The sequence below is a fragment of the Phyllobates terribilis genome, unplaced genomic scaffold, assembly GCF_046119375.1.
Source record: "Phyllobates terribilis strain yellow unplaced genomic scaffold, ASM4611937v1 Scaffold_5__5_contigs__length_657084704, whole genome shotgun sequence".
Lineage (NCBI taxonomy): Eukaryota > Metazoa > Chordata > Amphibia > Anura > Dendrobatidae > Phyllobates > Phyllobates terribilis.
The window spans coordinates 631577311-631649399 of NW_027362765.1; positions in this window are offsets into that span (position 1 = coordinate 631577311).

Genomic DNA, 72089 nt, shown 5'->3' on the forward strand with positions numbered 1-72089 from the left:
AGTGACCTTGAACCCGCAGAGGACAAGGAAGAAATGATCAGCACCGTTCTCGGAGAGTTCCCTCAGTCCTGGAATCGCATAAATGATGCCATAGTGGTACCCGTCCTGCATTTCCTGCAACCGGCACAGCAACAACCAACACCAGAGCCGGAAGGTGAAGAGGAGCAACCGGTTCCAGAGGCAGAAGAGCCTGTATCAGCAGCCCAGGAGAGTCAACCCTCTGCTGACAGTGAGCCTGCCATGCCTGCGGTAAGCCAAAGAACCCGCAGACAGCTGTCTGCCCTACCTGTACACCCAGCTGGTAGCTGTACCCCTAACGCTAGTGGGGAAAGCCAGGTCAGTCCACCACCAGACAGTGGGTTAAGGAGGTCAACCAGGAGCACAAAGGGACAGATACCCGCTCGCTGGAGAATATAGAGCGCGCTAAAATTGTAAATAACCCTGTTGCCAAATGTTGAATTGTTTGCCAAGTTACCTGCGCGATTAGTAATTGTGTGTTTCAGTTCCTTACAGTTGCCGTACAGACTCGAAGGTTATGGACTAGAGATGAGCGTTGTTCTACTCGAACTGTTCGCCAATCTCAAATTCGAGCTGTTTTGGGCGGTGTTCGAGCTGTTCGGCGAACACGAACAATTTGAGAAAAATTCGGCTGTTCGAAGTTATGTTCGATAACTGTTCATGCACCAAAATCATAACTGGATTTTTTCTCAGTAATGATGAAAATTAATGTTAATACACAGTTTGAGTGTACAGCAGGGTGGGGGGAGGGGCAGGGGATGGATCTCTGCAGGAACAATGAAGATCTCCATTTTTTTTTCTCTTTCCCGCATTTGCAGTGGGGAGGTGCAATCTGTCAGCCTATCAGCAGCGCACACACGGAGCGAAGTGCTTTTTTTCACACAAGCAAGGGCATGTGTCATTGGCAGTGTATGTCACATGTCCTTGCCCTATAAGACCAAGCCATTTTCCCCGTCGCCACCATTTTCTCACTGCTGCAGCTGCGTGTTAGACGGCACCGCTGTTGCTGTGTGCGCTATACCTTGTTAATTTCAAGCCAATTTTCGCACAAATATACAGATAGCTTGGGAGTAGGGAATAGTTGTGATTGCAGTCCTTTTAAGGACTAGGTTACAGCATTTCCTACGACTTTTATCAGGGAGGTCTGTGCTCTTAAATAGATAGGTTGTGGGAGTAAAGACTAATTGTAATTGGAGTCCTTTTCAGGATTAGGTTACATCAGTTCCTATCAGTTTTTGCCAGGCAGGTCTGTGCCAGTGCTGTGCAAGTTTTTTTCACAGCATTTGGCTGAATCTAGCAAAGCTAATCCTTTTTGGCCTATTGCAGAGTGTGTTAGTCAGTGGAGTAGCCTATCTGTGCTGCAAGATATACCACCTGTGTATAGAATACCAATTTTTTTACTGCACCTAGTGAAGTAAAATCTTTTGGGCATAGCATCATTCTATTAGTCCATCTATACTGACCTCCATCAGGTTGCAAATTAAAACTAATTTTTATCTGCATCTACTGTACCTCTGAAAAAATATTTGGGCTTCTAGCTGTGTGTGGGACTTGTTGTATTAGTCCATCTATACTGACCTCCATCAGGTTGCAAACTGAATATATTTTTTTCTGCATCTACCTCTGAAAAAATATTTGGGCTTCTAGCTGTGTGTGGATCTTGTTCTATTAATCCATCTATACTGACCTCCATCAGGTTGCAAACTGAATATAATTTTTTTCTGCATCTAGCTCTGAAAAAATATTTGGCCTTCTAGCAGTGTGTCGGACTTTCTCTATTAGTCCATCTATACTGACCTCCATCAGGTTGCAAATTAAAAATAATTTGTATCTGCATCTACAGTACCTCTGAAAAAATATTTGGGCTTCTAGCTGTGTGTGGGACTTGTTGTATTAGTCCATCTATACTGACCTCCATCAGGTTGCAAATTAAAAATAATTTTTATCTGCATCTACAGTACCTCTGAAAAAATATTTGGGCTTCTAGCTGTGTGTGGGACTTGTTGTATTAGTCCATCTATACTGACCTCCATCAGGTTGCAAACTGAATATATTTTTTTCTGCATCTACCTCTGAAAAAATATTGGGCTTCTAGCTGTGTGTGGGTCTTGTTCTATTAATCCATCTATACTGACCTCCATCAGGTTGCAAACTGAATATAATTTTTTTCTGCATCTAGCTCTGAAAAAATATTTGGCCTTCTAGCAGTGTGTCGGACTTTCTCTATTAGTCCATCTATACTGACCTCCATCAGGTTGCAAATTAAAAATAATTTTTATCTGCATCTACAGTACCTCTGAAAAAATATTTGGGCTTCTAGCTGTGTGTGGGACTTGTTGTATTAGTCCATCTATACTGACCTCCATCAGGTTGCAAATTAAAACTAATTTTTATCTGCATCTACAGTACCTCTGAAAAAATATTTGGGCTTCTAGCTGTGTGTGGGACTTGTTGTATTAGTCCATCTATACTGACCTCCATCTGGTTGCAAACTGAATATATTTTTTTCTGCATCTACCTCTGAAAAAATATTGGGCTTCTAGCTGTGTGTGGGTCTTGTTCTATTAATCCATGTATACTGACCTCCATCAGGTTGCAAACTGAATATAATTTTTTTCTGTATCTAGCTCTGAAAAAATATTTGGCCTTCTAGCAGTGTGTCGGACTTTCTCTATTAGTCCATCTATACTGACCTCCATCAGGTTGCAAATTAAAAATAATTTTTATCTGCATCTACAGTACCTCTGAAAAAATATTTGGGCTTCTAGCTGTGTGTGGGACTTGTTGTATTAGTCCATCTATACTGACCTCCATCAGGTTGCAAATTAAAAATAATTTTTATCTGCATCTACAGTACCTCTGAAAAAATATTTGGACTTCTAGCTGTGTGTGGGACTTGTTGTATTAGTCCATCTATACTGACCTCCATCAGGTTGCAAACTGAATATATTTTTTTCTGCATCTACCTCTGAAAAAATATTGGGCTTCTAGCTGTGTGTGGGACTTGTTGTATTAGTCCATCTATACTGACCTCCATCAGGTTGCAAACTGAATATATTTTTTTCTGCATCTACCTCTGAAAAAATATTGGGCTTCTAGCTGTGTGTGGGTCTTGTTCTATTAATCCATCTATACAGACCTCCATCAGGTTGCAAACTGAATATAATTTTTTTATGCATCTACCTCTGAAAAAATATTTGGCCTTGTAGCAGTGTGTCGGACTTTCTCTATTAGTCCATCTATACTGACCTCCATCAGGTTGCAAATTAAAAATAATTTGTAACTGCATCTACAGTACCTCTGAAAAAATATTTGGGCTTCTAGCTGTGTGTGGGACTTGTTGTATTAGTCCATCTATACTGACCTCCATCAGGTTGCAAATTAAAAATAATTTTTATCTGCATCTACAGTACCTCTGAAAAAATATTTGGGCTTCTAGCTGTGTGTGGGACTTGTTGTATTAGTCCATCTATACTGACCTCCATCAGGTTGCAAACTGAATATATTTTTTTCTGCATCTACCTCTGAAAAAATATTGGGCTTCTAGCTGTGTGTGGGTCTTGTTCTATTAATCCATCTATACTGACCTCCATCAGGTTGCAAACTGAATATAATTTTTTTCTGCATCTAGCTCTGAAAAAATATTTGGCCTTCTAGCAGTGTGTCGGACTTTCTCTATTAGTCCATCTATACTGACCTCCATCAGGTTGCAAATTAAAAATAATTTTTATCTGCATCTACAGTACCTCTGAAAAAATATTTGGGCTTCTAGCTGTGTGTGGGACTTGTTGTACTAGACCATCTATACTGACCTCCATCAGGTTGCAAATTAAAAATAATTTGTATCTGCATCTACAGTACCTCTGAAAAAATATTTGGGCTTCTAGCTGTTTGTGGGACTTGTTGTATTAGTCCATCTATACTGACCTCCATCAGGTTGCAAACTGAATATATGTTTTTCTGCATCTACCTCTGAAAAAATATTTGGGCTTCTAGCTGTGTGTGGGACTTGTTGTATTAGTCCATCTATACTGACCTCCATCAGGTTGCAAATTAAAAATAATTTGTATCTGCATCTACAGTACCTCTGAAAAAATATTTGGGCTTCTAGCTGTGTGTGGGACTTGTTGTATTAGTCCATCTATACTGACCTCCATCAGGTTGCAAATTAAAACTAATTTTTATCTGCATCTACAGTACCTCTGAAAAAATATTTGGGCTTCTAGCTGTGTGTGGGACTTGTTGTATTAGTCCATCTATACTGACCTCCATTAGGTTGCAAACTGAATATATTTTTTTCTGCATCTACCTCTGAAAAAATATTGTGCTTCTAGCTGTGTGTGGGTCTTGTTCTTTCAATCCATCTATACTGACCTCCATCAGGTTGCAAACTGAATATAATTTTTTTCTGCATCTAGCTCTGAAAAAATATTTGGCCTTCTAGCAGTGTGTCGGACTTTCTCTATTAGTCCATCTATGCTGACCTCCATCAGGTTGCAAATTAAAAATAATTTTTATCTGCATCTACAGTACCTCTGAAAAATATTTGGGCTTCTAGCTATGTGTGGGACTTGTTGTATTAGTCCATCTATACTGACCTCCATCAGGTTGCAAACTGAATATATTTTTTTCTGCATCTACCTCTGAAAAAATATTGGACTTCTAGCTGTGTGTGGGACTTGTTGTATTAGTCCATCTATACTGACCTCCATCAGGTTGCAAACTGAATATATTTTTTTCTGCATCTACCTCTGAAAAAATATTGGGCTTCTAGCTGTGTCTGGGTCTTGTTCTATTAATCCATCTATACAAACCTCCATCAGGTTGCAAACTGAATATAATTTTTTTCTGCATCTACCTCTGAAAAAATATTTGGCCTTGTAGCAGTGTGTCGGACTTTCTCTATTAGTCCATCTATACTGACCTCCATCAGGTTGCAAACTGAATATATTTTTTTCTGCATCTAACCCAGCCAATAGTTTTGGCCTAATACCACAGTTTGGCCACTCAGCTCTGCTCGGTTACCATCCATTGTTTTTTTGTGCAAACAACTCCAGAGTTGTGAATTAGTTAACCACCAAAATGAGTGGAAAAAGGCCTGCTGCTGGTGGAAAGGGGAATAGGCGTGTTGGGAAGGGGAAAAAAGGTTGTGTCCGTGGGGTAGGTGTTAAAGCAACAGTAACATCTGCAGAAGAAAGACCATCTTCCAGCCAAACTAAAATGTCTACTTCTTTTAGCGGACAGTGTGATAAGATCCCTTTCTTACGGCCACGCCAATCGCTACAAATTCCAGATGAGGCACAAAAACAGCAGGTGCTTCAACGGATATCAAGTGCTCCTTTAAGTGGGCTCTCCTCCACATCAACTTCAACATCACAAATACTCCAGTCCTCAAAGGTGTCACCCAAATCGCACTTGCTTCCTCACAGCTCCCAAATCTCCAGCTGCCCGTCTGAGTATGAGGTAGAACAGATGGTTGAGTCTGCAGAGCTGTTTACTCATACTATAGCCTGGGAATCAGAGGTCGACTCCAGCGCTTCTGTGAATCCAGACGAGGAAATGATCTGCACTGATGCCCAGAATCTTTATGAGTCGGATCCAGGACCAGACGCAGAAGGTTCTGACCATAATGTAGACCCTCATTCCCAAACTGTAACTCCTGTTGGTGGAGACAATGAGGAAGACGATGATAAGACTCAAATACCTGATTGGAGCGACAACTTTAGTTTTTTGTCAGGGCAGGAACAGGTTGGCTCTGAGGACGACGGGTGTGATAACACACAGGGTGATGATGATGAGGTTGGAGATCCCACTTACTGTCAACCCACAGTCAGCCAAGAGATGAGGTCAGCAGAGGAGGTGGAGGAAGATGCTAGTGACGACGAGGTCAGGTTGCGCCTTCCTGGACAGAGACGTAGTACTGGAAGCACGTCAACAACTGCATCCTCAAACACAACTCTGCCTCTCACCACAAGTCGTGGTGGCTCTTCAGGTCGCATGGGTGCTAGGCCTTGCATAGCCTGGGCATTTTTTCAGATCGATAAAGATGACCCAACTCGTGTTATCTGTAACATTTGTCAGCAAAAGCTAAGTAGAGGCCAAAAAATACATAGTTTGAGTACTTCATGCATGAACCGGCACATGGACATGAAGCATAAGTTGCAGTGGGAAGCTCAGTGTGCTACAATGCGGCCTAGCCGGCCGGGCCAACCACCGTCTGCCATATCTTGTGCATCCGCGGCCTCTTCATCCTCTGTGACTGGGGGAACAGCAGTCACACCTGTTTTGGGGCGCAGACCTGCCACCTCTTTACCCGCAACAGCCAGCGTGATTGGCAGGTCATCATTTTCTTTGGAGGTGGTAACAGCAGCTGGTGTTGAGCGCTGTCCGACATCGATAGCACCACCTTTGGATCAAGGCAACCTAACATGTCCGCCTGCATCTTCCTCACAGACCGGCAGTTTGCCGGGGACACCCTTATCAACCCCGTCTAAGCACAATAGCCAGCCCTCGGTCCCTCAGATGTGGACAAGTAAAAGACCATTTCCTCCTAGCCATGAGAAAGCTAAGAGGTTGAATTTCACCATCTGCAAGCTCTTGGCTACAGAAATGCTGCCTTTCCGCCTGGTGGACACAGAGGATTTTCGAGACCTTATGTCCGTCGCAGTGCCCCAGTACCAGATGCCCAGTCGGCACTACTTCTCAAAGAAAGGTGTGCCTGCGCTCCACCAGCATGTCGCACACAACATCACCGCTTTTTTGAGAAACTCTGTGTGTGACAGGGTGCATTTCACCACAGACACTTGGACGAGTAGGCATGGACAGGGGCGTTACATGTCGCTGACTGGGCACTGGGTAACTATGGTGACAGCAGGACAAGGGGCTGCTGTCCAAGTCTTGCCGTCCCCACGAGTTGTGCGTCAATCCTCTTTATGTCAAAGTTCCTCCACTGCTTCTGCCTCCTCAACCTCCTCTCGGTCTTCCACCTGCACCCAAAGCCTGTCTGGTCATGCCACAAGCTTTCTAACTGCGCAGAAGGGATCCTGCACACCTCCTTACTATGCTGGCAGTAGGGCTCAACGTCATCAGGCGGTTTTTACATTGAAATGTCTGGGAAATGTGAGTCACACAGCTGAGGAGTTGTGGTCAGCTCTGGAGAACCAATTTCATGAATGGTTGTCTCCACTGGACCTGAAACCAGGGAAGGCCGTGTGCGACAATGCTGCAAACCTGGGTGCGGCCCTTCGCCGGGGCAATGTCACACACGTGCCTTGTATGGCTCACGTGTTGAACCTGGTTGTCCAGCAATTTTTAGCCCACTATCCCAGACTAGATGGCCTTCTGCAGAGGGCACGGTCGCTGTGTGCTCACTTCCGCCGTTCGCATCCCGCAGCTCAGCGACTTACATCTCTACAGAAGTCGTTGGGCCTGCCACTTCACCGGCTAAAATGCGATGTGCCTACCCGGTGGAATTCAACTCTGCACATGTTGCAGCGACTGTGGCAGCACCGACAAGCCCTGGTGCAATACGTTCTGACGTATAGCCTGGGCCAACGAGATTCAGAGGTGGGGCAAATCACGCTGGAGGAGTGGTCTCAGATCAGGGACCTATGCACCCTTCTGCACAGTTTTGAAATGGCGACGAAGATGTTTAGTGCTGACGATGCCATTATCAGCATGACTATTCCGGTGATTTACATGCTGGAGCACATGTTAAACAGAATTCGGAGTCAGGTGGTGGCACAAGAGGAGGTGGAGGAAGTAGAGGAGGAGTTGTATGCGGAAGGGCTAACATCTGCAAGGTCCAGACGGTCGGCAGCACCAAGGCGGCAGGCATGTGAGGGTGGGGGAGATGGTTTTACCAGGGCGCATGGTAGCAGCCAAACTAGTGAGGAAGGTGCAGGAGCCCAGGAAGAAGTGGAGGACGAACTGATGGAAGACTCATCAGATGAGGGAGACCTTGATCACATTTCTGTTGTGCGAGGTTGGGGGGAGAGGACAGAGGAAGGAAGCATGATTGTTACCTCGCCACCAACACAACCAGGACTTGGTGCTCCTGGATGCGCAACACACATGAGTGCCTTCTTGCTGCACTACCTGCAACATGACCCTCGAATTGTGAGAATTAGAAATAATCCTGACTACTGGGTTGCCACACTGTTAGATCCCCGGTACAAAAGTAAATTTGCAGAAATTATTCCTGCCATAGAAAGGGATGCACGCATGCAGGAGTATCAGCAGAGACTGTTGCAGAATCTTACATGTGCTTTTCCACAAAATACCAGTGGTGCACGTAGTGAATCTCACAGTTCCAACTTGCCAACCGTGGGACCGTCAAGTGTTCAGCACTCAAACCGTAACAGAACCACAGTATCTGGTGGTAACATCAATTTTGCGGAATCATTTCACCACTTTTTTAGCCCATCCTTTGCAAGGCCACAGGAGACAAGAAGTCTGACACATAGTCAACGCCTAGAGACGATGGTACAGGAGTATCTCCAAGTAAACATTGAAGCCACGACTGTGTCACTGGACCCTTGCTCTTTTTGGGCTTCCAATCTGGATAAATGGCCGGAGCTAGCCACTTACGCCTTGGAGATCTTGTCATGCCCCGCAGCCAGCGTTCTGTCTGAACGTGTGTTCAGCGCTGCTGGTGGTGTGCTGACAGATAAGCGCACGCGGCTCTCCACTGATAATGTAGACAGACTCACGTTCATAAAGATGAACAAATCATGGATCCGAAACGACTTTTCTACCCCTGTGTCATCCTGGGGAGAGTAAAAGCTTGATGATTGTTTAAAATCACCCTACCAACCGTTTTAAGCTTTCAAATTACTAATCATGTTTATCTGTATCTTGACTGGAAAAAAATTTAGGCTTTGTAGCAGTGTGCAGCACTGATCCTATTAGGCCATCTATAATAAGCTCCACCAGATTTAAAATTAAAAATAATTTTTAGCTGCATCTAGCCCGGAAAATAATTTTGGGGCTCCGAGATGCGCAAGACACATAAGTGCCTTCTTGCTGCACTACCTGCAGCATGACCCTCATATTGTCAGAATTCGAAGTAATCATGACTACTGGGTTGCCACACTCTTAGATCCCCCAAACTTTTCGATCAACCTTTTCATTTTAATAAAGAACAAAAAAATGGTCATTTTTGAAATTATAAGCATTAGCAGGTTGTTAGAAACTGAAATCAAACAGTTTTCAACTCAAAACTTTATTCTAGGTGATGTTACATTTTCACATAGGATCCCTTGTTCGAAAGGAGCTTCTGAACTCTCTCGTCCATTGAATTTGTCAGGTTTTGGATGGTTTCTGCTTCAATTGTTTTGCATGAGGACAGAATACCCTCCCAGAGCTGTTGCTTAGATGTGAACTGCCTCCCGCCATCATAGACACTCCTTTTAATGATGCTCCAAAGGTTCTGAATGGGGTAGAGGTCAGGGGAGCATGGGGGTCACACCATAAGTTTGTCCCCTTTTATGCCCATATCAGCCAGAGAAGCAGATGCTTTATGTGCAGCATGAGATGGTGCATTATCATGCAGAAAAATGATCTTGCTGTGAAATACACGGTTCTTCTTCTTGAACCATGGCAGGAAGTGCTGTTTGAGAAAATCCACATACATTATGGAGTTCATCTTTAGCGCCTTCAGGGATCCTAAAGGGGCCGACAATCTCTCTCCCCATGATTCCAGCCCAAAACATTACTCCACCTCCTCCTTGTTGGCGCTGTAGCCGTGTTTGCGTGGGGTGTCCATCAACCAGCCATCCTCCACTCCATCCATCTGGACCATCGAGCGCTGCACGGCACTCATCCGTGAACAAAACAGTTTTGAAATCAGTCTTCATGTAATGTTTGGCCCACTGGAGCCGTTTCTGCTTGTGTGAAGTGGATAGAGGAGGTCGACAGGATGGCGTATGCACAGCTGCAAACCTCTGAAGGACCCTGCATCTTGTTGTTCGGGGGACGTTGGAGGCACAAGCAGCTTCAAAAACTTGTCTGCTGCTATGACAAGGCTTTTTTGCCGCTGCTCTTTCAACCTGACGTAATTGCCTGTAGGAAAGAGTCCTCAATTTGCCCTTATCAGCACGCACACGTGTGTACTGTGAATCAGCTACATACTTCTTGATTGCCAAGACACTTCATCCTGATCATCGCACAATGTTGATTGTAGTCATGCCTTGACCTAAACACTCCACAATTTGTTGCTTCTCAGCAGCCGACACATCCTTTTTCTTTCCAATTTTGGCAGAAAATGTAGGCTGCTGAATAATGTGAGAGAGCCTTCTTAAGTAGTCTTGCCTTTCATTGGACACACCTGCCAAACTAATTAGCACTGGTGTCTGCAATTGCTTACAGTGATATAAAGAGCCCTGACACACATCACCATCAATGAGTTTAACTGACAAGCAAACAAATTCTTCCCTTATCACTCCTAAACACTTTTTGCATAATAATTTGGAACACAGTGTACATGTGCTTTTCCACAAAACACCAGTGGTTCACGTAGTGAATCTTACAGTTCTAACTTGCCAACCGTGGTCTGTATGGAGTTGTTCAATAAAGGGCCCAAAATTAAGATAACATAGATGGGAGAGGTCTCTATGAATAGGAATTCCTAAGTATTTGATACCCTGTGAGGGCCAGGCAAAGGGAAAGTTGGACTGGATGGAATCCTATATGGATTTGGGGAGGGAGACATCGAGGGCCTCAGACTTCGCTGCATTGATTTTAAAATTTGACCATGTAACAAAGTGATCTATTTCAGCCATAACAGCATGGATGGATATATGTGATTGAGTGATATATACTAGGACATCATCAGCAAATAGAGAGCACTTGTACTCGGTGCCTCCCACCTCAATCCACCTAATATTGGGGTTATGGCGAATTGATGAGAGCAGGTGCTCCGTCACTAGGATGTATAAGAGAGGGGACAGAGAACATCCCTGCCTTGTCCCATTGGCGATTGTGAAAGGTGATGAAAATGTTCTGACGCGCCCCCTGGGCCTTGGGACACCCGGAGCCGGACCCTTTTTGGTGGATGCTGGTGGTTGTAGTCTCCGTGGCGGCAACCCGGTTCCGTGGCTCAGGGCGGTCAAACCAGTGGCGGAACTATTTATGTGGTTTTGATGTTTAAATGTCCGACTACGCCACCCGTGGATTGCGGTCAGAGTGAACCGCCGCTCCAGGGCAGACCGCTGAGGCTGGTGTTGTGGGTGCAGCAGAGCGTAGCATAACTCCCCACAGGAGGAGTATAGCCTCAGGGCAGTGTATGCGGAGGATGGGGGTGATGGTGCAGGGCAGCAGCAGTAATGACACGGAGTCAGTGATGCAGTCCAGGGCCTTTACTCACAGTTCTTATTATCCAGACCACGTCTGCAGGTAACGGCTGCCCACGTCGTACTGTGCTCACCAGGTGAGGGGCTCAGACAACTCCCAGATAACTTTGGAGCGCTACACAGGACCCCCTTTGTGTGTCCTTTGTCTGGCCTTTCTTACCAACCCTTCTGTCCGGCTGCCTCGGGCCTCCTCTTGGTAAACTTGGCGCCAGTTTCCCTGACCCTATGTGGTGCCTTCCTAGCGGGTGTAGCGAGGGGCTTCGCCACATAAAATGTCACAGCCTCCTGTTTCTAGCTGAGGGTCGTTTCCTGCCTCCACTAATTTCGGGGACCGGTCTCCCCCTTTGGCCTGACCCCTCCACGCAGGTGGATTCTGGCGTGCGGTGGCGACTCGCCCGTCCGCACCCCTGAGATCCCTTCGTTCCTCGTTCCTGGAGCCTTCTCCGCTCCTCTTCCTTCCTTCTCCCTCTTCCAGGCCTGGGCCTCTGTTACTAGGCCCGCCTCCGGAGCAGAGCTCATGCAGAGCCCCTGCTCCCTGCCACTTCTGCTCAGACTTCTCTGCACTGAACTAAGATGGTGCCCACCTTTTATACTCCCTTCTCAATGCACCCAGGAACTGCTTCCTCCCTGCTCCTGCACTACAGGGTTCCCCTTCCTCAGTGTTCCCTCCCCCCACTCCAGTCAGGGACAGGGACTGTCGTGCCCATCTCAGGGGCATATTGGTCGCCCTGCCCCACGGCAATGTGGTGTAATGCATGCAGGTGTCGGGTCCTGATCCACACTACATCCTTACCTGAGAGTGAGATATCACACCTCTGGGTGAGGTGCAATACCTCTGTAGCAACCGAGCCCTCAGGGTGCTACAGTTCCATTTATCTTCAGCCTAGGTGACGTATTGCGATACAGGGCCGTGATTTTGGCTATAAAAGGGTCCCCTAGACCCCTACCCCAAGCTTTTTAAGAGAATCATATATGGCGTGCCAGGAGACTCTATGGAATGCTTTCTCAGCATCCAACGAGAGTATCTAATTACAAATTTTTAACTGCATCTAGCCCAGGAAATACTTTGTGCCTAGTAGCAGGGTCTGCTAGTCAGCGGATTATCCCGGCTGTTAAGCAAGCTACACCACCTGTAGTTTGGACACTTCATTTTTTCAAAGGAAATGCTTCGGGACCACGGGATACTCAGTGAAGAGCATCAGGAGGCACCCCAAGGCATAGGGGCTGGGTCTGGCAGTAGGATGCCTTGCGGTGGACAGCCGAGCTCGATCCTTATAAAAGCTTTTTAACTGCAGCAGCTTTAGTGGACGCTACTGGAGCTGGAATTACGCGGCTGCTGGCATGAGACTTGCCCTCCAATAGATCCTTGTAAATCGATTTAAAGTGTATTCATTCAAATTAGAGAGACAATTTAAATTAAAAAGCTTAGAGCTGCCTCCACCACAGGGGGGCTCGCTCGACCCACCAGCGGACAGGCACCAGTATTGGGAGAGGGGGGCTGGCCATCAGGGTTCACCGCGGCTCTGGAACAAACCCGGCGACACGGAGGTGGCACGGGCAGGAGCGGACTGGCCGTGTCGGCTTCTCACTTTTTGGATTTTAGAAGGGCATGACATGCCTATATCTGTGTCTCCCCCTCCTTTTACTCCTCCACCTCTTTTATTTTCGCATGACTATATGTACTTGTCACTTTTCCATGTGTTAGTTATGTCTTCTGAGCAGTTTGTCAGCTTTTGGACACCTTTGAAGGTGTTTTCTATGTGTTTCTATGTGTTTTTGTTTGCCTGCCATTGGTTTTAACGGTGTTCGAAGGTGTTCGACGAACAGTTCGGCGAACACACGGGTGTTCGACGAACCGAACCGAACTCGAACACTACGGGGGTGGCTCAACACTATTATGGACTTTTTATAACCGGGACCTTGTATGGACTGCGTTCGGAGCCTAACCAAGGAATGAACTAAGACTGTAAAGGACTTGGGATAGGACAGACCCCCACCTGGTTCAGGCTCCCCGTTGTATTGGTGATATGGACACCCGGTCACAGACCACACTGTGACCTTAAGAACTCAATCTGTGCGTCACTTTCCTGATAATGTTTTATGGTCATGCATATTGTCTTTGTTTATTGTTTAGTCCCGGAGTACTAAATTTTACTAGGGGGGGAATGTGTCACCCTGGCCTGGATGCCACAAAATGTAATAAAGCTGTGTCTGAGAGCAAAGGGGAGGTTCTCTAGTCAGGGGAACATTAGCATGCAGTACCTCCTGTCTCAGGCCAGTAGGGGGTGCAGGCTGCCCCTATAAAAGCTGCTGCTGGGGGCAGGGTTAGAGAGAACTGGATGACCTGTCTCAGTACTGAGACGTGTCCCGGAGCAGAGCAGGGACAGAAAGTTGTATTGCACCTAAGAGGAAGTGTGGCAGGAGGAGAGCCACAAGCCAGAGACAAGAGGCGAAGTGAGCCTGTCTTGGCAGATAGAGGACTTAACTTACCAGACTTCGGTGTCTGAGGCTGGGAGGATTCCACATCCTACAGCAGATAACCAGTCCGCAGGGGATTGTATATTCCTTGGCCTAAGAAGCCTGGAGGCTCTGCCACAACAGAAGGGACCAGCAAAGCCGTACCAGGCTGGGAGCAGAAAGGAACCCTCGTCGCAGGCCATACAGGCGAGAGTACACGGAAAGCTCGGGAACGTGGGCTGTTACCCTATAAGGAGGAGATAGCCAGAAGGAGCACAGAAAGCACGGTAGGCCTACACCCTCACCCTGACCCGGGCCAATTTCCCCATTGCTCTCAGACATCCAGGTCCCCTCCTAGCTGGGACTGTTTATTTGTCAGTTTACCTGTTTTAGTAAAGACCCTGGACTGCAACCTGTTGTCTGTGTGCTCCTTCGCGCCTCCAGCACTACCGGTACTGGGACACTCACCACCATCACTCCCACCATCCATTATACTGCCCTGGGGCCGCACTCTTCCCGTGGGGAGTCACACTACCCTAGCTGCACACCTCATCAGCCCCAGCGGTCTGCATGCAGCGGCGGTTCCTAATAACCGCAATCCACGGGTGGCGTAGTCGGACATAATCATCAGCGCATAACGGACTACCACTGGCCTGACCACCCTGAGCCACGGAACCGGGTTGTCACTACTACTCCCATCGTTCCCCTACTGCCCGGATCCGAGTGCCCCACGGCCCAGGGTGCGAGTCATTTGCATATAGCCTTCAAACTTATCCAGCCTGACTCCTGATCTCTCCTTTCATATTGTTGTGCAAATATACGCTATCATTTTTTTATGATATACAATAAACTTACATTTTTTAATATAGTTTCCCCACACAGCCCAAGTATAATGAGTCTCCCATATAATATGATGTCCAAACCGCTCTTCTTTTGACATCCCCCATTCATTAGGAAAATAAAATAAGAAAGAAAAAAATCTCATACTCACCTACCGTGGCTCCCCGTTCAGTGCAGCCTGCGTCCTTTCTCTATGAAGCACCGCAGTAGGTGCTGGATGGCACGATGACGTAATTGCATCTGTGCCATCCAACGTCCCATGCATGCACCGTGGCCAGTAGTGACCTGCATCCTCATTGAATTCCCTGTGGAGCAAGGAGCTAATTACAGCTTCTCTGCACCTGTCCCTGGCAGTGCCAACAGCGATTGTATTCGCGTCTGATAGACGAGAATACAATTGAGGGTAGAGAGGGAGCGACGGCTGAGGCGCAGGCAGAGAGAGGGGTGTTTGTGACACTGCTGAATGCCTACGGCCGGAATAAGGTACAGGGCAGCTGCAAGCATTCAGCATTGTTACTTTTTTTCCCCTGAAAGTGCGCCCTCATCGGGTGAGCAGGAGGTAGCGCCCTAGGAGGGTACCTACCCTGCCAACCCTCGTCCCGGTCCTGCTCCAGTTTACCATATTTATCTCTCAATCCCCATGAGTATATGCACATTCTGATCTGCTAGTCTGTGTAGGCTACTCACAAAAACAGCCATCTAGAGACCTTGTCTTCATAGCTGTTTGCTAGACCTGGTGCTAATACATTAATTAAGCTGGCAGACATGTGTGAGCCAAACAACATGGGCCCATGAACCGCATGTCTCTCCTGAGCCACAGGTTGGGGACCTCTGTTCTAGGGTTTTGTAGGACTTAGACAACATAGAGGAGGGAAGCAGGGACCAGGCATCATTGAACTCTTTTTAGAGTGTCAACTCCACGGTAGTTGACTGGGTAGTATCTGAGGTATGCTAGGGATGATTTAAGACATTTTTACACCTGGCAACCTCCTGTCTTACTCTGTAGTTTTTGTTACCTTTTTGTACCCTTTGCCCTGTTTCTATATTGCATACTGTATATTAACCCCTCCATGACCTTGTGATTTTCCGATTTTGCAGTTCAGTTTTTTGCTCCCCTTCTTCCCAGATTCAAATATTTTTTATTTTTCTGTCAATATGGCCGTATCAGGGCTTGTTTTTTTCAGGATGAGTTGTATGTTAGTTGTATGTTTGAACACCACGATTGCTTTTACCATATACTGAGCTGGAAAACAGGAAAAAAAATCCAAGTACGGTGAAATTGCAAAAAAAAATGCAATTCAACAATTTTTTATTTTTTTTTACCATGTTCACTAAATGCTAACACTGACCTGGTAATATGATTCCCCAGGTCATTACAAGTATGCAGATACCAAACATGTATAGGTTCTTTTTTATTTAAGTGGTGAAAAAAAATCTAAAGTTTGTAAGAAAAAAAAATTGAGCCATTTTCCGAGACTCACAGCTTCTCCATTTTTCAGTATCTGGGGCTTAGTGAGGGCTTATTTTTTGCGCGAAAAGCTGACGCTTTAATTGATACCATTTTGGATGGTATCAATTTTTAGATACAATGTTTTGATCATCTGTTATTGCATTTGAGCTGCAGACGCCCGGCTGTCATGCCAACCCATCGGGCGGGTCTTATGACTTGCTTCCCGCGCGCTCAAGTTAAATGTCGCTGTTAAGATGTTAACAGCCGTGGGTGGATTGAAATTCCACCCGCGGCTGTTAGAGGCACATGAAAGCTGATCAAATAAGCTGTCATGTGCTGGTAAAGATGCGGGCTCAGCGCCGGGGTCCACATCAAAGGGGGGATAGACGACCTTGGACGAGGTTATGACGAATATGGATGGTTTTGTTTTTTGATACATTATTAATAAAAGTGATGTTTGCCTCTTTGCTTGCCTGTCTATTCCAGTAGCCATTTCTCATTATTTTGGTTCCCTACACACCACCCATATCACTATATCTGTGAACGCTTTAAGACTTCATACAACTCTCCATACATATGTTTAATAGCTCTGTGGCTTTTCCATTGACTTATGCGTGGACATAAAGATACGTGGCCTTTCTCGCTTGTCAAGTAGCTATTAGTGCAATGTATTGGAAATGGGTACAGGTCTCTAACTAATTCAACACTGTGATCGTATGAATGCCACAATCTGGATTAACAAGCCTTTTCCACTAAAGGGAAACTCACTTAACCCATATTCAACAAGACTCCTTGTCAAACCAATAATTACTTAGAAATCCTTAGCTATGAAGAAAAATCGCATCAAGTCTTTTCTCTGGTGTCAGGGTTGCTCTGACAGTATTTCAACACATGGTGGCATCAGTGTCATTCAGAGCCAACAACCAGAGACGTCTTCGAGGGAAACCGATTAAATGCACGTGTGTGTGTATGTAGGTTATTAGAATGCAAGAACATTCATACCTTTATTAAGCAAAACTGCTGATCTGTTGCAGAGAAATTCACTCTTAGTCCTCATTCACACGTCTGTATTTGTACATATTGTGACAAAGTCACTGGCAGAATACTGGAGGGGAGATATGCTTCACTGAGGCTATTAGTTTTAGTGATGTGAAACATGGAAGTTTTTTTCCTGCATGGTAGGTGCAGAGAGGGTTAATGAGCCATGTTTCCAAGGGCGTGTTTTATGATAACAACCATAGAGTGGGCGGGAGTTTGTTCTCCATATCTCCACCTCAGGGTGTGGTCTGGGCTGTAAATAGCCAGCCTTTTGACTCAGGTGTGGTTCAGTATATCGAGAGGCTTGCTCCAGAGAGGAGCTTGCATGTGTTGGGCTGAACCGTGTGTGGCAAACCCTGAGTGGCCAGACCCCGGACGATATATGGACTGTGCTGCATCTTTGTATTTTGTTTTGTCGTTATGCCGAATGGGCTGTGTTTACTTTATGGACTCCAGGTTGGTTTATGACGTTTTACTAAACCAACCAGAAATTTAAAGAGACAGTGTTCTGTGTCTACCTCCGCATACAGCCGGGCAAGCCTCTATACCACAATACATATGTGAGCAAATGGTACTTGTGTCATCAGTGTTGTGCACTAGTGTGTCCGTTTTTACCATCAGTGTCATCAATGTGTCCATTTTTACCATAAATGTCATCATCAATGTATCTGTTTTACCATCAGTGTGTCATCAGTGTTTTTCCTGAATGGATAAGGAAGTATATAAATTACAAACTTTTTCCTTTCTTTTGCAATCTAAACATAAACAGCACATGTTTTTCATAGACCCATAGACTTGGAAGACCACATTCACTAGTTCATTGTGTGGTCAGTATTTCACATTAGTATTTGTAAGCCAAAACCAGGAGTGGGTGAAAAATACATAAGTGGAGCACGTGTTTCTATTATACTTTTCCTCTTACTCTTTCACTCCTGGTTAGTTTTGGCTTACAACTACTGAGGCAAAATACTGACCAAATACTGAACATGGCATGTGTGAACGTGGCATTATATTGTTCCTTGACATCCGTGCTGCTAGAAAAAAAAAGGACATGTTTTTATGTGTTTTGCATGGACATGTGAATAGGACCATAGATTATAATGTGTATATGGGGTATTTGTGAAAATTGGATACAACAAGTACATACAACACGGTTGCCTGAATGAGGCCTTAGGCTGTGTGTGCACCTTGAGTATTTGATTGCAGAAATTTCTGCAAGGTTTCTGCATCTCTTGGCAGCAAAAATGCTGCAGAAAAAACGCGTGCTTTTGGTGCATTTTTTGCATGCATTTTTTGATGCGTCTTTAAAAAGAAATTAATACTTTTTAGCGCTAAATAAAGATATTTGAAAAAAGAAACGTGGGACATCGCTTTAACCCTTGGATTACCGTCGGATCTAGGGTGAGTATATTGGTTAATTTAAATCATTAAAGAATGTGTCTGTTTTATTTCAAATAAAGTGTTTTATTCTCAGTGTGTGTGTTTATTTAAGGTTTAGTAATGAGGGTGTCTGACTGACAAATATTCACTACTAAACCTAGGGCTTGGTGTCAGCGACACCTAATTCCATTGCCTTATCCCATTATCCCTAATCCCATTCAAATATGAAGTACCATTTCTTGGGCAGCTGAGGGCTGCTATTTTTAGCCTAGGAAGGGGCCATTAGGCCACCATGTTTCCTGGCTATTAATAACAGTTCACAGCTATTTGCGTCTCCGCTACAGAGACTGTCATGCGTGTGTCAAAAACAAGCACAGTGGGCATGGGATTTCTTATAAATGAAATAAAATGAAGAATTAAATTAAAAAAAGACGTGGGCTCCCGCGTCATTTTCATAACTAGTAGAGGGAAAGCAGACCACTGGGGGCTGATATTACTAGCCAGGAAAGGGGCCATTAGGCCAACATGTTTCCTAGCTATTAATAAAAGCTCATAGCTGTTTGCTTAGCATTTACTGGCTAGATTACAGGGGGACCCCAGAAAAAAATTGACATAGGGTTCCCCCTATAAAATCTAACCAGCAAAGGTAAACAGACAGCTGTGAGCTGAGAGTAAAGCCAGGGAAGGGCTCATGGATACTGGCCCCCTCCAAGGCTAATAATATCAGCCCTCAGTGGCCCCAAAAATAGTGCATCCATAAGATGGGCCAAATCTGGCACTTAGCCTCGCTCTTCCCATTTGCCCTGGTGCGGTGTCAAGTGGGGTAATAGGGTTAGTGTTCATGTCAGCCTTGTATTGGCAGATGACATGAAGAAAAGGTTAGTAATGGGGGTGTCTACTACACCCCCCCATTACTAACTCCATAGTAAAGGTTTTGAAATAAACACACGGCCTGAAAAAAAACCTTTATTTAAAATAAAAGTCCAAACGGTTTTAATCATTTATTTAACAAACACAGTATACTCACAAATGCCTAATCCGCTGAAGCCATTGTCCTCTGTAAAAAAAACAGAAAATCATAAATATCAAAAATACTCACTTAACGCCCATTCCATTTGAAGCCATTGTCACCTGTAAAAAAACAAAAATTAAAAAACAACCATATCCCTCACCTGTCTGACGTGATGACATAATCTAGAGCAGTGATTTTCAACCTTTTTTGAGCCGCGGCACACTTTTTATACTTAGAAAATCCTGGGGCACACCACCAACCAAAATAGCACAAAATGACACTAAAACAGTCATATTATACATATAGTTAATAATATAGATTCTATATTTATTTTACTCACTGAGTGTGAAACCTGGGCCTGTTTCGATAAACATAAAAGGGATATCCTGGCAGGAATGGTGGAAAGACACACACGAAGCTCTTCCTCAACAGTTCTCAGTTTCTCCCTGTTTTTAGTTTTTATCGCAGTCAAGCTTGAGAAGCCCATCTCACATAGATATGTGGTTGAAAATGGGAGCAATGTCAAAATAGCTTTGTTGGCCAGAATGGGGAACTCCTTGGCAACAGATAACCAAAAACTGTCCAAAGGAAGATCAGCAAACTTTAGCTTTAAACCGCGATCTTGCTTCAGTTCAACGAGTTCCTCTTGCTCCTTTAAAGTCATGTCCTTTCCAGCAACGGATAATGAGCTGTATGGGTCCCTAACCCAGTCAAGGCATTCTGTGAAGGCTGAAGAGAAATAGAACGATAACTTCTCTTCAAGAGTTTTCAAATGTCTGCCAATCGCTTCGCACATTGCAGCAGTATTGTCATCATGCAGTTTCTCGGTGAGTGGGAACATCTGAAGGTTGCCACCCTGCACATGTTGTTGCCAGAGCTGCACCTTTAAACGGAATCCGTTCATTTTATCAGTGCTTGTAAGCAGGTTTTCATTTCGACCTTGCATCCGTGTGTTTAGTTCATTCAGATATTGAAATATATCAGCCAGGTATGCCAGCTTTGCACACCACTCATCACATGCAAGCAGCTTTGAATAATCGGACCTCTCGTTTGTTAGAAATATTTTAAGTTCCTCTCGCAACTCATACACACGGGCCAGCACTTTGCCGCGTGACAGCCACCTGACCTCCGTGTGGAGCAATAAGATTTTATGTTCCGCTCCCATTTCTGTACACAAAGACGCAAATAAGCGACATCTCAAAGGTCGCGTCTTCACAAAGTTCACTATGCGCACAACATCATCCAACACAGGAGCTAGATCTGCTGGTAAGGTCTTTGCAACGAGGGCCTCACGGTGCAAGAAACAGTGGGTAGCAAGAACATCTGGGTTTCTTTCTTTAACCCTACTTACAAAGCCTTTGATGCGCCCGACCATGGCTGCGGCTCCATCAGTGCAGACACCTGTGCAGTTTTCCCATGTAAGTCCACTTTTATCAAGATATTCCGATGTGACTTGGAATATTGCCTCTCCTGTTGATTTTTCTGTCAGTGCCTTGCAAAATAGGAAGTTTTCTCTAATGGCTTCACCATCCACAAAACGCACATTGGCCAACAACTGACAATGTCCACTGATATCCGTCGACTCATCAAGTTGCAAGGCACATTTCTTACTGATGCGCACCTTTTCCAAAACAACTGTTTCAATGTCCGCAGACAAGTCATCAATCCGTCTGGCAATTGTGTTATCAGAGAGAGGCACTTTAGCCATCTCTTTAGCTGCTTCAGAGCCAAGCATCTCATTTACAATAGCTTTACAAGCTGGTAGTATTAATGTTTCTGCCACAGTGTGGGACTTTTTTGATTTAGCTATGAGTTCAGCAACAAGGTAGCTAGCTTTGAGGGCTCTCTCGTTTACCTTTGTGCTTTTTCTCAAAAAAGTTGCCCCTTTCTCATTGTTTGTACGTAAGTGTACAAAATACTCCATCGGTTTATTTTGAACGGAAGGGTGTTTCGTTTGGAGATGGCGTTTAAGTTTGCTTGGCACCATAGCGCTATTGGAAAGCTTCTCACCACACACCAAGCACAGTGGTGTTGGTGCTGTCGCATCCCCAGTGGAAGTAAATCCAAATGAAAGATAGCTTTCACTGTATTGCCTTGAGCTCACCGTCTTGTCTTTTTTCTTTTGTCGAACTCTCATACTAGGGCCTTCATTTGGGTTAGAATTGTGTTCAGGATCCTGTTCGGCATTTGCCTTTTCCATTCTCAAATACTTCTCCATCACTGCTGAGATAGTGTGCGCAGCCACACACTAAAATAGAAGAGTATTACATTATCTGCCACACTTAAAGGACCTCTGCTAGGCATATTTCATTCCTGAGGGCTTAAAAAGCAGCTCTCGTGGTGACAAGAAGCTGATTTAAATCCCCCAAGAGTGAACTTCGCGAGAGCTGTATGTGTGTGATAATAACTTATATTACTACGGTCTGCATTTCCTGCTTGAATTGACACTAGTGACGTAGCACTCAGCTTTCTCTATAAGTAGAATAGAGCCGGCTGCCAAGTGCTACGCCACTAGAGTCAATTCAAGCAGGACATGACTGCTGAAGAACGGTACTAATATCATTTATTATTCCATACATACAACTCTCACGGAGTTCACTCTTGGGGGTTTTAAATCAGCTTCTTACCACCACAAGAGCTACTTTTTTAGCCCTCAAGAGTGAAATATGACTGGCAGAGGTCCTTTCAATAAATTATTTATTTTAAAAAAGTGAAATAAAAAAGGATAACCCCCTCATATATTCAATCCCATGTAACCTCATAAATACAGTCCCACGTATATGAGCACATGATTATCAGCATCATATACTGTGGTGATGTGTACTGTACAGCGCCACAGTATATGGTGCTGATTATTATGTGGCTCATATACTGCAATATAAAGGGGTACAATGAGAAGTACTATGGCCATGAGGCCAGAGTACAAGTGCCAGCTCATATACTCAGCATATGAGCTGGTACTTGTAGTACTCCAGTCTCATGACTATAGTATTTCTCATTTTACATTTCTCATTGTTATATGCAGTATACTGCTGGAGTACTAAAAGTACCAGCTCATATGCTGAGTATTCTGCCAACAGTTCATATACTCAGGCAAAAGCTCATATAGTCAGCATTATTGGCGGGCATTACCTTGGCGGCGGGCAAATGCGAGAGTCTCTCCGCTCTCAGGATGACGCACCGGCCTCGGTGACGCCATTAAGTCGCGCGAGGTTCAAAGCTTGCGCATGTGTTATTGTACACATCTCCTACATTGTAAGAAGGCGTGACTGCGCATCGAGCGCATTGCCGGGAAACAAAACACAGTGGGCACCATAGTTTGGGGAACTTTCCCGCGGCACACCCGACCATGTGTCGCGGCACACTAGTGTGCCGCGGAACACTGGTTGAAAATCACTGATCTAGAGTGTCCCACAAAGATCTGGGTCAGTTCTAGAGCAGTCACATCAGCAATCACTGATGTGACTGTTCTAGAGGACAGCAGGCTTTACACTGACAGGAGTATAATCACTCCTGTATCAGTGTATAGTGCTGAGCTGGCGAGAGAGAGGTCACCGAAGATCAATCATCTGATGAACTACGGTGACCTCACTTACAGCACCACCGCTGCATGAGAATTTTCTCCCTGCAGCTCAGCAATATGCACTGCCAGGAGCGATCACACCCCTGTCTGTATATAGAGTGCTGCCGGGTGATCCGATTGCCGTGGGACATTCGGAATTACCGCTGATAGGTGAGTATAATTTGTTTTTTACTTTAATATTTATTTATTTTAACTTTTTTTTTTTTTACACTGTGAGCACAGATGCTAGCTGACAGCTCCCATCAGCAGCTCCTGCTCATGCTGTTATCAGCGGCAACAGTCGTAGGCCGATGGGAGGAGTAGTCTCTCATCAGCCAACGCCTGTGACCCGGGGTCAATTCTTTGTGCCTTTTTGCAGCGTTTTTGACCCATTGACTTCAATTGAGTCAGTCAAATATGCAGCAAAAATCCGCAGCAAACCCACAAATATTTTTATACCTGCATTTTTGCTGAGGATTTGACTGACTCAATTGAAGTCAATGGGTGATAAATGTGGCAAAAACACACAAAGAATTGACATGCTGCAGATTTAAACGCACTGCAAATCCTGACAGGAAAATTCCTGATCATGTGCACAGCACTTCAGGATTTCCATTGCATTAGGTCGCACATGGATTACCTAGCGTTTTTGGCCCAATTCCACGCTGAAAAAACGCTGTGAAAACACACCAAAAACGCACCGTGTTCACACAGCCTTAGAAGTGATATTAGTTTGCAAGTACTCTAGGCAGGACAGAGCATTTCCATTTTCTCTGCTCCCAGCACCATTCTGAGACCAACTCTGCCCTCCACTAGATGATTGACATGCTACAATACTGCTAATTAACTTTCAAGTTAGTTTAATCAAAGTGTGATCATAGTGCGATCTGATTCTCTCGAATAAGAAGAAGATGGAGAAAAAAATGTCTCAATATTCGCCATTTTGTCATTCCGTGATGTCATCCGAGTGCAGTCCGATGTTTTCCACACACTGATTTACTTGCATGGCCGAGTGCAAACTGAATATGGTATCAAACTTGGGCATGCTTCCCCAGACCGACTCTGTCCGAGGAAAAATTTGGACATGTGCACAACCCCATAGAATAATATTGGCCTAAGTGCGATCCAATGCTTTGTTGGATCTACACCTGCCCTTAGGCCATGTTCATAAGTTCAGTATTTGGTGAGTTTTTTACCTCAGTATTTGTGAGCCAAAACCAGGAATGGAAAAATCTGAGAAAAAGTATAATAGAAACACGTCACCACTTCTGTATTTATCACCCACTCCTGGTTTTGGCTTACAAATAATGATGTAAAACACTGACCAAATACTGAACGTGTGAACATGGTCTTAGACTAAGAATGGAGTTGAGAGCTAAAGCAGTGGAATTGCTCTTTCCTAATCAGAGAAACTGCAGATTCATTTGCATATCACTTTTAAATTGGATTTGATTGCAACAAAGCAATGTTTTTGTTTAATAAAGGTATGAATTCACTTGTGTTCTTAGAACCTTCACACATAATTGACCTGTTTGAGAGGGTAGAATGAGATGACAGATTCCCTTTAATGTAATGTCATTTTTAGTAATGTTGCTATTCTTAATTTTTAATTTTGTTGCTATTCTTGCCAACATATTCTGCCATCATCATACCCATCAGTCATAATCTGTGCTGTGTTGTCTGGAGGACTACAAATTCCACTGTGTCTAAGCGAGGCTGCAGAGTGTAGCTGGGACTGCTTACTAAGTACGGGGTTGCAGGTAAGTACATTTTTAAACGCAATATCATAGTTTAACACAAGAGCATAGTTTGGTGCTTTCCTTACTAGCCATCCATTGTTTTTTTTATTTCTTCTGATTTTATCTGTACGATTTATCCCCATTTAGTATGTGTGATGGGTAGGAACTGGATGGGTGCCTTTAAAAGCATCCAGCATTTAGAGGGGTTAACAAGTTGCAGCTAGGGGGAGTGGTCAGGCCTGCTGCATAAGGATTGGTAAAAAGTTAATCTTGGTTGGGAGTACAGTGTCCATTTTAAGACATGATCAGATATCAAAGTCAAACATCAGAATGATGTCAGTTTGAGGCTAAATACCCTGTCTGAGAACTGATTTGACAAGTGACTTTGAGATGTGACTTTGACATGTGACTTTGATAAGCAGGGTCGGACTGGGGTGTCTTGGGCCCACAGGGAGAACTGACTCTAGGGGCCCACCTACAGCCATATGCAAATATCTGTTATCCGCTATCCCTGTTATAGTGGAGCATTGACTGGCGGCTTCTGCACATCTACTGTGCGACACTAACTGGGATGTAGAATTACTGTAGTTTGCATTAAAGGGGTTCTTTGGTTAAAATAAGTTATCACCGATTCATGGGCTCTACAGGATAGGTGATAGCTTATTGATCGTTTGGGTCCGAACATTGGAAAACGCACCTATCAGAAGAATGGGGAAGTTTTATCCCTGACAGGACACTTATCCCCATTTGAAAATGCAGCGACAGCTGGGACGTCTGACCGCAGCTCCATTCATTCTCTTGGGGGCTTCCAAAAAAGAGCAGCGCTCACAGCCACTGAAGGAATGAATGGATCAGTGGTCGCATCTCACATGAGCTCCAGTCTAATGGGGAGAAAAGCTTCACATTCTGCCGATTGTGTCCCAGCAGTCAGACCCCCACCAATCAGTATTATCACTGATCCTGTGGAGAGGTGATTACTTGTTTTCACCAGAGAACCCCTGTAAGTGCATCTCTGCTGCTCTGGTCCAAGTATTTAATCTCTAAAGCCACGGCCCCACTATCAGTATTTGGTCAGTATCCGGTCAGTATTTTTTTTTCAGGAGTGGGAGCCAAAACCAGGTGAGGAACAATCAGAGAAAAGGTAGAATAGAAACAAGTCACCAATTCTGCATTTATCACCCACTACTTGATTTGGCAGCGACTCCAGAGAAAAAATACTGACCGAATACTAATGGTGGGGCTGTGGCCTAATGGAAAAAAATCGTTTCCTAGTTAATATCAGCAAGAACAAAATGACCGCCATACACAACACAGTTCACTATATCAGCACCAATAATACCACATACAAAAGGGACAAATATCACCACACCATGACTAGATCACATATTACCACCACATAGTGACCGAATACTACAATACTGATAATGAATACAAACCACAATACTAACAACACTGTTATTACCACCAGCAACATTATACACAGGAGCTCTGTATGTAGTGTCATTGTACAGGTAATACAGTGGTCACCAGTGATATTATACACAGGAGCTCTGTATATTGTGCAGTGTACAGGTAGCACAGTGATCACCAGTGACATTATAAACAGCAGCTCTGTATATAGTGTACAGGTAATACAGTGGTCACCAGTGACATTATACACAGAAGCACTGTATATAGTGTATACGTAATACAGTGATCACCAGTGACATACACAGGAGCTCTGTATATACTATATACACACGTGGTCAGAATTGTTGGTACCCCTCGTTTAATGAAAGAAAAACCCACAATGGTCACAGAAATAACTTGAATCTGACAAAAGTAATAATAAATTAAAAATCTATGAAAATGAAGAAATGAAAGTCAAACATTGTTTTTCTGCTTCCACAGAATTTTTAAAAAAAATTAAACTCATGAAATAGGCCTGGAAAGAAATTATGGTACCTCTGAAAATAATGTGACAAAAGGGACATGTTAAATCAAGTTGTGTCCACTAATTAGCATCACAGGTGTCTACAATCTTGTAATCAGTCAGTGGGCCTGTATATAGGGCTACAGATACTCACTGTGAGGTTTGGTGACATGGTGTGTACCACACTCAACATGGACCAGAGGAAGCAAAGGAAAGAGTTGTCTCAGGAGATTAGAAAGAAAATTATAGAAAAGCATGTTAAAGGTAAAGGTTATAAGACCATCTCCAAGCAGCTTTATGTTCCTTTGACTACAGTGTCACATATTATTCAGAAACTTAAGATCCATGGGACTGTAGCCAACCTCCCTGGACGTGGCCACAGGAGGAAAATTGATGACAAATCAAAGAGACGGATAATATGAATGGTAACAGAAGAGTCCAGGAAAACTTCTAAAGAGATTAAAGGTGAACTTCAAACTCAAGGAACATCAGTGTCAGATCGTACTATCCATCGTTGTTTGATCCAAAGTGGACTTCATGGGAGACGACCAAGGAGAACACCATTGTTGAAAAAAAAAATAATAAAAAAGCCAGACTGGAATTTGCCAAACTACATGTTGACAAGCCACAAAGCTTCTGGGAGAATGTACTATGGACAGATGAGACAAAAATGGAAGTTTTTGGCAAGGCACATCAGCTCTATGTTCACAGATGGAAAAATGAAGCATATCAAGAAAAGAACACTGTCCCTACTGTGAAACATGGGGGAGGCTGTTATGTTCTGGGCAGCCCTGCTGCATCTGGCACAAGGTGTCTTGAATCTGTGCAGGGTACAATGAAATCTCAAGACTATCAAGGGATTCTAGAGAGAAATGTGCTGCCCAGTGTCAGAAAGCTTGGTCTCAGTCGCAGGTCATGGGTCTTGCAACAGAATAATGACCCAAGAATGGCTAAGAGGAAAACATTGGACTATTCTGAAGTGGCCTTCTATGAGCCCTGACCTAAATCCTATTGAACATCTTTGGAAAGAGCTGAAACATGCCGTCTGGAAAAGGCAACCTTCAAACACGAGACAACTGGAGCAGTTTGCTCATGAGGAGTTGGTCAAAATACCTGTTGAGAGGTGCAGGAGTCTCATTGACAGTTACAGGAATCGTTTGATTGCAGTGATTGCCTCAAAAGGTTGTTCAACAAAATATTAAGTTAAGAAAAACCCTCATTTCTGTCCAGGCCTATTTCATGAGGTTAATTTTTTTTTAAATTCTGTGGAAGCAGAAAAGCAATGTCTGACTTTCATTTGTTCATTTTCAAAAATTTGTAATTTATCAGATTCAAGTTATTTGTGCGACCATTGTGGGTTTTTCTTTCATGAAACGAGGGGTACCAACAATTTTGACCATGTGTGTAGTGTAAGTGTACATGTAACACACTGACTCACCAGTGACGTCTCCAGGTGAAGTCCTTCATCTTCGCTTTTCTTCTTCATCAGGCACAGACGGCCATCACTTCTTCCAGCCAGGAATCGTCTCTGTAGAAAATAACACACAGTTACCAATAACTGATCTCTTCTAGAGAATAATCCCACTTTTCCCCCCTGACTTCTACACTATACCAGTTGAATAAAAAAAGCAACATAGTGCCATCCTGCACAGTAACTGGACTCCTCTTTTGTCCCATCCAATGGAAAACAGTTTCCTAAAAAGTAAATTATATTACAGAAGTAATAATGTAATAATAATAATTGGAATCTAAAGTAATAATGTTCCCCACTGGCCACCATAAACTAATAAAGTATGTTCCTCAATCTGGCCCCCAAACAGTAATTAAGTCCCTTGTCCAGCCAGTCACCCCCATATGTCCCTTCTGGCTCCCATATGTCCAGGGTGGCCTCTCCATATATTTATCCTAGCCCACATGTATCGAGCCTGCCCTCCCCCCCATATATCCATCCTAGCCCCCCATCTGGCCAGCCTGCCCCCCCCCTACATATCCATCCTTTCCTCCATGTTTCCAGCCTGCCCCCCCATATATCCATCCTGGACTCCATGTATCCATCCTGACACCCCCCTGCATATATCCCTTCTGGCCCCCATTTGTCCAGTGTGACCCCTCCATATATTTATCCTAGCACACGTGTATCGAGCCTGCCCCCTCCCATATACCTATCCTAGCCTCCCATGTGGCCAGCCTGCCTCCCCCCCATATCCATCCTTGCCTCCATGTGTCCAGCCTGCCCTCCCATATATCTGTCCTGGCCTCCATGTGTCCAGCATGCCCCCCCATATATCCATCCTGACCTCCATGTGTCCAGCCTGCCCCCCATATATCCATCCTGGCCTCCATGTGTCCATCCTGCCCCCCCATATATCCATCCTGGCCTCCATGTGTCCAGCCTGCCCCCCATATACCCATCCTGCCCACCCCCCTTTGCCTGGGTCCAGCCAGGGTCCCCCCTTGTTTGTTCAGCCAGGGCCCCCCCTTGTGTGTTCAGCCAGGCCCCCCCCTTGTGTGTCCAGCCAGGGCCCCCCCCTTGTGTGTCCAGCCAGGGCCCCCCCCTTGTGTGTCCATCCGGGCCCCCTCTTGTGTGTCCAGCCAGGGTTCCCCCTTGTGTGTCCAGCCAGGGCTCCCGCCTCGTGTATCCAGCCAGGGCTCACCCCTCGTGTGTCCAGCCTGGGTTCCCCCTCGTGTGTCCAGCCGGGGTTCCCCCTCGTGTGTCCAGCTGGGCCCCCCCTCGTGTGTCCATCCAGGGTTCCCCCTCGTGTGTCCAGCCAGGGCCCCCCCTTGTGTGTCCAGTCGGCTCCCCCTTGTGTGTCCAGCCAGGGTTCCCCCTTGTGTGTCCAGCCAGGGTTCCCCCTTGTGTGTCCAGCTGGGCCCCCCCTCGTGTGTCCATCCAGGGTTCCCCCTTGTGTGTCCAGCCAGGGTTCCTCCTTGTGTGTCCAGTCGGCTCCCCCCTTGTGTGTCCAGCCAGGGTTCCCCCTTGTGTGTCCAGCCAGGGTTCCCCCTTGTGTGTCCAGCCAGGGTTCCCCCTCATGTGTCTAGCTGGGCCCCCCCTCATGTGTCCATCCAGGGTTCCCCCTTGTGTGTCCAGCCAGGGCCCCCCCTTGTGTGTCCAGTCGGATCCCCCCTTGTGTGTCCAGCCAGGGTTCCCCCTTGTGTGTCCAGCCAGGGTTCCCCCTTGTGTGTCCAGTCGGCTCCCCCCTTGTGTGTCCAGCCAGGGTTCCCCCTTGTGTGTCCAGCCAGGGTTCCCCCTTGTGTGTCCAGCCAGGGTTCCCCCTTGTGTGTCCAGCCAGGGTTCCCCCTTGTGTGTCCAGCCAGGGTTCCCCCTCATGTGTCCAGCTGGGCCCCCCCTCGTGTGTCCATCCAGGGTTCCCCCTTGTTTGTCCAGCCAGGGCCCCCCCTTGTGTGTCCAGTCGGATCCCCCCTTGTGTGTCCAGCCAGGGTTCCCCTTTGTGTGTCCAGCCAGGGTTCCCCCTTGTGTGTCCAGCCAGGGTTCCCCCTTGTGTGTCCAGCCAGGGTTCCCCCTCATGTGTCCCGCTGGGCCCCCCCTCGTGTGTCCATCCAGGGTTCCACCTTGTGTGTCCAGCCAGGGCCCCCCCTTGTGTGTCCAGTCGGCTCCCCCCTTGTGTGTCCAGCCAGGATTCACCCCTTGTGTGTCCAGCCAGGGTTCCCCCCTTGTGTGTCCAGTTGGCTCACCCTTGTGTGTCCAGCTGGGCCCCCCTTGTGTGTCCAGCCAGGGTTCCCCCCCTGTGTGTCCAGCCAGGAACCCCCCTTTTGTGTCCAGTTGGCTAACCCCTTGTGTGTCCAGCCAGGCTACCCCCTTGTGTGTCTGTCCAGCTGGGCCCCCCCTTGTGTGTCCAGCTGGGCTTCCCCTTGTGTGTCCAGCTGGGCCCTCCCTTGTGTGTCCAGCCAGGGGTCCAGACCATTACACACACACACACCTCTTACCTTCCTGCGCTCCTGTGCGGTGTCCTCCTTCTCCTGAGTTGCGCGCCTCCTTCACAGCAGGCGTATGACGATGACGTCATACGCCGGCCGGCGAAGGGAGACGCGCAGCTTCAGCTGCTTCACAGGAACGTGCGCCGCGGTGGTTCAGGTAATGAACACCGCGTGCTCGCGTCCTTGCATACACTGTGCCTGCGCTTTTAAAGGGCCCGTGCCCCTTAAAACCGCAGGATTTTTTTTTTGCTCTCTTCTCCCCCCTCTCCTCTGCAGCAGGGGGCGGGGCCACCGGGAAAATTCCCGGTATCCCGCCAGCCCAGACCGACCCTGTTGATAAGTGGCTTTTACAACTGTAATAATAATAATTAAAAAAAGTCACAGTTCACTGATGGGACTAGAACTCAGAACCTTATATCTAGAAGCTAGTGCACTTAGCATTAAGCTATAAACTCAGTGGAATAAATCTAGGTGTGCTATTTGGTTATGTGATTTTCAGTGCAAACCTGTCTGAAACTCATTGTGACTTACACAATTTATTTTTTTTTATGCCTAGTTAGCACACAAACTGCAAGGATGTTTTACTTTTATTATCTGACATTCTGATTGTCATTCTGACGTGTTAAGAGTTTCAGACACGCTGTCTATTTGCATAGTAAATTACACAGTCAAAGTAAATTGGAAGTTTTCAGCCAGTTCTTGGGTGGATGGAAAGAAAAATTTACAATAAAAACATTTTATCATTAGACCCCTTTAAGAAATTATGCAAATGTACAGTCTCTTGGAAAAAATAGATATATAGTAAAATAGTGCCTCCCAATTTACTTTGGCTATGTGATTTACCATGCAAATAGAGAGCGTGTCTGAAACTCTTAACATGTCATGATGACAATCAATTGTCAGATATTAAAACGAAAGCATCACTGTAGTTTGTGTGCTAGCTAGGCATAATTAAAAAAAAAATCCACTTCTATTGGGATTTGAACCAAGGCAGTGTAGTTTTGGAGGCTGATGCTTTACCATTCAGGCATCGGGTCAAGTGATAATGACTGGTGTTTTTTCTTGGCTTAAGGGATTAAGCATGAAAATAGTCAGGGTATTTAAAAGTCATTGTGATTCTGATTCTGATGTGTGAAGAAAGTCAGATATCAAACTCGCACATCAAAATCACACATCATTTGAATTTGGCTTGCTTGAAGTCTGTGCATAAGTCCCAATAAGTTTGGCTACGTGCCCACGATGCAGAAATGCTGCATATTTTTTCCGCTTCTCCCTGCCAGGATTTTACATGCGTTTTTCCTGTCAGGTAGAAGCGTTTGTCAAGCGTTTTTGCATGCATTTCTGCATGGGGATTATCAAGCGCTTTTCCAAGCGATTTTAGCATCACTTGGAAAAGTGCTTGACAACTTGTTCACACTATACAAATCCATGCAACCGGCATGGATTTATATAGTGTGACCAAGTAATAGTTAAAAAAAAAGAATAAGAATGGTAAAAAATAAAAAATAAAGATTATACTTACCTTCCGATGGCCCCCGGTGTTTTCTCAGCCGACGTCAGCGGTCGCGTGACCTGTCACATGACTAAATTACGTCATGGCAGGTCCTCACACCACCGCGACCCATACAACACACCGGACGCATCGCTGAGGAGACTGGGGGCCATCAGAAGGTAAATATAATCTTTATTTTTTATTTTAAATTCTTTTTTTAACAGGTTCTATGGTACCCGGGTCTGGAATCGCTTAATATCCGTGTGTGCAAATGTGCTGACACGGATAATATGCGTTTCAATGCAAGTTAATGGCGGCAATTACGCTGCGTGTCCGCAAAATTAATGGACATGCTACATATTTTTCCGCAATGATAATCCGCAGCGGAAATTTCCGCAGCATGTGCACAGCACATGCGGATTATCATTGGGGACCATGGAGCACGTATTACCAAGCATATTTTTAAGCGTTTTCACAGCGGAAATTCAGCTTCAAAAAACGCTTGAAAAACGCATAGTGGGCATGCAGCCTTTCAGACAGGTTTGCACTGAAAATCACATAACCAAATAGAATGCCTAGATTACTTCAACTGAGTGTATAGCTCGATGGTAAGTGCACTGGCTTCTAGCCATAGAATTTTGGATTCAAGCCCCTGCAGCGAACAGTGACTTTTTTTTATTATTATTATAACTATCCTTTCAAACCAAAACTGTGTGACACAGATGCCTTACCATTAAACTATGGGTTCATTATTTTATTATTTAGGAAGTGATATATAATAAGCAAACAATAAGTTAGGTGTCAGGGTAAGTTGTCAAACTCACATATCAAACTCACATATCAAACTCACATATCTTTGACATCTGACTTTGATAAGTGACTTTGATAAATATCTTTGATAAGTGACTTTTACAGCATAGTTTACAAAAAAAAATCTTCTGCTCCAGGTACTTGAACTCTAAAGCTCCATGCTGTAAACCTGAAACCTTACCATTCAGCCATAGGGTCAAGTGACAGTTACTGGTAGCTTTTCTTGTCTTATGAGATCGACCATGAAAATACTCAGGGTGGCTAAAAGTCATTGTGATTCTGATGTTTGAAGAAAGTCACATATCAAACTCACATATCAAAATCACACATCATTTGAATTTGGCTTGGAGGAGGTATTTGTGAAAGTCCCAATGAGTTTCAGACAGGTTTGCACTGAAAATCAAATAACCAAATAGCACACCTAGATTTCTTCAACTGAGTTTATAGCTCAATAGTAAGTGCACTGGCTTCTAGACATAGAAGTCCCATCAACGAACAGTGATTTTTTTTTTATTATTATTACAGTTGTAAAAGTCACTTATCAAAGTCACTTCTAAAAGTCATATATCAAAGTCACTTGTAAAAGTCATATATCAAAGTCACGTAACAAAGTGACTTGTCAAAGTCACATATCAAAGTCATATATCAAAGTCACTTATCAAAATCACTTATCAAAATCAGTTCTCAGACAGGGTTTTTAGCCTCAAACTGACATCACTCTGATGTTTGACTTTGATATCTGATCATGGCCTAAAATTCACACTGTATAGGAGAGTGAGTTGGAAAGATGCAAACCTCTACCCCAGGCTGATGGAGGTCCTGAGCTTCTCTTAAGGCCCCGTCACACTTAGCGACGCTGCAACGATCCCGACAACGATACGACCTGTCAGGGATCGTTGCTGCGTCGCTATGTGGTCGCTGGTGAGCTGTCAAACAGGCAGGCTCACCAACGATCAGGGGAGCAGCGACATCGTGGAAAGAATCTTTCCACGATGTCCTGCTCCTGGTTGCCAGCCTGCTGAAGCAGGAGCAGGCTGGTAACCATGATAAATATCGGGTTACTAGGGGCACACGCGCACCTAGTAACCCGTTGTTTATCATGGTTACCACTCTGCTACGGTGAGCGGGAGGTTACCGCTCACTTTAGCAGGCTCGTAACCATGATAAACAGCGGGTTACTAAGTGCGCGTGTGCCCCTAGTAACCCGATGTTTATCATGGTTACCAGCCTGATCGCTGCTCCCGCTGGTCACACACAGCGATGTGTGCTGACCAGCGGGAGGGCAACGACCAAAAAATGGTCCAGGACACTTTGCAGCGATCAGCAGGGGCCTGATCGCTGCAAAGTGTCACACATAGCGACATCGCTGGTGAGGTCGCTGTTGCGTCACCAAAACCGTGACACAGCAGCGATCTCGCTATGTGAGACGGGGCCTTTACTGCGACTACCCATTAGTTGCTAGTGGTAACTACCCAAGAAGGAAAGTGGAGGGGAAGTTATCTGTTCTTAAACAGAGGAAAAGGAGTGAACACCGGATTCATCCTTTTCTTCTCCCCCCTACCTTACTGCAAAGAAGGTAAAGTGTGGCACTGGGAACAATTACTGCTGTGGGTGAAACAAACTGAGATTATTGAAGAGACTATCTTAAGTGTACTGAAAGCCTGTTGCTGAAAAGACTGATTTTATGTGCTGGACTTGAACTTAATTAAACAACCATGTTCTACTGTTATCTGAGAACTTGTCATTGTTGTGTGTGCCTAAAAGCTAATGCATCTCATGACTGTGGAAGCTATGATCAATAGTCGCCCTGAGTAACGTTCCCCTAGGATTCCAAAAATTCATCTTAATTAGTATAGCGCCTATAAGCCTAGTGCTCCATGGACAATGCTACCAAGTGTGCATCTTGTGAGATGTATGCATGACTTCAACAGCCGTTTGAGGGTGCATATGTTTGCACTTAATGTCAGCGAGTGTTTGGAAGCCCAGGTACTGGATCAAAATGTACAGCTAGCAACACTCAGGAGCATTGCAAACCTGGAGAGGAGTTTAGAGCTCACTGAGCTTGCGCTGGCTGGGTCCAGTGATATGGAGGAGGGTGGTGGTGGGGAAGATCAGAACAGAGAAGTACGTAGCTGGGTAAATGTTACAAGGAGGGGTAGGGGTAAAAGTGCCAGGGAGCCCAGTCCTGATCTGGCACAATCTAGTAAATATGCCTGTTTGGCTGATATTAGGAATGCTAGCCCAGGATTAGGATCACTGCAGCAGGACGTTGCTCCTAGCAACCAGGAAGACGACTACCGTAGGAAGGAGGGAAATAGGAGTGCAGCAAAGACCAGACAGATGTTGGTGGTAGAGACACTATAATTAGGCAGACAGACAGGGTTATCTGCTGAATACTTATGACCATGTGATATTTCAGTTTTTCTTTTTTAATAAATTTGCAAAAATGGTCTCCATTTCTGTTTTTTTTCAGTCAAGATGGGGTGCAGAGTGGACTTTAATTAGAAAAAAAATGAACTTTTTAGAATTTACCAAATGGCTGCAATGAAACAAAGAGTAAAAAATTAAAAGGGGTCTGAATACTTTCCGTATCCACTGTATTTCGTCCGCTGGTGTCGATCGAGGAATTACAGGTAATGTTTGCCTGAAATCTCATTCAAGTAATATTAATTGGTTCCCAAATGGTCTGATTTTTCTACTTAAATCTTGCAATAATAATAATAATAATAATAATCATTCAAGAGCCTCGAGCGATTTTTTTGTGCGCCATTGTGCATTCATCCCAAACAATAAGTTTGCATTTCTGTAATACTTTTCCCATGCTGGATGCTTTGGAAATGTTCCACGTGGGAGTTTCAATGAATTGCATGTTCAATGGCAATTTCAAAGTGGAATGAGCAGTTCTTCCACCTGGTAGCAATGTCGCAGCTATTCCGGACGACACAAGAGCTAAGGCTATGTCATTTTGGGATTGAATTGCTGCCAGAATTAATCCAATTAGGAACGTTTTACCAGTTCCTCCTGGCGCATCTAAGAAGAAGATTTATCCAAATCCGTTATTGATAGTCTGCATTATTTGATAGTAAATGCCTTTTTGCTCAAGCGTTAGCTTAGGAATATTTGATTGCACATACGACAAAAGATCACCCGTGTTGTAATTTTTATTCACGACGCAATTCTGCATCCAACGAAGCAGCAGCAGATCGATTCGGTGATGGCATTCCCAATTGATTGAGAACTTTGTTCGCGATTTCTAAGCACGAATCTTCAATCATTATCAACGCTTTGTTGTACATTTCTGATGTAAAATCCATGTTCATATTTGAATTTTCTTTGCGTATTCGACGGAAAATATCAGTCATGTGCGATTTATATTTCTCCCATAACTCTGTTGGAGATGAAGGAGAGCAGGCGGTCAATATGATTGCAAGCAATGCACGAATTTGATTTGGATGTGACGTATTGCACGCATCATTAATGCATACATCCCAGTGTTGGTCGTTCTCTAATAAATTCAGAGCTTGACCTGAACTGCGGAAAGTGGCATGTGTAACGCCGTTGACAATTCTCAATTGCGGGAAAGACGTTGGACCGGCCACATTTACCAACAGCATGCGCAGAAAGAAGCATTCATGATCTTGATTCATCTTGATTGGGATGCACAGTGTACAGTCTACCTATCGTAGTTTCTTTGATTATGCCCGGTGGTCCGTCGACTCGCTCTCCTTGTTTGCATCATTCGAATGATTTTGTACTCGCATTGCATGTGTAAAACGTAGGCACTTCTGAATAGAGTAGTGTTTTCGCAAACGTGTCTCAGCACCCATAGCGGAGGCCGCGGCCTGTGCCTTTCCATGCAGCTTCCCTCTCTCATTCCCTCCCCCGCTTGTTGTTGCGCAGTCAGAAATAAGACTCACCTGCCAGAGAAGAAGAAGCCGCAGCAACAGCAGTGGCAGAAAGCATAGGCGGCCACCTCTCAGGCGGTGGTGGTGATGAGCATCACCGTCTTTCGGCCTCGAACAGACGGTCTCGTCATTCCCTTTCCCGCCAACCACACAGGGAACACGAAAGGATAATGGCACAGGTAGTGGCAGGAGCTAAAGAAGGAGAGGGAGAAGGGTTTATGAATGAGATGTCACTAAGGGCGGGAGAATGCTTGGTGGCCAGGGGCAGTCAGAAAAAACATGAATGTATTCGAATGCAATGTTGTGTGAAAATTTCAAAGCAATCGGTGAAGAACTTTCGGAGATTTAACTTTTGAACAAACGAACATTTACAACTGAAAATATGTCTTATATTCTAGGTTCTTCAAAGTAGCCACCTTTTGCTTTGATGACTGCTTTGCACACTCTTGGCTTTCTCTTGATGAGCTTCAAGAGGTAGTCACCGGAAATGGTCTTCCAACAATCTTGAAGGAGTTCCCAGAGATGCTTAGCACTTGTTTTCCCTTTTGCCTTCACTCTGTGCTCCAGCTCACCCTAAACCATCTCGATTGGGTTCAGTTCTGGTGACTGTGGAGGCCAGGTCATCTGGCGTAGCACCCCATCACTCTCCTGCTTGGTCAAATAGCCCTTACACAGCCTGGAGGTGTGTTTAGGGTCATTGTCCTGTTGAAAAATAAATGATGGTCCAACTAAACGCAAACCGGATGGAATAGCATGCCGCTGCAAGATGCTGTGGTAGCCATGCTGGTTCAGTATGCCCTCAATTTTGAATAAATCCCCAACAGTGTCACCAGCAAAGCACCCCCACACCATCACACCTCCTCCTCCATGCTTCACGGTGGGGACCAGGCATGTAGAGTCCATCCGTTCACCTTTTCTGCGTCGCACAAAGACGCGGTGGTTGGAACCAAAGATCTCAAATTTGGACTCATCAGACCAAAGCACAGATTTCCACTGGTCTAATGTCCATTCCTTGTGTTCTTTAGCCCAAACAAGTCTCTTCTGCTTGTTGCCTGCCCTTAGCAGTGGTTTCCTAGCAGCTATTTTACCATGAAGGCCTGCTGCACAAAGTCTCCTCTTAACAGTTGTTGTAGAGATGTGTCTGCTGCTAGAACTCTGTGTGGCATTGACCTGGTCTCTAATCTGAGCTGCTGTTAACCTGTGATTTCTGAGGCTGGTGACTCGGATAAACATATCCTCAGAAGCAGAGGTGACTCTTGGTCTTCCTTTCATGGGGCGGTCCTCATGTGAGCTAGTTTCTTTGTAGCGCTTGATGGTTTTTACAACTGCACTTGGGGACACATTCAAAGTTTGCCCAATTTTTCAGACTGACTGACCTTCATTTCTTAAAGTAATGATGGCCACTCGTTTTTCTTTACTTAGCTGCTTTTTTCTTGCCATAATACAAATTCTAACAGTTTATTCAGTAGGACTATCAGCTGTGTATCCACCTGACTTCTGCACAACACAACTGATGGTCCCACCCCCATTTATAAGGCAAGAAATCCCACTTATTAAACCTGACAGGGCACACCTGTGAAGTGAAAACCATTTCCAGTGACTACCTCTTGAAGCTCATCAAGAGAATGGCAAGAGTGTGCAAAGCAGTCATTAAAGCAAAAGGTGGCTACTTTGAAGAACCTAGAATACAAGACATATTTTCAGTTGTTTCACACTTTTTTGTGAAGTATATAATTTCACATGTGTTAATTCATAGTTTTGATGCTTTCAGTGTGAATGTACAATTTTCATAGTCATGAAAATACAGAAAAATCTTTAAATGAGAAGGTGTGTCCAAACTTTTGGTCTGTACTACATATATATATATATATATATATATATATATATATATATATATATATATATATATATACTCTGCTCAAAAAATAAAGGGAACACTTAAACAACAGAATATAACTCCAAGTACATCAAACTTCTGTGAAAACAAACTGTCCACTTAGGAAACAACACTGATTGACAATTAATTTCACATGCTGTTGTGCAAATGGAATAGACAATAGGTTGAAATTATTGAGAATTATCAAGACACACTCAATAAAGGAGTGGTTCAGCAGGTGGGGACCACGGACCACATCTCAGTACCAATGCTTTCTGGCTGATGTTTTGAATATTGGTTGTGCTTTCACACTCGTGGTAGCATGAGACGGACTCTACAACCCACAGAAGTTGCTCAGGTAGTGCAGCTCATCCAGGATGGCACATCAATGCGAGCTGTGGCAAGAAGGTTTGCTGTGTCTGTCAGCGTAGTGTCCAGAGGCTGGAGGTGCTACAAAGTTGAATGTGCTCACAACAAAATCACACAAAAATCATCAATGGAAATCAAATTCATTAACCAATGGAGGCCTGGATTTGGAGTCACCCCCAAAATTAAAGTGGAAAAACACACTACAGGCTGATCCAACTTTGATGTAATGTCCTTAAAACAAGTCAAAATAAGGCTCAGTATTGTGTGTGGCCTCCATATGCCTGTATGACCTCCCTACAATGCCTGGGCATGCTCCTGATGAGGTTGCGGATGGTCTCCTGTGGGATCTCCTCCCAGACCTGGACTAAAGCATCCGCCAACTCCTGGACAGTCTGTGGTGCAACGTGACGTTGGTGGATGGAGCGAGACATGATGTCCCAGATGTGCTCAATGGGATTCAGGTCTGGGGAACAGGCGGGCCAGTCCATAGCTTCAATGCCTTCATCTTGCAGGAACTGCTGACACACTCCAGCCACATGAGGTCTGGCATTGTTCTGCATTAGGAGGAACCCAGGGCCAACCGCACCAGCATATGGTCTCACAAGGGGTCTGAGGATCTCATATCGGTACCTAATGGCAGTCAGGCTACCTCTGGTGAGCACATGGAGGGCTGTGCTGCCCTCCAAAGAAATGCCACCCCACACCATTACTGACCCACTGCCAAACCGGTCATGCTGAAGGATGTTGCAGGCAGCAGATCATGCTCTACGGCATCTCCAGACTCTGTCATGTCTGTCACATGTGCTCAGTGTGAACGTGCTTTCATCTGTGAAGAGCACAGGGCGCCAGTGGTGACTTTGCCAATCCTGGTGTTCTGTAGCAAAAGCCAAGCGTTTGCACGGTATTTGGCTGTGAGCATAACCCCCATCTGTGGACGTCGGGCCCTCATACAACCCTCATGGAGTCGGTTTCTAACCGTTTGTGCACACACATGCACATTTGTGGCCTGCTGGAGGTCATTTTGCAGGGCTCTGGCAGTGCTCCTCCTGTTCCTCCTTGCACAAAGGAGGAGGTAACGGTCCTGCTGCTGGGTTGTTGCCCTCCTATGGCTCTCCTCCACATCTCTTGGTATCATGCTCTGGACACTGTGCTGACACATACAGCTACCCTTCTTGCCACAGCTCGCACTGATGTGCCATCCTGGATGAACTACACTACCTGAGCAACTTCTGTGGGTTGTACTGTAGACACCGCCTCATGCTACTGTACCTCTAGGGGTTATAGCAATGGCAAAATGAAAAAGTGACCAAAACAACAGCCAAAAAGGATGAGAACAGAGAAATGGTCTGTGGTCACCACCTGCAGAACCACTCCTTTATAGGGGGGTATCTTGCTAATTGCCTATCATATCTACCAGTTGTCTGTTCCATTTGCACAACAGCAGGAGACATTCACAATCAGTGTTGCTTCATAACTGGATAGGTAGATTTCACAGAAGTGTTATTGACTTGGAGTTACATTGTGTTGTTTAAGTGTTCCCTTTATTTTTTTGAGCAGTGTATATATATATATATATACACTATCGTTCAAAAGTTTGGGGTCATTTAGAAATGTCATTATTTTTGAAAGAAAGCACAATTTTTTAAATGAAGCCAACATCAAATGAATCAGAAATACACTCTATACATTGTTAATGTGGTAAATGACTATTCTAGCTGCAAACGTCTTGCTTTTATTGCAATATCTACATAGGTGTATAGAGGCCCACTTCCAACAACCACCACTACAGTGTTTTAATGGTACATTGTGTTTGCTAACTGTTTAAGAAGGCTAATAGATGTTTAGAAAACCCTAGAAAACCATTGCACATGTATGTAAGCCCAGCTGAAAACAGTTTGGCTGATTTGAGAAGCTATAAAATTGACCTTCCTTTGAGCTAGTTGAGAATCTGGAGCATTACATTTGTTTGTTCTATGAAACTCTCAAAATGACCAGAAAAAGAGAGCTTTCATATGAAACGCGACAGTCTATTCTTGTTGTTAGAAATGAAGGCTATTCAATGCGAGAATTTGCCAAGAAACTGAAGATTTCCTACAACGGTGTGTACTACTCCCTTCATAGGAGAGCACAAACAGGCTCTAACCAGAGTACAAAGAGAAGTGGGAGGCCCCACTGCACAGCTGAGCAACAAGACAAGTACATTAAAGTCTCTAGTTTGAGAATTTTATGCCTCACAGCTCCTTAACTGGCAGCTTCATTAAATGGTACACGCAAAACGCCAGTGTCAACGTCTACAGTAAAGAGGCGACTCAGGGATGCTGGCCCTCAGAGCAAAGTGGCAAAGAAAAAGCCATATCTGAGACTGGCTAATAAAAGGAAAAGATTAATATGGGCAAAAGAACACAGAAATTGGACAGAGGAAGATTGGAAAAAAGTTTTATGGACAGACGAATCAAAGTTTGAGGTGTTTGGATCACACATAAGAACATTTGTGAGACGCAGAACAACTGAAAAGATGCTGGAAGAGTGACTAACGCCATCTGTAAAGCATGGTGGAGGTAATGTGATGGTCTGGGGTTGCTTTGGTGCTGGTAAAGTGGGAGATTTGTACAAGGTAAATGGGATTTTGTATAAGGAAGGCTATCACTCCATTTTGCAACGCCATGCCATACCATGTGGACAGTGCTTGATTGGAGCCAATTTCATCCTACAACAGGACAATGACCCAAAGCACACCTCCAAATCATGCATGAACTATTTATGGAAGAAGCAGGCAGCTGGTATTCTGTCTGTAATGGAGTGGCCAGCGCAGTCACCAGATCTCAACCCCATTGACCTGTTGTGGGAGCAGCTTGACCATATGGTATGCAAAAAGTGCCCATAAAGCCAATCCAACTTGTGGGAGGGGCTTCAGGAAGCATGGGGTGAAATTTCTCAAGCAAATTAACAGCTAGAATGCCAAAGTCTGCAATGCTGTAATTGCTGCAAAGGGAGCATTCTTTGACGAAAGCAAAGTTTGAAGGAGAAAATTATTCTTTCAAGTAAAAATCATTATTTTTAATCTTGTCAGTGTCTGGACTATATTTTCTATTCATTTTGCAACTCATTTGATAAATAAAAGCAGACACATCTCTTCAACAACTGTTAAGAGGAGACTTTGTGCAGCAGGCCTTCATGGTAAAATAGCTGCTAGGAAACCACTGCTAAGGGCAGGCAACAAGCAGAAGAGACTTGTTTGGGCTAAAAAACACAAGGAATGGATATTAGACCAGTGGAAATCTGTGCTCTGGTCTGATGAGTCCAAATTTGAGATCTTTGGTTCCAACCACAGTGTCTTTGTGCGACCCAGAAAAGGTGAACGGATGGACTCTACATGCCTGGTTCCCACCGTGAAGCATGGAGGAGGAGGTGTGATGGTGTGGGGGTGCTTTGCTGGTGACACTGTTGGGGATTTATTTAAAATTGAAGGCATACTGAACCAGCATGGCTACCACAGCATCTTGCAGCGGCATGCTATTCCATCCGGCTTGCGTTTAGTTGGACCATCATTTATTTTTTAACAGGACAATGACCCCAAACACACCTCCAGGCTGTGTAAGGGCTATTTGACCAAGAAGGAGAGTGATGGGGTGCTACGCCAGATGACCTGGCCTCCACAGTCACGAGACCTGAACCCAATCGAGATGGTTTAGGGTTAGCTGGAGCGCAGAGTGAAGGCAAAAGGGCCAGCAAGTGCTAAGCATCTCTGGGAACTCCTTCAAGATTGTTGGAACACCATTTCCGGTGACTACATCTTGAAGCTCATCAAGAGAATGGCAAGAGTGTGCAAAGCAGTCATCAAAGCAAAAGGTGGCTACTTTAAAGAACCTAGAATATAAGACATATTTTCAGTTGTTTCACACTTTTTTGTTAAGTATATAATTCCACATGTGTTAATTCATAGTTTTGAAGCCTTCAGTATGAATGTACAATTTTCATAGTCAAGAAATTACAGAAAACTCTTTAAATGAGATGTGTCCAAACTTTTGGTCTGTACTGTATATATATAAACATATATATATATATATATATATATATATACAGTACAGACACACCTTCTCATTTAAAGATTTTTCTGTATTTTCATGACTATGAAAATTGTTTGCCCAATTTTTCGGACTGACTGACCTTCATTTCTTAAAGTAATGATGGCCAGGTTAAGGTTGGCTTTAAATTAAAGGTATGTATACAATGTGTCTTTAACCCCTTCCTGGCATTGGATGTACCGGTATGTCCTATTTTGCAATTTTTTCCTGCAAATAGATGTATTGGGACGTCCTGGCGATCATGATGGCACAGGAGCTGTGTCCGCATGATCGCCGCCGGGAGCACAGCTTAGGTAATAGCTGAGCCTCAGCTGTCACAACCAAGAGTGCTGCCTGCACTGCCCCCAGCTTTTTAACCCCCCAAATGCCGCGCTTAATAGTGATCGCAGTATTTAGAAGACTTGGACAGGGAAGGGGGAAATAATTTTGTACAGAGCTGAGGCTTTCTTAAGGAATAGGTTGTGACAGTACCTGCAAGTGTGGTTTTCTGCTCTTGTTTCCCCCTTGTTTTATGCTTTTTAAAATATGTATGTTATTTATTAATAAAGTTTTTTGGATTATCAAATGGCTGTAGCTTCTGTCTCTATATAGGTTTATTGCTAAAATTGGGAAGTGCCGTTATTATGTGGACCTAGAATAGGTGAATGCCTCATTATAGTGAATGGATCTCTCTGGGTTTTTATCTGAACTACGTAATTCAGAGATTTAGAAGGAAACCCCGATGTAAGTTCTCAGTGTAGAGCACAGGAAAAATGTGATCCTAAACGTTATGTAAAATGTTCTCAATAAAAACTTAAATTCAATCCACACAAAAAACAAGTCACCACTCACTCAGGTCCATCATCTGCCAATGGAAATATAGGGGTTTCCACAGCAACAGTGCCCAGGGTGGTTTCCGTAGGCGATTGTCATGAGTCCGACACCTCGACATGTTACAGACAAAACGAGCGTTCTGGATGTGTGTGTGTGTATGCTGGCAGTTTGCTATTAGTACCTTCACCTCCAGGCTAGTCCCGTTCCACTCCTCGCCTGGCCCATTAGACTTCAAGAGAAGGACACACCAGACACTTATATAAAAAAAATGCACTCTCTACTTGGCAACACTCTTAGTTACACACGGCAGCAGACAGTACACTTTACAACTTCTTCTGTCTCATACAGAGATGCGTTCTTATCGGTTTCGGGTGATAACACTTTACATGTGGATGGTACACAAGTAGAGCATATGTGATGAACCTCCATCTTCCTGGTGCAGGGACACACGGGTCAATATGTTACCGCTATAAACCCAGCACCCAAACAGTCGCATATGATCTGTTAAAGAGGGCCTTCCTTGGAGCCATGTCTCTCTACCATGTCCTCAGCTGGGCAAGACCTCCCATGTCTAGCCAACACTGAACTCACTTCTTCCTTTAATTCTCTCTCCCTCAAGTAGGTTTCACACACTTGCAAGCTGAAATTGATCACAGTCGCCTCTACAGATCCTTAATGATTCTTACTGTCTTATGCATCTCAGCTCACTTCCCACAAGCTCTGTTTTATCCAGATCTCTCCATACTCCACTCAACTTCACTTCTTGTTGTCCCTGAAACTACCCAGGGATCCCAATCCTCCTACCCTCTATGGGCTGTCCTTAACGTTAACTCTCACATAACTATCTCTGTTCTCTGGTTGCTGGGCAAAACTTAACCTTTCACCTAATTCTGTACCATAGTGAAAAGGATGACAGTGACCTCTTGTGACCATAAGTTAGTACTGCAGTCCACAGGGAAATTAACACTTGTTTCCACAAGAAAACATATCTGGAACAAAACATTATTCACATCCTACAAACTCTATACCATAGTAGCATTGATGTCTTCAAGGGGACACACGGCACCTGGTCCACCTTATCACATTCCTCTCTTCTTTAATGATGGTTGTCCTCGACCATCCAGGAAGCCTGCAAGACACCAATGCATAAAAGCAAACGAAAAAAAAAAAATTCTTTGCTTCTCCGAAAGGCAGATGTTTCTTTCCTCTTTCTTCAGATCAGCATGACTCCAGTCCCACTAGTTTGGGATCCCGGAACCAAGTGTCCATGTCCATATTTAACAGAGACCCACCGGCCAACATAGCAGCATCCCTTCCTGTCCAAGGGCACAGCCCTGAAGCTTCCTGACCTGGCTGTAAGATCTGGTTGTCTGTACCCCCTCCCCCAAACATTGGTCCTTATAACTAGGACACAGTCTATGGGGGTTACAGTCCCTTGTTCTCCATCAGTCCATAGGATGGGGACAAAGTCCACACAGTCCTTATGTGGGATTTGGCACAGTCCTTAGCAAAGAAAGTCCTCCAATCCAGCAAGGTGTTATAACGAACAATGTCAGCCATCTGCGGCTAACAACAAGGGAGTCCCGGACAGTCTCTCCATCTCTTTAAGGGAGAGAAAAAAACACAGGCCCCACAGCTAAAAAGGTTCCATCAGTTCCTTTCTTTTCTTTTTGCAAACAGAGGAGGAATGCCTAAAACTTGAATCCTTAAGACCCAGCTGGTCTCCAGCCTTTAGATAGGGGTTCCTTGGAACCTGACCCCTTAAAATAGCCTGCCAGATCAAAGGTGTAACTTCAAGTGCCCAGAGGGCACCTTGGTCACTGCTTAGGTGTCTCCTGGAATCTATCCATCTTCTTCCAGACTCCTCTCATGCAGAGTCAAGCCACTCCGAGATGAAGTCATCACTGGGACCACCTGTATGTCTGCATCTGGCTCCCAAAGTGAAGTCAAAGCCCCAAATCCTTCCTGGAGCTCCTCTACCATCTTCCTCCCCTCGGCATACCCTCACTCAATGCTTCTGAAGAATTCACCACAGCTGCTTTGGTTTGACAATTGGACACACCGCAATAGTTGCTGACCTGCGTCCGGCCTTACTGGACGGAATGTAGCTGAGGCTTGCATACCTTCTGCAGTGGGTGCTGTCTCTTCTTGATACTCTGGAGTGGTCTCGGACCCCTTGGTTCCCGAGTGGTGTACACTGAGTGTCTCCCTTCAGGCTGAACCACGATAACTGGTGATGATGGTATTTCCAGAACTATTTAATCTAGGTAATCAGGCTTTTAGGACTGGCAAAAGACTCCAAATCCCTGCCAGTACTCGTTCACTGCATACGGTTCCCCATATTGACTCTCACTGCTGATATTCTCTGCCTCCCCATCGTCACCAACAACACTCATTCGCCATGCAAGCTGTGCTCTTGCCTCGCGATCACTGTGTGCCATTACAACTGATGTCTTCCCCAGGTTCTCTCTCTCCACAAGCTGTAGGGAAAATGGCGCCAGCCTCTCACTCACTGAGCGTTTCCTGGTGGTTTGACTCCGCCTTTTCCTGTGCTGGACTTCTGACGCGACTGCTGCATCATGCTTCACTCCTGGCAACTCCATCTTTGGCCTTGCCTTCTGCATCCGCTATCTTCCACCCGATGGGCTGCATCTCACACTGTGCCGCGCCCTCCTTAGGTACGTACCTCCCACTCTAGGCTGGATCCTAACTGCAGGGCACATGCTGCTTCTCGCTGACACCCTTGGGGGCTGGACACATTTTTGCTCTCTCGGGCGCCATCCATGCCCAAGATAGGTCCTTCTTCTTCTCTTTACTGCTGCCATTGCCATCTTGGAGTCCATGCTTCTGGCTGACATCTTAGGCCGCATGTATTCAGGCGCTGCCTCGTCTGCGCCATGGGTCTTCTTTTTAGAGTCCATATTTGGCGCCATCTTATTCATGCCACAGGTTTTTATCACCCCACTGTTTTCATGTGAGGAACATGCTGCTGACTAAGCCAAATATAACGGGGCCCAGATTGGTAGCTGTAGGCGAGTGTCATGAGTCTGACACCCCGGCACGTTACAGACAATACGAGAGTTCTGGATGTGTGTGAGTATGCTGGCAATGTTACTTTTGTTACCTTCACCTCCAAGCCGGTCCCGTTCCACTCCTCACCGGGTCCTTGAGACTTCAAGACAAGGACACCAGGCACTTTCATAAAACAAGGCACTTTTTACTTGCCAAACACTTAGGTACACAAGGCAGCAGGCAGTACACATTGCAACTTCTGCAGAGCATATGAGATGAACCTCTTGTTAATTCTCACATAACTGTCTTTTTTTTGCTGGGCAAAACTTAACCTTTCACCTAGTTCTGTACAAGAGTGAAAAGGAAGACAGTGACCTATTGTGACCATTAGTTAGTACGTTAGTACTGCAGCTCACAGGGACATTAACACTTGTTACCACACGAATACATATCAGGAACAAAACATTATTCACATCCTACATATTCTATACCACAGTAGCATTGATGTCTTCAGGTGGGAACACGGCAGCTGGTCCACCTCCTCACATTACTGGTAGTACAAAAGCTCTGGAATAGCGTTAGGGTTCATCGCCCCTCAAAAGAAATCCAGCAAATTCTGTGCTCCCAATCCTAAATTCCAGCTCCCTTCTGAGCTCCACAGTTTGCCTAAACAACATTTAGCATCTACATGTTTGCCATTTCTATAGCAATGAGAGCACACCGGGTGTGTGTCTCTTGAAGCAAGAGCTGGGCATAATGTACTGGACACTACAATATACTAGGCACTACAATGACAGATTTGCAATTTTCACTCAGCAACATCCATTGCTGCTTGTTTCTGGGAAACACCCATGGAGTCAAAATCGTCATTACACCTGTAGATCAATTCCCAGAGGGGTCTAAATTCCAAAATGGGGACACTTGAGAGGGTATTTTGCGCTTCTGGCACTTAGGGGCTCTGCATATGGAGTCCGCAAACTATTCTACAAAAATGTGTTCTCCAAGAGTCAAATAACATTTAGTCCCTTCTGCTGAGTATGGTCACATATGGGGCTAAAACAAAATTTTTGTGGCAAAAATGTAATTATTTTTTCTTTATTGCCTAATGGTATAAAATTTTGTAACACACCTGTGGTGTAATATGATCACTGCACCCTTAGATGAATTCATTAAAAGGTGTAAAGTGTAAAAATAGGTCACTTATGGGGAGTTCTGCTGTTCTAGTACCTCAGGAGCGCTCGCAAACCATACTAGCAAAATCTGCACTATAATATGGCACTCCTTCCCGTCTTAGCTTTACAGTATGCCTGAAAAGTAGTTACCGGTTAAATATACAGTATTGGCGCACTCAGGAGAAACTGCACAACAAACTGTGAGGTCCATTTTATCCTATTAGCCCTTCTAAAAATTAGAAATTTGGGGCTAAAACAACATTTTAATGTTAAAATGTAATTATTCTTTCTTAACTGCCCAATAGTATAAAATTCTGTTTGATAAGGTTATGGTTATGGTGTCAACATGCTCACTGCACCTCTAGATAAATTCATTGGGGGGTGTAGATTGTAAAATGGAGTCACTTATGGGGGGTTCTGAAAATCTGGAACCTCAGGGGCTCTGCCAATGTGAGTTGGCACCCTCAAACCATTCTAGCAAAATCTGAATTCCATTATGGCACTCCTTCCCTTCTGAGCCTTGCACTGTGCCTCAAAAGTAGTTTGCGACCACATATGAGGTATTGGCGTAGTCAGAAGAAATTTCATAACAAATTGTATTGTTCATTTTCTCCTATTATCCCTTTTGAAAATTAAAAACTTGGGATCAAAGCAACATTTTAGTGGAAAAAATGGTGATTTTCCATTTACTCAACTCAATGGTATACAATTCTGAGAATCGCCTGAGGGTTACAAATGTTCACTACTCCCCTAGATGAATTCCTCGAGATGTGTAGTTTCTAAAATGTGGTATTTTCTGCTGTTCTGGGATGTCATCGGCTCTTCAAATCTAACATGGTATCAGCAATCTTTTCCAGCCAAAATTGCGCTTCAAAATTTAGGTAGCGCTCCTCTGCTTCCATGCCTTGCCATGTGCCCAAACAGTAGTTTTCCACCACATTTGGGGTATCGGTTACTCAGGAAAAATTGCACAACAAATTTTGGGGTCCATTTTGGCCTCTTGCCCATGTAAAAATGAAACATTTGGGGCTAAAGCAACATTTTTGCAGGAAAAATGTATTTTTTTCCTTTCATGGCTCAACGTGGGTTCAAGGTGCTCACCACACTGCCAAGATAAGTTCTCTGAGGGGTGTAGTTTCCAAAATGGGGTCACTTCCCTTTTGAACCCTGCTGTGCCCCCAAACAGTGGTTTTCCATCACATGTGGGGTATCTGTGTACTTAGGAGAAATTGCACAACAAATTGTATGGAACATTTGGGGCTACAGCAACATTTTTGCGGGAAAAATTTAAATTTTTATGTTTTTCTTCCACATTGCTTTAATTCCTGTGAAGCACTTTGAGGGGTGCAGTTTTTAAAATGGTGTCACTTTTGGATATTTTCTGTCACATAAGCCCCTCAAAATATGATGTGGTCCCTAAAAATTTGGTTTTGTAAATTTTGTTGGAAACATGAAAAATTGCCATCATTTTTGCCTCAATTATGCTGCCAACATCGTCTTTCTCTAATTTAAACTATAAATAGCAAAAGCCTCCAGAAGAGTGAACATGCAAGGACATAGGGCAGGGTATTCGGCTGTTTTCTGAGCTGTTAAGCTGACAGCTGGTTCTGAGAAGGTTTGACATGGTGGCTCCCAGTTTGCACCTGAAAGAAGCAAGTACAATTGAAACCCTGACCTCCAAGATTTCCAGGTCAGGGGGATGTCAGCATCAGGATCAGATCATGTGATCATGCTGCTGATGTCATTTTCTTGTGCCATACAGGTACTTTGGTGTGGTAAGCGTTTCAATAGAACTGAAGAAACTAAAGCTTTATTATAATGTATTTAATATACTTTATTTTAAAAGGACAGTATGAGGGATGAGGGGGGGGGGAAGTTTGAGAAGGCAACAGTATGGGGAAGCAGAAATGTGTGGGGAAACATTATGGTGTAATGGGGTCAGGTGAAAATAGTATGGGGAATGGAGAAGTTGGAGAATGAGTGAATGTATGTGGAGACAAGACAGTATACAGTGGCTTGCAAAAGTATTCACCCACCTTGGCATTGTTTGTGTTTTACTACCTCACTGCCTGTTATTTCACAGATTTTTGTTGAGGGTTTGCATCAGTTCATGTAAAAAACATACAAACCTACAAGTGTGAACATTTTGTTTTCTTTTTATTGTGAAGCAAACAATAAATAGGGCAAAATAACTGAACACTTCAGTTTGCATAATTATTCACCCCGATAAATTCAGTACTTTTAGAGCCTCCTTTTGAGGCAATTACAGCTGCAAGTCACTTTGGATAAGTCTCTATGAGCTTTCCACATTTTGCCACTGGGATTTTTGCCCATTCCTCAAGGCAAAACTGCTCCAGCTCCTTCAAGTTAGATAGCTTCCTCTGGTGAATAGCAATCTTTAAGTCTGACCACAGATTCTCAATTGGATTAAGGTCTGGGTTTTGACTAGGCTACTCCAAAGCATTTACACGTTCCTCCTTAAACCACTTGAGTGTTGGTTTTGCAGTATGCTTTGGGTCATTGTTTTGTTGGAAGGTGAACCTCCGTCCCAGTCTCAAATCACTGACAGACTGAAACAGGTTTTGCTCAAGAATATCCATGTATTTCGCATCATCCATCTTCCCCTTGACTTGGACCATTTTCCCTGTCCCTTCTGCCGATGGCACTCTTGGGGTGATGAGCTGTGTTGGTTTGGCGCCAGACAGGGCTGCCACTAGGAATTTCTGGGCCCAATACTGGCAAAATTTTCGGTCCCCCCTGAGACTCCGCCCCAGGCTCCCCCCCAGCTCTGCCTCCACCCCTCAAACCTTCCACAGTCCCACCGCCCACTCTTGGAAAAACTCCACTTCTGTACCACATCCTCACCAATCACACATTAACAGTTCCCATCGAACCATATTACATACGTACCCAGCAGCTTTTGTTTTGGCCAAAAGATTTCTTAAGCCGCTGCCAGGACAAGGTAGACTCTTCTGGCTGTGCTCTACTCTACTCTAACCTTTTAAACATTTCTTATAATACCCAATACTCTATTTAAGTATATTTTTCTTTAAGTGAATGTGTCACGTACATTTTTTAAAAATGACCAATAATGCCACGTACAAGGGACAAATACTGGCACATCATTACCAGACCACATATTACCACCACATAGTGACCGAATAATACCATATACAAGGAATACCGCCACACCATAACCATACCATATATTACCACCACATAGTAAACGTAGGTTGAATAAAGACCTAGGTCCATCCAGTTCAAACTTTCTCCCCCAATTGTACTCCCTACACTAACACACTAACTTACTGGGACTAGGCCTCACAAATATATTATTATCATTTTTATTATTGCTGCACTATTCCAATTAAAAATGAACTCGTATATAATTTTTTAATTAGTATTATATTTTGTATTATTCTTGTGATTTTCATAATGGTATTACTAAAATCCCTATGCCTAAATGTATTGATCCAGAAGAAGGCAAAAACCCCAGGACACATTCAGACAATTTGCATCATGGGGAAAAATTCCTTCCTGACTTCGAGAAAAGGCGATCAGTCCTAGAACTCTGGATCAAAGTAATTGTGATACTAGTTAAGTAATTAATTACTATTATCATTTTAATTGTACTATTATAGGTTTAATATTTGGTCTAATTTAACTGTAGCCCACAATGTTATGTGTATCAAGGAAATTATCCAGGCTTTTTTTGAAAGCTGTTATATTGTCTGCCATTACTACCTCTTGTGGTAGGGAATTCCACAGTCCAACTGCTCTTACTGTAAAGAAACCTTTCCTGTTCAGGTGCCAGAATCGCCTTTCTTCCACCCATAATGAGTGCCCCCTGGTCCTTATTATGGTCTTTGGAAGGAATAAGTCATGTGCTAGTCCTTTGTACTGACCACACATATATTTATACATGTAAATGAGATCCCCTCTGAGGCGTCTTTTTTCTAAGCTAAACAGACTCAACTTTTTCAACCTCTCATCATCATATGAAAGGCCTTCGATCCCTTATAATAATCTAGCTGCCTCGCCTTTGAACTGACTCTAACTTCTGAATATCCTTTTTAAAATGTGGAGCCCAAAACTGGATCCCATATTCCAGATGTGGCCTCACCAGTGATTTATAAAGGGGTAACAATACATTGGGATCGCAGGATTTTATTTCTCTTTTTATACATCCTAAAATCTTGCTTGCTTTTGCGGCTGCTGCTTGACATTGAGTACTGCTGCTCAGTTTACTTGTAACCAAAATATCCAAGTCCTTTTCCTGTTTTGTAGCCCTGAGTATACTACCATTTAAAGTATATGCAGCAATAGGATTACTCCGTCCTAAGTACATTACTCTACATTTATCTACATTAAACCTTATCTGTCAAGTGTTTGCCCATTCAGTCATCTTATCCAGATCGTTCTGCAATATTGTAGTGTCAAGATCAGATTTTAATATCCTACATAGTTTGGTGTCGTCAGCAAAAACTAACACTTTACTCTCAATCCCATCCCCAAGGTCATTAATACGGAGGTTAAGAAGAATCGGTCCTAGCACAGATCCCTGCGGCACCCCACTGCTGACTATATCCCAATTATAGAACCTACCACTTATGACGACTGTTTGTTTCCTATCATTTAGCCAATCCCCTACCCATCTGCATATAGTTCCCCCAAGTCCTTGCTTTTGTAGCTTCAGTATAAGGCTGCTATGTGGTACAGTATCAAATGCCTTTGCAAAGTCCAGATAAATCACATCAGCCGCATTACCAACATCCAGATTTGCACTTACCTCCTCATAGAAACCAAACATGTTGGTTAGACCCGACTTATTTTTCATGAATCCGTGCTGATTATCATTTATTATATTATTCTCTGTGATATAACTCTGCAGGTCATCTCTTATGATGCACTCAAAAACTTTGCACACTACTGATGTCACACGATGGTTACCTGGATCCACCTTTTTACCTTTCTTAAATATCGGTACCACATTGGCTATCCTCCAATCCTGTGGCACTACCCCTGTTACATGAGAGTCTAAGAATATGACAGACAGCGGTTTGTCAATTACTGAGCTTAATTCCCTCAGTATCCATGGATGAATACCATCTGGGTTGGGGGATTTGTCAATGTTTAATTTGCTCAGACGCAGGCGTACTTCTTTTTGTGTTAAATTAGTTATATTAGGTGGTGAACTTTGATTTTTGCCCTGTTGAAAGATCCCTGATATGGACAGTTCGTTGGTGAACATGGATGAAAAGTGCCTGTTTAATATCTCAGCCTTTTCTTTGTCCTCTATAATTATCTTGTTGCTATCAATTTTTAAGGGGCGGATACGATCTGATTTTGTCTTTTTGGCATTGATGTATGTCTAAAATTTTTTGGTATTTATTTTAATGTCGTTGGCAATTTGTTGTTCTGTAGATAATTTTGCTAGCTTGATTTCTTTTTTACATTTCTTATTTAGGTCTTTATACTCCTGAAATGCTATTTCTGTATTCAAGACTTTGAATGCCCTTTATTTTTGTCTTATTAAACTTTGTACTGTCTTATTTATCCATAATGGTTTCTTTTTATTCCTGGACATTTTATTACCAGAGGGTATAAATTTCCTACAGGATTCTAGTAGTATTTCCTTAAAGGGGTTGTCCGGTACTTTTAAAAAAATGCCAGTGTGTTTTAAGGATAAATTCAAGCTTCTTTCTAATTACCTCGCGCTGGTGATACTGCCGGTGGCCGATCACAGGCAGCAGGTGACCCCCGGCAGCAGCCGGCGCTGCCATCACGACAAGTTGCGGCTGCAGCTGGGGGTCCCTCGTCCGTGTTCCACCGGTGGCTGCTAAGTTGTGGGCGGGATTATTCACCTGCGTCACACCTGCGTCACACCTGGCATCCACCGCGCGCTCTCCCTGTCCTCTTTCACTGGGAGATCGTGCTGTGAATGCTGGGTGTAACGAAGGGGAATAACCGATAATGCTGCTCACAGGCAGTATCAGAAGTGCAAGGTAATTAGAAACAAGCTTGTATTTATAATTAAAACACACTGCCATTTTTTTAAAGGTACCGGACAACCCCTTTAAACACACCCCATTTATGTTCGGTATCCCCAGTTACCATGACACGGTCCCAGCCTACACGATTAAGCTGTTCCCTTAATTTGTTAAAATCAGCTTTCCTAAAGTTCCAGGTTTTTGCATTTCCTTTTTGAAAATTTTTATTGAATATTACATTGAAACTTACCATATTATGGTCGCTGTTTCCCAAATGCTCCCGGACCTGTAGATCTGAAACAATATCTGGTCTATTTGACAGAACCAGATCCAGCAGATTACCTCCCCTGGTTGGTTCATCTACTAACTGAGAGAGGTAATTGTCCTGAACTGTGGATAAGAACTTGCAGCTTTTAGCACAACCGAAAGAGTCTATGTCCCATTGAATATCTGGATAGTTAAAATCCCCCATAATAAGGACCCTGTTATTATTTGCTGCCCTTTTAATTTGTTCCAGCATTTCATCCTCTACCTGTTCAGCTATATTAGGAGGCTTGTAACAAACTCCAATTAAAAGCTTTCCATTATGGTCATCCCCATGTCCATTAACCCAGACTGACTGTACATTGTTGCAACTCCCCCCAACGTTGTCATTGAGCACAGGTTTTGAGTTGGATCTTATGAAAACACACACCCCTCCACCTTTTGTGTCTTTCCTGTCCATTCTAAATGTAGTGTACCCCTCCATGTTTGTCACCCAGTCATGGCTTTCATCAAGCCAGGTTTCCGTAATACCCACCATATCATATTCCGTGACCGACATAAGAGTCTCCAGTTCAGCCATTTTGTTTGTGAGACTTCTTACATTTGCCAGCATACATTTAATACCATAAGCCATTTGTTACTCCTACTCAGCTCCCTACTTTCCTTGCGTATCCCAGCCCCCCTAGGTCCTCTATAACCCCTGCTGTCCCACTCTCTCTGTCTACTCTATCTATCCCCTTATTAGCATGAATATCCTCCCTCTCCTCAGATCCTAGTTGAAAATCTCCTCCATCCGTCTGACTATTTTTTCCCCCAGCACGGCTGCACCCTCCCCATTGAGATGCAGCCCATCCCTACCATAGAGCCTGTAGTCGACAGCAAAGTCGGCCCAGTTCTCCATGAACCCAAACCCTTCCTTCCTGCACCAATTTCTAAGCAACTTATTTATCTCCCTACGCTCCCGCTGTCTATCTAGTGACGCACATGGCACCGGCAGCATTTCTGAAAACACCACCTTGGAGGTCCTGGCCTTCAGCTTCTCTCCTACTTCCCTGTAATCATTTTTAAGGACCTTACACCTCCATCTAACTTTGTCATTGATACCGATGTGTACCCGTGACTGAAAAATGTCACATACAAGGAACAAATACCACCATACCATGACTAGACCATATATTACCACCACAAAGTGACCAAATAATACCACATACAAGGAACACATACCGCCATACCATGGCCAGACCACATATTACCATGACAGGGTGACTGACTACTATAATACTGATCATTAATAAAAAAAACACAATACTAATATTACCATAAGTGCCAGTATACACAGGATCTCTGCACAAAATATACAGTGTATAGTGTAAGTGTACAGGTAATACAGTGATCACCATTGACATTATGCACAGGAGCTCTGTATATAGTGTCAGTGTACAGGTAATAGAGGGATCACCAGTGACATTATGAACAGGAGCACTGTATATAGTGTCAGTGTACAGATAATACAGGGATCACCAGTGACATTATTTGGGATGAGTGAGCATACTCGCAAGTACTCGGTACTCGCCCGCGGATACTCGGGTCCCCTCCCTGCATGTTTGGCACCACTCACTGTAATGCCGCAGCCATGCTGGTTGTGGCATTACAGTGATTTGCTGGCCACACGCTTTCATCAGGTCTATATCAGACCTGGCGCCGTTGTGCTTGTCAGTCTACTCTGCAATCAGGCAGTGTAGGGAGAGGTGCTACTGAGCTAGGGAGAGATTTGGTTGTGTATTAGGTAGTGTAGGGAGAAAACAAGTACATTACACATATCCATCTCAACAAACTGTCCTGAGGACTAATCCATCTGCAGAGATATCAGGCAGGCAGTGCATAAAGGCAGGCAGTGTATAAAGCAAAAGAGGCTCCATTCCAGTTCTGCCTTCTGCTGCTGTTAGACATTTCTAGACAAAGGCCCAGGTCTTAGTGGCCAGGAATAATTTTTTTTTGTATCTTAAACCTCATTATTTGCTTAAAAAGCAATTCAGAGAACACCATTTTTCTGCGCCATTTTCTTGTTGGCACTGCAGAATACAGCCAGGTCCTATCCATATTACTGCGCTAAAAATGCAGCTATTGAAAAGTTTGGTTTGTCCGTCACACAGATTACATATACGTTTTCTGAAAATTTTGCCATTTCTGGCCTCCATTCTAATTCAGAGTGTCAGCAAAGTTTTTGACACCGGCTTGCTGTACAAAATAGTTATCTACAGGCCAGGTATTTAAAACTGTGGTTTCTCCGTCACCTCGATTACATATAACTTCGCTCCAAATTCAGCCATTTGTAGTGAGCATGGAAGATATTGTCCTCCATTTAAATGGGCAAGGCGCATGGCAAGGGACAGGGAACTGAACGTAATTGTGATGGTGATGGTGCAGGCCGAGGCCATGGGCAAGCTGAAATTGTTCCACAACAAACACCCACATCTTCTCGCCCGACCTTCCTGTCCAAATTCATAGGGGACCGCAGCACACCACTATTGAACCCAGAGCAGTGTCAAAAGGTTGTTGGTTGGATAGCGGATAATGCTTCCAGTCACTTTGCCACCACCCTGTCTTCGACACGGTCAAGTCTCAGTAGCCGTGAGTCTGGATCGCATCTTCCTCACCCTGATCCTCCTTCCTCCCACCAAGCCGAGTGCCCGGAGACAAATGATCCCACACTTGGACACTCTGAAGAGCTGTTCACTTTTCCATTTATAGATTCGGGCCTCTCGCCCGGTCCACTTGAAGTGGGGCAAGAGGAAATCGCATGTAGCGATGCCCAAATATTTGAGCAGCCACGGTCACACGAAGGAGATGGTGGGAAAGTGTCACAAGAGGTGGACGATGATGAGAGACAATTGCCAGAAAGTCAGGAGGAGGACCAGGGTGCGGAAGTGGAAGACGAGGTGGGGGATGATATAGTAACTGACCCAACCTGGCTGGAGGACATGCAGAGCAAGGACAGCAGCACACTGGGGGAGGGAGGTAGAGCACCCCAATATGCAGGGAGAAACAGTATGGTGGCCGCAGACAGAAGGCAGGCAACTGTTCCAAGTAACACCAACACGAAGGAAGTTGCCAGTACAACTGTTAGGTCTTCCCGAGTCTGGTTGTTTTTTAAAGACTCTGCCGATAACCCCAAAAAGGCAATTTGCACCACCTGCCATGCCAGCATCAGCAGGGGTGGCAAAACTAGCAGCCTGACCGCCACCAGCATGATCAGGCACATGGCAGCAAAGCACCCGACTTTGTGTGCCAAACCCCACGGTCCAGGAACAGTGTCTGTGGGTGGCACAACTGCTTCTTCCTCCATGGTGCATGCAAGCCAATCCCATGTCTGCCACTAGTTCTCCCGGTGTGCCGTCCCCGCATTACACAAGCACGTGTCCCAAAACAGTAGCCGTGCCCTCAACAACGCAGTTACCGGGAAAGTCCACCTAACCACGGACACGTGGACAAGTGCTTGTGGGCAGGGATGGTACATCTCGCTGACGGCACACTGGGTTAACATAGTGGAAGCTGGGACCCAGTAAGACCTTGAGACGGAACACGTCCTCCCAAAGCCAAGGATTGCGGGCCCTAGGTCAATCAGGGTTGCCCCCACAGTCTACAGCTCCTGCACCTCATCCTCCTCAGCCTCCTCCTACTCTTCAGCCTCTGAAATGACCACATCAGTCACAAGCTAGAAGCACTGCAGCACTGCCTCGGCAAAGCGGCAACAGGCTGTGCTGAAGCTTATATGCTTAGGTGACAAACCGCACAATGCTGAAGAGTTGTGGAGAGTTCTGAAAGAGCAGGCAGATCTGTGGCTCATATCACTAAACCTACAGCCAAACATGGTCGTGTGTGACAATGGCCGGAACCTGGTGGAGGCTCTGAGGCGAGGCGAGCTCACACATGTACCATTCCTGGCCCATGTGCTTAACCTTGTGATTCAGCAGTTTCTCAAATCCAACGTGTGTGATGTCCCCATGCATTGGAACTCTACACTGCAAATGTTGGGAAGGATTTGTGAGCAGAAGAGGGTAGTTGTTGACTACCAGCATCAACAAGGTCATCGGTATTCAGTTCAGACTCTACACATAAGACCTCAGGAGTGGACACGGATGTCAGACATATGTACCATCCTCCAAAACTTTGAGGACTCCACCAAGATGGTGAGCAGCGATGATGCCATAATTAGCATTACCATTCCGCTTCTCTGTCTTCTGAAACGCTCTCTGCTCACAATCAAAGAGGATGCATTGCAGGCGGAGCATGATGAGATGGAGAAAGGAACCATACAGGGTGATTACACACAGCCAAGCCTCATCTCATCCCAATGTGAATTGGGTGACAATGAGGAGGAGGAGTAAGTACAGGAGCTAGTTTCATGCGCTATAGACGGTACTACCTGCACAACTGTCATACCGTCTGTTCAGCATGGATGGTTTGAGGACAGAGAGGAAGAGGGGGAGGAGGAGGAGAGCATGGTCAGTAGTCCTCTTGGTGAGGACACGGAAGTCTTGCCTGTTAGCAGTCTGGCACGCATGGCTGAGTTTATGTTAAGCTGTCTTTCCCATGACCCTCGTGTTCTCAAAATTTTGGGTGACAGTCATTACTGGTTGGTGACACTTCTAGACCCACGCTACAAGGAGAACTTTATATCTATTATTCCTGAGGCGGACAGGTCTACAAAAATGGGGCAGTACCAGAAGACCCTTATTGCGGAACTATTAAAAAAATTCCCATCTGAAAACGCTGGCAGCAGAGGTCACAGTTCGTTGGACAACCAAAGAGTACAGGCGAGAGAGAGACAAATGCAATCGAGCAGAGGCAGAGGAACACTGTCAAAGTTCTGTGACAGTTTAATCAGTCCCTCCCAATGCACAAGTCCTGATGCGTGGGGTACTCCCTCAAGGAGTGCAAAGTTTGGGAAGATGCTGAGAGAGTGCCTTGCCGACCGTACCAACGTCCTCCGTGATTCCTCTGTGCCTTTTAATTATTGGGTATCCAAGCTGGATTCATGGAATGAACTGGCTCTCTACACCTTGGAGGTCGTGGACTGCCCTGCCGCCAGTGTTTTACCAGAGCGGGTTTTTAGTGCCATTGGTGGTATTATAACTGATAAGCGCATCCGTCTGTCAACTGAAAATGTTGACAGGCTGATGTGGCGCCCCTGAGGGTTCAGTCGCCACAGAGGTACTGCACCTCACCCAGAGGTGTGGTGTCTCCTTCTCTCAGGTAAGGAGGGAGTGCTGCCCGGAACCCCAACACCCACATTCAACACTACACTGCTCCAGGCCGGCTGGAAGGGCAAGATGCATGTGCACAGTGCTGAGCCCTGAGTCCCTGGCTGCAGTGGGGGGAACCCAAAGGTAGGGGGAACCAGTAGTGGATGTGGGTGGAGGAAGCAGTTTAGGGGAGCACCATTGTAGGAGATATATAAAGGGAAGCCATCTTAGGGTGACAGAGCAGTAAGTGAGAGGAGAGAGTGAAGACAGTCAGGGAGCAGAGTCTCTTAGGAGCTCTGCTCCACAAGTTGGGGTCTAGTACTAGAGGCCCAGGAGGGGAGCAAAGAAGGAAAGCTCCGATCTATAGAAGGGATCCCAGGGGGTACGGCAAGTGCATGACGGCACCCGTACACCCCGAATCTGTCAGAAGACAGAGGGATCAGGCCGCAAGAAGGGGACCGGCCCCTGGACCAGCCGTGTTACTCCAGGTCTCGGCTGGAAAAACCGGAGGCTTCTGGCTTTTATAGTCCAGTTGCCAAAGCCTCATTCTAATCTCCGTGAGGGTCAAGCTGGTCCGGGAACTCCAGTTAGACAGGAGGGACTTCAGAGCACCCGGGCGGGACTGAGAGTGGGGAAGCGCAGGGCAGGAGGGAGAAGACCCAGCGTGAAGTCGGTCTAGAGAGGAACACAAGAAAGCGGGGTTCCGTCAGGTGCTTCTAACCTACCTGAGGAAGAGCTGAACCCCCGGTCTGGTGAACGCAGCGCGATGTGGGAGGCTGTAAGCTGGACAGTGCAACCTGAGGAACTTAACAACTGTGAGTAATGACTCGGATGACAGCACCGCACTGCCTCCGTCCCTTATTTAAGCTGCGCCATCTTTCCCCCTGCGCTACAACACCCAGTGCAACCAACTATATCTACACTGCCCTGGAGCTAGCTCATCCTGTGGAGAGCCACACCATCTCTGCTGCAGTAACATCAGCTTCAGAGGACTGCTCCGCAGCGGCGGCTCCCTTTGGCCGCACTCCACAGGTGGCGTCACAAACTTTATAAATCACCCTATAAATAAAAACACCCCTTTTTATTGACCGCCCTGGGTCACAGGCCAGGCCAGCCACCGTGATATCCCCCACCAGCATCCATAGGCCCGGTTGCCGAGTACTCCATTGCCCCGGGGGCGTGTCACTGACTCTTATAAAAATGAACAAGGGCTGGATTGGGCCAGACTTCTCAACAAAACCGAATGATAGCAGGGTAACATAAACTCAAATCCAGTGTATGTTTTTGTGAGGTGTATTCCCATGCACCACTTTACAGCCACACATGGGTATACGCTTTCTGATTTTGGCAATTTGCTATTGTCCTCCTTCTCCTCATCCTCACGCTCCCCCACCATATCACCAGGGTGACCGTGGTCCGTGATATAACACCCACATAATTTTTTTAAAGGGTGTTTATGATGCCCGTAAAAAAAATTTTTTATACAGTATGTTCATGTATACCCCCCAGGGGTAAATGTTTGTCAGCCCATACACTTAGTGCATGGGCATTTCAAGTATAGGAGACCCACTCCTTTCTAATGGGAACATTTCTATGAGGCCCTCCTCCACGTCTCTTCCAAGGGGCATTGGACTGCCTCCCAATTTTTGGCAGTCCTTGCATTCACTGCATAGGCCAACACTATGGAGACCCACTTCCTAATAATGGGAACGTATTTTCATGAGGCCCTCTACATCTCTTCCAAAGGGCATTGGAGTGCCTCTAAATTTTTGGCAACCCTTGCATTCACTGCATAGGCAAACACAATGGGAGACCTACTTCCTAATAATCGGAACATTGTTTTCTGGAGGCCCTCCTCTAAGTCTCTTCAAAGGGGTATTGGGATGCGTCCAAATTTTCAAACTGGTATTGGGGTGCGTCCAAATTTTGGGCAGCCATGCCACCCACTGCATACGCAAACAGTATAGGAGACCAATTCTTTAGTGATGGGAACAATAAAACATAGCCGGCTGATGGCTCTCTAAGAATAGTGAGGGCCGACTGCTTGCCCTTTAAGAATAGTAAAGGCCGCCTGATGGCCATATAAAAATAGGCTTTGTGACTTTCAGAGTCCCTCCTTCATAAATGAAACACGATGTGTCTGATGATATCTCACACACCACATGGCGAGATAAGGTTTCAAAATGTTAAAATGACATTTCCTGGTGAATGCATTTGTCAAGGTTCAAAGCAATGCAAAAGTGCAAAAACGCATCAAAAACGCTAATTGTGAACATAGCCCAAGGTGTGGAGGAGTATTTTTGTTTTTGGTTATTTATTTTGCTTTATATACAAGTCATTACCCTGAAAAGGATGTTCCTTAACATATTTCCCAGGAAAATCCATTTTGGTTTCTTTTTTGTATGTTTTATTGTGAGTCCGTTAAAGTGGCGTAATACCTCTGACAACGTTGTTAAAAGAAGTGACCTTGGAGTCAGAAATGCTTCCAGGGGTCTTCCCCATGCTGTTCCCATGTCATTTAAGCACTGTTCCCATCGATTTGGGCAACTTTTAGGCCCTCAGCAGACCGCCGGAGGCAGTCGCCTGAATAATGCTCGAGTTTCCCATAGACTTACATGGGGCTCGTTGCTCGGGTCGAGCACCCAAGTACTCCAATGTGCTCGACCTGAGCAATGAGCACCCGAGCATTTTAGCGCTTGCCCATCACTAGACATTATACACAGGAGCCCTGTGTACAATATGTAGTGAACAGTGTCAGTGTATAGGTAACACTCTGACTCACCGGTGACGTCTCTAGTAGTGATGAGTAGTGATGAGCGAACATGCTCGCTACTGCTCGGTGCTTGCCCGAGCATCTCACTGCTCGAGATGCTCGGCGCTCGCCGAGTATTTCCCGGGTTGCTCGGCGGGCGCTCGGGTCCCCTCCCTGCATGTTTGGCGCTTTTTAGAGCGCCAATCAACATGCAGGGATTGCCTGCCACTCACTGTAATGCCGTAGCCATGTTGGTTGTGGCATTACAGTGATTGGCAGGCTGCACAGCGTCATCAGGTCTATATCAGACCTGGCGCCGCCATGTTCGTCACAGTCACTCCGGAATCAGACAGTGTAGGGAGAGGTGCTGCTGCGTTAGGAAGAGATTTGCTTGTGTATTAGGTAGTGTAGGGAGAAAACTCGTACATTACACATATCCATCTTAACAAACAGTCCTTTTGAGGACTAACTAATCCATCTGCAGAGATATCAGGCAGGCAGTGTATATAGGCAGGCAGGCAGGGTATATAGCAGACTGCAGTGCACATAGCACAAGAGGCTCCATTCCAATTCTGCCTTCTGCTGCTGTTCGATATTTCTATACAAAAGCCCAGTTCTCAGGGTCCAGCAATACTTTTCTTTGGATCTTAATCCTCATTATTTGCTTAAAAAGCAATCCAGAGAACACAGTTTTTCTGCGCCATTTGCTTGTTGTCACTGCAGAATACAGCCAGGTCCTTTCCATATTACAGCGCTAGAAATCCAGCTATTTAAAACTGTGTTTTCTCTGTCACACGGATCACATATACATCGTCAGAAAATACTGACATTTCTGGCCTCCATTAAAAATTTCCTTTAGTGTGTCAGTGAAGCAATTCACAGCAGTTTGCTGTTCAAACTACTTACCTACAGGCCAGGTATTTAAAACTCTGTTTTCTCCGTCACACGGATCACATATAAGTTCGCTCCAAGCTCAGTCATTTATAGTGAGCGTGGAAGATACAGTCCTCCATTTAAAATGGGCAAGGCACGTGGCAAGAGACGGGGAACTGGACGTGATGGTAATGGTGCATGCAGAGGCCGAGGACAAGGCCGTGGGCAAGCTGAAATTGTGCCACAACAAACACCCACATCTTCTCGCTCGACCTTCCTGTCCCAATTTCTAGGGGACCGCAGCACACCACTATTGAACCCAGAGCAGTGTCAAAAGGTTGTTGGTTGGATAGCGGATAATGCTTCCAGTCACTTAGCCACCACCACCACCACCCAGTCTTCCACACAGACAAGTCTCAGTAGCCGTCAGTCTGGACCGCATATTCCTCACCCTGATCCTCCTTCCTCCCACCATGCCGAGTGCCCAGAGACAACTGATCCCACACTTGGACACTCTGAAGAGCTGTTCACTTTTCCATTTATAGATTTGGGCCTCTCGCCCGATTCACTTGAAGCGGGGCAAGAGGAGATCGCGTGTAGCGATGCCCAAATATTTGAGCAGCCACGGTCACACGAAGGCAACGGTGGGAATGTGTCACAAGAGGTGGACGATGATGAGACACAATTGCCAGAAAGTCAGGAGGAGGACCAGGGTGCGGAAGTGGAAGACGAGGTGGTGGATGATATAGTAACTGACCCAACCTGGCAGGAGGACATGCAGAGCGAGAACAGCAGCACACAGTGGGAGGGAGGCAGAGCACCCTAACAAGCAGGGAGAAACAGTATGGTGGCCGCAGACAGAAGGCAGGCAACTGTTCCAAGTAACACCAACATGTAGGAAGTTGCCAGTACAACTGTTAGGTCTTCCCGAGTCTGGTTGTTTTTTAAAGACTCTGCCGATAACCCCAAAAAGGCCATTTGCACCACCTGCCAGGTCAGCATCAGCAGGGGTGGCAAAACGACCAGCCTGACCACCACCAGCATGATTAGGCACATGGAAGCAAAGCACCCGACTTTGTGGGCCAAACCCCAGGGTCCGGAAACAGTGTCTGCATGTGGCACCATTGCTTCTTCCGCTGTTGTGCATGCAAGCCAATCCCCTGTCCATGGTGCATGCGAAGATGCCTCCTGCCCTGCACCTGTCATTGCGCACTCTCAAGTAGCAGCATCAGGAAGCATGTCCATGTCCTTGTCCCAGCGCAGCATTCAGTTGTCCATACCCCAGTCGTTGCAACGCAAACGCAAATATGCAGTCAAATCCCCACAGGCCACACTACTAAATTCTCACATTTCACGACTGCTTGCTGTAGCATCGGCATCTCTGCCCCCTGCCAGGCAGAGACGCCGCCCCCCTTACCGCCGCAGTCCTGCTCCAGCGTCTTCTGGCCTCCCTGCAGCTGCTGCTGGAGCACACAGCTTCCCTGGCTCTGTGCTTAGGGCGAGCGCGCGCATGCCATCTTAAAAAGTACCCGACCAATCACCGGAGGGCTTTCCCTATAAGAGGCACCTCCTCCAATATGGAGGTGCCCGTGCAAGTTTGTTGCTTTGTGATTCTTACTTTGCTTCAGCCCCCAGGTCCTCTGCAAGTCAGTCCTGTTTGCCAGTCTGATCTTATACTCAGTCCACTAGCCTGACTTCTCTTCAGCCCGACAGTCTGTCTAAAATCCAGTCCGCCAGTCTGTCTATGGGCTCTGCCCGCCCGTTTACCTGGAAGCACCTGCCTGTTACTTGCCGTGCCTGCCAGCCCGCTTATCTGGAAGCACCAGCCAGCTACCTGTTGTGCCGCCAGCTTGCCTACCCGGAACACTCGCCTGACTATCTGCCTAATCAGCCTGCTTGTCTACCCAGACCACCCGTCAGCCTGCCAGCTGAAGCTCATCCGCTGTACCGGTCAGTTCCTGCCTTCTGACCTGTGGGAGCCACCTGCTCTCATACAAGGTCGGTCCCAGAGTGGCACCTGGTCCCTCTACTCGGTTCCTCCCTGGTTCATGGAGTCGACTGAGCCGCCGTGCGACCTTGGTCGGACTGAGTTGATACTTAATCACGCCCCTCTGGCCCCTCCTTGCACCGCAGCACAGAGGTTCCACCACCCGGATCCGTAACACTTGCGCTCGAAATGTTGCCTTTTAGGCTTGTGGAGACGGAAGCATTCCGCAACCTGATGGCAGTGGCCGTCTCTCGGTACTCGGTTCCCAGCCTCCACTATTTCTCCTGGTGTGCCGTCCCCGCTTTACACAAGCACGTGTCCCAAAACATTAGCCGTGCCCTGAACAACGCAGTTACCGGGAAAGTCCACCTAACCACAGACACGTGGACAAGTGCTTGTGGGCAGGGACGGTACATCTCACTGATGGTACACTGGGTTAACCTAGTGGAAGCTGGGACCCAGTCAGACCTTGGGACGGAACACGTCCTCCCAACGCCAAGGATTTCCCCGACGGTCTACAGCCTCCATATCTGAAATGACCACATCAGTCACAAGCTGGAAGCACTGCAGCACTGCCTCGCAAAGCGGCAACAGGCTGTGCTGAAGATAATATGCTTAGGTGACAAACCGCAAAATGCTGAAGAGTTGTGGAGTGCTCTGAAAGAGCAGGCAGATCAGTGGCTCACACTGCTGAACCTACAGCCAGGCATGGTCATGTGTGACAATGGACGGAACCTGGTGGCGGCTCTGAGGCGAGGCAAGCTCACAAACTTACCATACCTGGTCCATGTGCTTAACCTCGTGGTACAGCGGTTTCTCAAATCCTACCTGGAGCTGCCGGATCTGCTTGTTAAAGTATGCCACCTGTGTGCCCATTTTAGAAAGTCAGCTACAGCTTCCGCCGCCCTTGCCGTGTTTCAGCAGCGTTTGCAGCTTCCGGCTCACAGACAGGTGTGTCATGTCCCCACGCATTGGAACTCTACACTGCAGATGTTGGGAAGGATTTGTGAGCAGAAGAGGGCAGTTATTGAGTACCAGCATCAACAAGGCCATCGGTATTCAGTTCAGACTCCACACATAAGACCTCAGGAGTGGACGTGGATGTCAGACATATGTACCATCCTCCAAAACTTTGAGGACTCCACCAAGATGGTGACTGGCAATGACGCCATAATTAGCGTCACCATCCCACTTCTCTGTCTTCTGAAATGCTCTCTACTCACAATCAAATCAAAGAGGATGCATTGCAGGCAGAGCACGATGAGATGGAGCAAGGAACCATACAGGGTGATTACACACAGCCAAGCCTCATCTCATCCCAACGTGGATTGGGTGACAATGAGGAAGAGGAGGAGGAAGGACAGGAGCTAGCTTCATGCACTATAGATGGTACTACCTGCACAGCTGTCATACCGTCTGTTCAGCATGGATGGCCAGTGGACAGAGAGGAGGAGGAGGTCATGGTCAGTTATCCTCTTGGTCAGGACACGGAAGTCTTGCCTGTTAGTAGTCTGGCACGCATGGCTGAGTTTCTGTTACGCTGCCTTTCCCATGACCCTCGCGTTCCCAAAATTTTGGTTGACAGTCAATACTGGTTGGTGACACTTCTAGACCCACGCTACAAGGAGAACTTTATTTCTCTTATTCCTGAGGCGGACAGGTCTACAAAAATAGGGCTGTACCAGAAGGCCCTTGTTGCGGAACTATTAAAAAAAATCCCATCTGAAAACGCTGGCGGCAGAGGGCACACTTTGTTGGACAACCAAGGAGTACAGGCGAGAGAGACACAACTTCAATCCAGCAGAGGCAGGGGAACACTGTCAAAGTTCTGGGAGAGTTTTCTCAGACCCTCCCATCGCACAAGCCCTGAGGCGCGGGGTACTCTCACAAGGAGTGCAAAGTTTGGGAAGATGCTGAGGGAGTACCTTGCCGACCGTACCAACATCCTCCTTGATTCCGCTGTGCCTTATAATTATTGGGTATCCAAGCTGGATACGTGGTATGAACTGTCTCTCTATGCCTTGGAGGTCCTAGCCTGCCCTGCCGGCAGCGTTTTATCAGAGCAGATTTTTAGTGCCGCTGGTGGAATTATAACTGATAAGCACATCCGCCTGTCAACTGAAAATGCTGACAGGCTGACTCTTATAAAAATGAAGAAGGGCTGGATTGGGCCAGACTTCTCAACACCACCGAGTGATAGCAGCATAACATAAACTCAAATCCAGTGTCTTTTCTTTGGAGGTGTATTCCCATGCACCTTTTCACACCCACACATGGGTATACACTTCCTGATTTTGGCTATTTGCTCTTGTCCTCCTCCTTCTTCTCATTCTCCACCACCATATCACCAGGGTGACCGTGGTCTGTGATGCAACACCCACATCATTTTTTTAAAGGGTGTTTATGATGCCCGTAAAAAAATTTTTTATACAGTATGTTCATGTATACCCCCCAGGGGTAAATGTTTGTCAGCCCATACACTTAGTGCATGGGCATTACAAGTATAGGAGGCCCGCTCCTTTCTAATGGGAACATTTTTTTATGAGGCCCTCCTCCACGTCTCTTCCAAGGGGCATTGAAGTGCCTCCAAATTTTTGGCAGCCCTTGCATTCACTGCATAGGTCAACACTATGGGAGACTCTCTCCTTTCTAATGGGAATTTGTTGTTGCTGTGGCCCTGCTCTATGTGTCTTTAAATTCTTAGTGGGGTTTTTCCTAAAATTGGTCAGCCTTTGGACTCACTGCATACCCTATAATAGCATAGCAGACCCTCTCCTTTCTAATGGGAACATGTCGTACTTGTTACTGTGACCCTGTTCTGTGTGTCTTTAAATTCTTAGTGGCGTTTTTCCTAAAATTGGTCAACCGTTGGACTCACTGCATACCCTATAACTGTATAGCAGACTCTCTCCTTTCTAAATGTAATTTGTCATTACTGTGGCCCTGCTCTATGTGTCTTTAAATTCTTAGTGGGGTTTTTCCCAAAATTGGTCAGCCGTTGGACTCACTGCATACCCTATAACTGTATATCAGACCCTCTCCTTTCTAATGGGAACATGTCGTACTTGTTACTGTGGCCCTGCTCTGTGTGTCTTTAAATTCTTAGTGGGGCTTTTCCTAAAATTGGTCAGCTGTTGGACTCACTGCATACCCTATAACTGTATAGCAGACTCTCTCCTTTCTAAATGGAATTTGACGTTACTGTGGCCCTGCTCTATGTGTCTTTAAATTCTTAGTGGGGTTTTTCCTAAATTTTGGCAGCCCTTGCTGTCACAGCATGGGCATTACCACTATAGGAGACCTGCTCCTTTATAATGGGAACATTTTTTTTTACTAAGGCCCTCCTCTATGTATTGGGTTGAGTCCAATTTTTTGTCAGCCCTTGCCGTCACTGGATATGCAATAACAGTATAGGAGACCCACTTGTTAATAATGGGAACAACAAAGCATAGCCAGCTGATGGCTCTCTAACAATAGCGAGGGCCGACTGCTGGCCTTTTAAGAATTGTAAGGGCCGTCTGATGTCCCTATAAAAATAGGCTTTATGAGTTTCAGAGTCCCTCCATCATAAATAAAACAGGATGTGTCTGATGATGTGTCACACACCACATTGCCAGATAAGGTTGTAAAATGTTAAAATTACATTTCCCAGTGAATGCATTTGTCTTAAAAAATAACGTAAAAAAACAAAACAATAGTATCTTTCTTTAGTATAAAAAACAGTGTCACCAATTTAGCCTCAATGTAATCACATTGTTCAGCTCCTGCACTTCCTCCTCCTTCTCCGAAATGACCACATCAGTCAAAAGCTGACAGTACTGCAGCACTGACTTGGCCAAGCGGCAACAGGCTGTGCTGAAGATAACATGCTTAATTGACAAACCGCCCAGCGCTGCAGAGTTGTTGAAAGCTGTAACACAGCAGCCTGATCTGTGGCTCTCACCGCTGAACATACAGCCAGGCATGGTCATGTGTGACAATGGGCGGAACCTGGTGACGGAGAAATGACAGCCGGAGTAGATACGGTTTCCCTTTAAGCCAGTCCTTTCACCGAGCTAAATACAACTCTCAGCAAAAAAAGCTGTGGACTGCCTCCGTACCGTCCCTGGCCACATTCACCTGTCCACGTGTTTGTGGTTAGGCTGTCCTTCCCAGTAAGTGCACTGGGGAGGGCACGGGTAATGTTGTGGGACCCATGCTTGTGGAAAGCGGAGACGACATCTGGAGAAACAGTGGTGGCTGGGGACCGAGTATGGACACCCGGCCGCCGGCATGAGGTTATGAAAAGCTTCTGCCTTCACGAGCCTAAAAGGCCACATTTCAAGTGAAAACAGCTTTAGAGGACTTCCTGGGAGAAATGACAGCTGGGTAGATATGGTTTCCCAAGTCCTTTCACCGAGCTAAAGAATATGGCTGTGGTGAAATACAACTCCGCAAAAAAAGCTGTGGACTGGCTCCGTACCGTCCCTGGCTACATTCACCTGTCCATGTTATTGGAGTTAGGCAGTCCTTCCCAGTAAGTGCACTGGGGAGGGCACGGGTAATGTTGTGGGACCCGTGCTTGAGGAAGGTGGAGATGACACCGGGAGAAACAGTGGCAGCTAGGGACCGAGTATGGACACCCGGCCACCGCCGGCATGAGGTTATGAAAAACTTCCACCTCCACTAGCCTAAAAGGCCACATTTCAAGTGCAAGCAGCTGTCACAAATTTGGCAGTCTAGTATTGCAGCCTGTGGGTTGGTGGGTGGCTGGCTGCATACTTGCGATTCCATTCCAAGGGATAGGGTAGGGACGCTGCACTGGGACAAGGACATGGACGGTGATTGTTGCAAGTCTGCAATGACAGGTGCATGGCGGGAGGCATCTTCGCATGCGCCAAGGATCACTTATGATGGGCACACTTTTAGACAGTGACCTGGGAGTCAGAGATGCTTCCAGAGGTCTTCCCCATGCTGTTCCCATGTCTTTTCAGCACTGTATGCAAGTGCCTGATGATGTGTCACACACCACATGGCCAGATAAGGTTGTAAAATGTTAAAATTACATTTCCTGGTGAATGCATTTGTCTTGGTTGAAAGCAATGCAAAAGTGCAAAAATGCATCAAAAACGCTACATGTGAACATAGCCCAAGGTGTGGAGGAGTATTTTTGTTTTTGGTTATTTATTTTGCCTTATACACAAGTCATTACCCTGGAAACATATTTCCCAAGAAAATCCATTTTGGTTTAGTTTTTGTATGTTTTATTGTGAGTCCGTAAAAGTGGTATAATACTCTGACAATATTGTTGACAGCAGTGATCTGGGAGTCAGAGGTGCTTCCAGGGGTCTTCCCCATTCTGTTCCCATGTCATTTGAGCACTGTTCCCATCGATTTGGGCAATTTTTAGGCCCTTTGCAGACCGCCGGGGGGAGCCGCCTGAAAAATGCTCGAGTTTCCCATAAACTTACATTGGGTTCATTACTCGGGTCGAGCACACGAGTATTCCAATTTGCTCGACCCGAGCAACGAGTACCCGAGCATTTTAGTGCTCGCTCATCACTAGTGATGAGTGTACGTGCTCGCCACTGCTCAGTACTCGCCCGAGCATCACTGTGATCGACGAGCTCGGAGCTCGACGAGTATTTCCAGGTTGCTTGGACGGGAACTCGAATCCCCTCCCTGCATGTTTTCCGCTCTTTAGAGAGCCAATGAACATGCAGGGATTGCCTGCCATGCACTGTAATGCCGTAGCCATGTTGGTTGTGGGCATTATAGTGATTGGCTGGCCGCACAGCATCATCAGGTGTATATAAGACCGGGCGCCGCCATGCTTGTCACAGTCTGCCCGGAATCAGGCAGAGTAGGTGACGCGCTCCCTGGGCCGTGGAGTGCTCGGTAGCCGGGCCGGTCGTTGGGGCTGAGGATGTCACAGTGGCAGTGACCCGCTCCGTGACCCAGGGCAGTCAATGAAAAGGGGAATGATTTAATAAAGGGGATTTAAAGTTCTTTTAATGTTTGTGACGCCACCTGTGGTATGCGGCTAAAGGTAGCCGCCGCTGAGGAGCAGAACCTCTGGAGCTGTTATTAATGCAGCAGAGTTGGTTTAGCTCTCCACAAGTAGAGCTTAGCTCCAGGGCAGTATAGATGTTGTATGAGGTAGATGTTGCTGTGCAGTATGGTGCAGGGGGATGATGGCGCAGCAATAATTCACAGAGACAGTGGGGTGCAGTCTTCCGGATTTACTCACAGTTCTCACTTTGCTCCTGGTTACTGTATCACCCAGGGGGGTATATGGGGGAGACTCGGTACCCGGGCCTTTACCTTCGTTGCAGGATATCACGGCAGTCGGCTCCCGGGCCCGTCCTCTGGGTCACTCTTTAAAAGGGGTTTTAGTGTACAGTTTGTTTCGTGATGCCACCTCTGGTCTCCGGTAATGGTTACCGGCGCTGCTGCAGACCTCCGGGGGGATGTGATGGCAGCTGGGATGTTTCTGCTCCCCACAGGCGGAGCGGGCCCCCGGGGGGGGCAGGGTTGATGGATGGGATGCAGGTGAGAGATGGCCCGGTTGGGTCAGGGGGAATGACAGACACGCACAAAGGGGATTCGCTTCAGTACCTTTACTGGTGTAACGGCAGGTATGGTCCAGGGTACTTGCTAGGAAGGGTGCACTTAAGGACTCTCCCCAGTGAGCAGGTATAAGGCCTCCTGATCCGTGTCTTCCTCTCTCTAAGCTTCTGGCTAGCCTGGAACTTGGCCAAGCTTCTGT